We start from the raw sequence: 72,089 nt of genomic DNA on the forward strand, positions 1-72,089 counted from the left end.
CATTCACGACGTCAGTAACATTTCGCAATCTCTTCAATGCCTCATGCATCTAAATGGCCAAGTTACACGACATGACTGAGCAAATCAAATCTAAGGTTAGATGGATCTTTATAATACTTTGGTTGGATTAGTTTTTGTCTGAGGTCACTGAGAGAGAGAGAGAGAGAGAGAGGAGGAGGAGGAGCGTGGAGGTGGGGCTGGGGGAGCAGATGAAAACGAAGCAGACAGCCGCACATGTGCGCCCTGCACAGATGAGATGTGGAAAGCCGGACATGGAGGTGAACAGTCAGTTCCAATCCTGAGCGCCGACTTGTGGTATGGTGGTCAGCGATCACCGTCGTAAGAAGTCGACAGTTCAACCCATTTGCAACACAGACTTTAACTGTCACTACACACACACAACTAATTAGGAACTGATTGCAACGTGAGCGAAGCGCGTGCCTGCTTACAGCTGGTGAGGCGAATGGCTCAGATGGTTTCAGTTCGACACACGGGCGCTTGCTACACACACACACACACACACACACACACCAGTTTAGACACACTGTATGCAAAGGCGTATGAGCACTACATACCAACATGCACTAAAAAATTACAACACTGAAATTACGGCAGATAACTCCTTTCTCCCTCTTCTAAACAATGGGGAGGGAATGCTTAAAAACGAAAGTAGAGTTAAAGTGTGGATTGCTGTTCAAATAATGATGGTTTATGCATTTTTTAAAATTAAAAACAACAATGAAACAAATGAAACAAAAAACTCCGCCCAATACCTAACGTTGATGATTAAATCCGCAACACCTTGTAACTGTTTCAGGGTGCACCAAAAGCCGCCCTGACAGGAACAGAAACTGAAGATGATGAAACCCGGATTTTCTCGTGCACTGCGGCACTAGCAGACCACGCGCACAAAAATAGGCGGAGCTTATTCATGTGTGCGCGCTGCGATGGTCGATGCCGATACGATCTTTTCTTCGCAAGGAACAAATAAACCACTTGAAAGCGGAGAAACACAGTGTGCTCTCTGTCAAACTGAACCTGGTCAAAAGCATCCTAGGGATTCCATGCCAAAAAAAATTTAAATGCCATTTCAACAGAACGATCAATCTCCGATCCGAAGCCACACATACCCATTCATTTCATTGGCTGACATGGCGACGTGGATTGCCTTACTTTCCAAAAATGGAAATAGACAACAACAACACCTCCATGTCTAAGAAGCACACCACCAAAGAAACAGCGAGGTAACGAGGTGTCAGGAGTGGCCGAATTTCGCATGACCCGCTGACTTTTCCCGGCCCTGTGAGTTGTTAAAGTTGTGAAAGCACCGAAAAGGTTCACTATGATGAGAGGACTTCAGCTTTCCACGCTCCATGGCTGACAGGGTCAGGGTGGAAAATGACCATGGTAAGTTTCGCCCCACCATCATGAGACGAGCTTGTGCTCTCACCTGGCCGCCTTGTAGATTGTGCAGACATTTCATTCATATTCATTCAGCGGAAATGAGGGCACCCATCAGCGTTAAAAGAAAAGTTCAGTGTGCTTGCCAGACATGTGTGTCCAGTCCCTGAATCATTTTCTTCCAGCACTATTTTCCAAGATGGCTGCCACATTCAGTGAGGCCTGTCGTGTTATGACGTGCTTCTGCAATGGGCTGCACTCTTGCCTGCAACTTATATAATTGTGCCCAACGGTGAAGCTTTCGGGTATTTCAGACTATCAAGACGTGAATTAAACAAACGAGAAGCTGTCTCTGTAAGTGAGATACGATGTGTTCGACGCAGTAACCGAGTGCTGACTTTACCAGTAAATGCGTGTGTATGGGGGCCCACAGTGAATGTGTTCTTTCAGCATTTGCTGTGCAGGCACCTGCATTTCATTTCACAACTGGTCATGTCTAGATAGGTCCAAAAAAACTTGATTTACCAGTGTAATACAAAGCCTACATACAGTTGATTGGGGATAGGACAGGGATGCACAAATCATTTTTGTGCCTTTGTCAGTTTTTGATTAAATGTGTATCATTCATTCATTCATTGAATGATTCTGCAGTTTCAAATCAAATAATTGAGAGTGCATTGAAAATCATTTGAGAAATAAATTGTACTGATTGTAACAGGTCTGTAGCTCTGTGAATGTCAGCCCATGTGGTTAATGTTTCACACTCCTGAATGTGTATGAGTGTATAGCTGTGTGTGTGTGCAGTGTGCATGGGTGACATGTGCATACACATTTTGTGTGTGTTAGTCTGTTACTATGTGTGTGAGTGATAGTGACTGAAAAATTGAATTCAAACCAGTTTAGGTATTTTTTGTGAGTATTACTCAAAACAAAGACAAAAATCTCTCTCTCTCTCTCTCTCTCTCTCTCTCTCTCTCTATATATATATATATATATATATGATAGTTGTGTCTGACTATGACCATCAGAACAGCAGAGGAGGCAACTGCTGTTCTGACTATTTGGGCTAGAATTTGATTATAGTGGAGTGTGTCTTGCCCAAGTACATCCCCACTCTCTCGGCCAAGAGGGTTTTAGGACGGTCGGCGTTGGGATGGTTCCCAAAAGCCAACTAGCCCACAAGGCTGGAGCATTAAGAGCCAGTGCAATTTTGCCTCCTAGTTTGAAAGTCTTAGTCCTTCACAAAAGACTAAGCTGTAAATGGTTTCCCATTGACTGGAGAAACCATTGATAATACAGCTCTCACTTTGCTGTTGTCCCAAATGTAAACTTATGTCAATCTGTGATATAAGCCAAGTGTTGGGCCTTATATATATATAAAACACATGTGTATATATACACCTCCCACCCAACTCTATACTCACTCATGGACATGGGCAGAACTTGCTCGAATGCAGTCAGCCTCTGCAAAAGTATGCACTAACGAACTGACAGAGTTCCCTATCTTTATGAAACCAGATGAAAAGAAAAACTTATTCTTTTCTTCACACACAGTTCCTTGCATCCTTTGAAAGGAAATGAAGATATCCATGTGCATTGGTAAAAATATGCGGTACATTTTGGCTGTAGTTTAAGATAAGTCTAGCCCTCTACAAGTATGGATAACCTGGTCATGCCCAGAATTCCTGAAAAGGATGCATCTTTTACTGTGTGTTTTGATTCACTCTGAATTATCATTTTTAATCTTTTACAAACATTTCCATCTGTGACATCGATTTCACAACAGTCAAATAGTAATAAATGCCAAGTCAATTCATTATTTTTCCTGCAAAATCCAACTTGTCTGCTTATTGTTTCCACTGCACTCTACTTCTTCTGCTTCTCACTCAACTTCTGTGAAGAGCCATTGGGGCGCAGCACAGAACTGTTGACCAGATTCCTCCAGATCTGTAGGTTTTGTGTCAAAGCCTGGGTCTCTGTAAATGTTTTTTTGCATCCATGTTGTCATTGTATCCTTTTTTTCTATGTTCCTCTCCATTTCCCTGCCTCCACAGCTCCTTTGAGGAACCATTCAGTGCTAAGATACACATAAGGTGAACATTGTTACAGTTTATGACACCCATCAAACTTCTACTGGAGGGTACCCTATCAATTGTCTTCTCAGCTCAGCTCACTAAAGAAAATTTCCAACTCAGACCACCGAGTCTGGTGAAAACATCTCACTTCACATTTGACAAGTGACTGGTTGACAAACACTGTTTACCCAATAAACTATGGCATTTTTTAGTTGTGAAAAGCCAATAAAACTAAAGGAATATGTGCTTGTGACAAGGAACAAATAAATTAAGTCACACACACACACTTGAAAAGTGTCTCCAGATACTTTGGTGAAATCATGTGGTAAACACTGATGATAGCAGACTCCTCTTTACCCCCTCCCTCCCAAGTCTGCATCTTGACAGAATTTGTTGTCTGTTCATTCAGTGTTCATTGTCTACTGAAGTTGCTGGATTTGATGCATTAAGTGGGAGGTGGTGCACAGTGAAGGGGAGATTAGTCTGTCAAGGGTGAAGGTTGTTTGCTATGCAGGGGAAGTATTTCCATCGAGCCGTGAGGTTTTTTTGGTTTTTTTTCTGTGTATAGTCAGACTGTAGAGGAAGTAAGTCTTTTAAGGGAGGGTTGGGGGGATTTTTGTTGTTGTTGTTGTATAGGGGAGGTAAGTCCATCAATGGAAGAGTTTTTTTGTTTTCAAGGGGAGTAAGTTTATTCGGTGGAGAGTTGTTTTTTATTCAGGGTAGGTCAGTCCAGTTTTTTTTAGGGGAGGATGTGTATGGTAGTGCATGGAAGGTTAATCCGTTAGGAGTTGTAGTTTTTTGTTGTGTTCTTTTTTAGGGGTGGTAGCACAGGGGAGGTTAAGAGTGGAGGTCTTTTACATCTCCCAAGCCAAGATACGTGCAGACCTGCTTGTGCCTTCAGTCTCCACAATTCTTGGCATATATATGCAAAAAATCATGAGGAAAACCCTTTTATTTAGATTATTGTAATTTATTTTCCATGCCCAGGTTCCAGAAGGTCTGTAACTACTAAACGCCAGCATACCCAGCATGCACCATCTTAAAAAATGGACTGTGCCTGCCTAAATTACCAAATAAAGAAGCATATTAAATGTGAAATAGTTTAAACTGGTGCCCTTGGAAGCAAAAGACTAAAACCAAGTGGATTGTGTTCCGTGAAGATTGTGTCCCTTCCAAACGATTTGAACCTGCATCCAGTGACATAAATTTCTTGACCCGAAGGAAGTTTTGAAGCCTTTCAACCATGTAACCCTCTCCATCCCCCCACTCCACTCCCCCCCCTCTCCGCCATCCTTTCCACACCCTGTACAGTAGGTTGCTGTTAAGATTGACTGTCCAGGGCAGAAAACATTTGGAGTGGAGATCAATAAAAGCGTGGTGAATTCAGCTGAACTGAAATTTGTGTAGAAATATTTTTATGGTTCCATTGTTATAGCTTTTTTTTTTTTTAGTTTTCTTCCATTGTTGTATGAATAGCTGGATTGATTGTAGGAAAGATGCAGGTGAGCATCATTTTCAAGGAAACAAAGGGGGAAAAAAAAAAGAATGCAAGTAAAGATTAGTTCATTGGCTGTTTGCATACATAGGTATCAATGAATGTTAAATGAAAAGGCTGGAAAGGAAAATATAAATATCAGAGTTGGGGTGGGAAATAGATTACAGAGACAGTTATACAGTATCATACCAGCAATGTGTACAGGTTTATTTCACTTGTAACTTAGAGAGACAGAGAGAGAGAGAGCAAATGGATGTGAATTTCTGTTTCTTGATATGCACAGAGACAGGTAATGAAAGTGAATTTCTTAGGTTTCTTTGTTTGCATGATAGACTGTGTGGAGAGAAGTGTACACATGGAGTTTGGTTCCTTCCTGGTGTTATGCTTGTCCAGGAGGATTGTGGTGCTCGCTCATGTGGCTTTGGTTTGTTAATCAGCCTGCACAGGCAGCAGAAAGGATTAGACCATTGAACAGGTTCAGCAGAAAATTGACTCACTGACCTGAGATTAACACAGATCTGCCCCTGAGGAAGGAACCGACATGGGTGGGTAGAGTTGATCACGACTCTAGCATCAAGACTTTTTGCTGTGCTTGGCTTTACTGTCCTTGTTCACTTTAGCCATACTCTGTTCGTCCAGTTACATCATTCCTTCAGCCACAGTCCTTGTGAATGGGCAGGCACTGAGCACTGGCACATGATCTCTTTACAGACAGGGACATGATCTCTTTACAGACTGACAGGGACATGATCTCTTTTCAGACAGGGACTTGATCTCATTATGACACAGACTTGATCTCTTTACAGACAGGGACATGATCTCTTTTCAGACAGGGACTTGATCTCATTATGACACAGACTTGATCTCTTTACAGACAGGGACATGATCTCTTTTTAGACAGGGACTGGATCTTATTATGACACAGACTTGATCTCCTTACAGACAGGGACATGATCTCTTTACAGACAGGGACATGATCTCTTTACAGACTGACAGGGATAATATCTCTTTAACAGACTGACAGGGATGTGATCTCTTTACAGACAGAGACATGATCTCTTCACAGACAGAGACAGGGGCATGATCTCTTTACAGACTGACAGGGACATGATCTCTTTACAGACAGGGACATGATCTCTTTACTGACAGGGACATGATCTCTTTGCAGACTGACAGGGACATGATCTCTTTTCAGACAGGGACTTGATCTCTTTACAGACAGGGACATGATCTCTTTGCAGACTGACATGGACATGATCTCTTTTCAGACAGAGACATGATCTCTTTACAGACAGGGACATGATCTCTTTTCAGACAGGGACATGATCTCTTTTCAGACACAGACTTGATCTCTTTACAGACAGGGACATGATCTCTTTACAGACAGGGACATGATCTCTTTGCAGACTGACAGGGACATGATCTCTTTTCAGACACAGACTTGATCTCTTTACAGACAGGGACATGATCTCTTTACAGACAGGGACATGATCTCTTTGCAGACTGACAGGGACATGATCTCTTTTCAGACAGGGACTTGATCTCATTATGACACAGACCTGACCTCATTACAGACCGGGGCATGATCTCTTTACAGACAGGGACATTATCTCTTTACAGACAGGGACATGATTTCTTTTACAGACAGGGGCATGATCTCTTTACAGACAGGGACATTATCTCTTTACAGACAGGGACATGATCTTTTTACAGACAGGGACATGATTTCTTTTACAGACAGGGACATGATCTTTTTTACAGACAGGGACATATCTCTTCACAGACTTTTACAGACACGGACATGATCTTTTTACAGACAGGGACATGGTCGCTTTACAGACTGTTACAGACAGGGACATGATCTTTTTACGGACAGGGACATGATCTCTTTACAGACTGTTACAGACAGGGACATGATCTTTTTACAGACATGGACATGATCTTTTTACAGACAGGGACATATCTCTTCACATAATTTTACAGAGAGGGACATGATCTCTTGACAGACTGTTACAGGCAGGGACATGGTCTCTTTACAGACTTTTACAGACAGGGACATGATATCTGTACAGACAGGCACATGATCTTTTTACAGACAGGGACAAGATTTCTTTACAGACTGACAGGGACATGATATCTTTACAGACTGATGACAGGGACATGCTGTCTTTACAAACAGGCAAGGACATGATCTTTTCAGACAAGGACATGATCTTTTCACAGACAAGGACATGATCTTTTTCACAAGGGCATGATCTTTTCACAGACAAGGACATGATCTTTTCACAGACAAGGACATGATCTTTTCACAGACAAGGACATGATCTTTTCACAGACAAGGACATGATCTTTTCAGAAACAGGGATGTGATCTCTTTACAGACAGGGACATGGGGGACATGATCTCTTTACACATAGATAATAGAGATAGAGACTCCATCAGTACATGAGGGGTCAGGTGTAGTGAGAGATTAGGGTGTGTGCCTCCTTCATGGCATTTCATATAGTCGGACAGGTCTGGCATAACAGAGCTGGGTTAGAATATTGGAACATATCCCCCGGGATGGTGTGTGAAGTGCATGACACTCGGCACACAGGTTCACGGGTGTACCCATACAGTACACCCTGAATACAATCCACTATGGACTCCATTCACGGGTGTACCCATACAGTACACCCTGAATACAATCCACTATGGACTCCATTCCACTATGGACTCCATTCACGGGTGTACCCATACAGTACACCCTGAATACAATCCACTGTGGACTGAGTTCACTGGTGTACACCCATACAGTACCCTCAGTGATCAGTGCATAATTTGGACTGCTTGGTAGTATCAGACAGGTGTGTGGAAATGATTTGCATCAATGAAGGATACCTCTGGCCCTGGCAGTGTCCAGCGATGACCCCAACTGACCCTGGAAGTGTCCAATGTTGACCCTAACTGACCTTGGCAGTGTCCAGTGATGACCCTGACTGACTTTGGCAGTGTCCAGTGATGACCCTCACTGACCTTCCTCAACTGACCCTGGAAGTGTCCAATGATGACCCTAACTGACCTTGGCAGTGTCCAGTGATGACCCTGACTGACCTTGGCAGTGTCCAGTGATGTCCCCAACTGACCCTGGTAGTGTCCAGTGATGACCCTGACTGACCTTAGCAGTCTCTATTGATGACCTTAACTGACCCTGGCAGTGTCCAGTGATGACCCTGACTGACCTTGGCAACAGTGTCTGAAAGATCCCCAATTATACATACCTACAGTGTTGATGATGATGACAGGTCAAGTCCAAAGTTGACTTAAGTTCAAAACATTTTTTTTTTTACATAGTTTTATTTATAAAGATTGTTTGTCAGAAAACAGTTGTTTTTTCTGTGTTTTTTAAACAACACACACACACACACACACACACACACACACACACACACACACACACACACACACACTTGCATGTGTATGCAAAGTCTCTCTCTCTCTCTCTCTCTCTGAATCTCCCTTCTTCCCTTCCTTCACCTCCATTCCTTCTCTCTTTCTCTCTCTCTCTCACTCTCTCTCTCTCTAGCTTCCTCCCCTTTCTTTCTCTCAGTCCCCCTCCCTGTCACTGTATGTCTGTGTCTCATCATGTCATATCTAAATGTGCTTAAACATGGTGTCTTTGACCAGTCCTGTATTCTGGACTAGTTTTACACTTAACACTGGCAGACTGTTGTGCCAAAGGGTGATTAGGGCATTTCTTTAGTTTGGGTGGTTGGGGCAGGGTTCTTCCTATCGAGCAAGGCAGGTCTTGTTGAGCCCACTCATGTCTTGACTCACAGTTGTATATTTGCTTATTTGGTGTGTCCGTGTGTGTGTGTGAATAGATGCTGTGAAATGTCTCCTCTTTATCTGAATTGATTTGTGTGCAGTGTTGTTGAGTGTGCTGCAATTTCCCTGGACATTTTAGTTTGGGTGGTTGGGGCAGGGTGTTCTTTCTATGGAACAAGGCAGGTCCCCTTGTTGAATGAGCCCACACATCTCAGTTGTTGAGTGTGCTGCAATTTCCCTGGACATACCATGTCAAGCTGTGCCTAAGATCTGTTCCCTGGGATGGGTCTTGGGTATGTAACGCAGGTTTATCTGAATGTGCATAACAGCTTACAGACACCAATGGGGTGAAAATTTGTACTGTGTAGACAGGGTAGTGTCTCAACTTTCATGAACATGAATCCCAACTGTACCACTTTTGAGATACAAACTTCAGATGATTACATTGTGTTCCTTTCAGCATGATCTGATCTGCATGCTGATGCACACAAACACACTTTTTCAGGTGTCTCTCTGTCTCATGGAACCGCACACAAACACACTTTTTCAGGTGTCTCTGTCTCACGTACTTCCATGCGTGCATATGAGCACACACACACACACACACACACACACACACACACACACACACACACACACTGAATACATGTCCCATCCATTATTACTTGTAGATGTTAGGTGAGGGAGGTCAGTACTAGATCAGCAGTTCCAGTATTGATCAGGGAGAACATGAGAGCCATGTGAGGTCCCTTGTGCATTGGGTCCCCCCTTACCCCTCTCCCCCCTCACCCTCTGGGAAGTGCTGCGGGTGTGACACTGTCAGAAGTGTGAACAGCATTCAGTCCCCTACCCCCTCCCTGTCTTCCTCCCCCTCCCCCTCTTTCCTGTGAAGTGCTGTGGGTGTGACACTGCCAGAAGTGTGAATAGCGTTCAGTCCCCCCCCCCCCTCCCCGAGTCCCTCCCCCTCCCCCTCTTTCCTGTGAAGTGTTGTGGGTGTGACACTGTCAGGAGTGTGAATAGCATTCCGTCCCCCCCCCCCCCCCTCCATGTCCCTCCCCCCTCCCCTCTTTCCTGTGAAGTGCTGTGGTGTGACGCTGTCAGGAGTGTGAATTGCGTTCAGTCCCCCCCCCCCCTCCATGTCCCTCCCCCCTCCCCCTCTTTCCTGTGAAGTGTTGTGGTGTGACGCTGTCAGGAGTGTGAATTGCGTTCAGTCCCCCCCCTCCCCTCTTTCCTGTGAAGTGCTGTGGTGTGACGCTGTCAGGAGTGTGAATTGCGTTCAGTCCCCCACTGTATTCCTCCCCCCTCCCCCTCTTTCCTGTGAAGTGCTGTGGGTGTGACACTGTCAGAAGTGTCTCCGTGGCAGCCAGCTCTCTGAGATCTGTGTCCCATCACCCCCCTCCCTCACACACACCTGTGCTCCATCCTGGGGGGTGGGGGGGGGAGTGGGGGGTAGTCTGAGCAGGATTTGATAGTGTACTGAAGTGAGCATTGCATATATATATTGAATACCTGACAGATGAATGGCTTAATGTGCTTGATGAATGAGATAAACACGTATGCATGTGCACAGTGAGACGTGCCGTGGGGCTAGGTATTTGTGTGTGTGTGTGTGTGTGTAACAAATGTCTGGTAACTGTGTGTGTGTGTGTGTGTGTGTAGCAGATGTCTCATAATTCCGTGTGTGTGTGTGTGTGTGTGTGTGTGTGTGTGTGTGTGTAGCGGGTCTGAAGTGTATGAAATTTATGTGTTGTACACAATATGGCGTGTGTGAATCAATGTGTGTTCATATGAGTGCAGTAAATATGTGTGTAGTGTGTTAGTTGCTTGTCATATTGTTGTATTTCTATGAACTGTATGGCATTTGAAGATGATTTTGGTCAAAAGTGGTCATTTTACTTGTGCATCATTGATGGGTTGAATAAAAGTTCAGCTAATAATTTCAGACTAAGTAATGAAATCACCTGTAATTAACCAAAATGAATACAGTCAGTCGTTTACCCCAGATGCACACTGGCGCTCACTTAAAAAAACCTGAAGAACACGTGCCCACACATATAAACACAGACATGCAGTCAGGTGTGTTTGTACACACATTTATACAATGTAATAATAATGTGCGTGTGTGTGTGTGTGTGTGTTAATGTTCACATACACATATACACATGTGATTGCAAACACATGCACATATGTGCGCGCGCATATGCTTGCACAAACAGGAATGTGTGCCTTAAATTGCACACACTCAGGTGCATGCGCGCGTGCACACACACACACATACACATACACACACACTCTTAGAAGTTTAAAGTGCCTCTAGTCTGCTGGTCAGAGACCAGTATTGATATTTTATAAGGCAGTGATGCTTTTCATTGACCAGTGGTCAGTACAGATAGCCATTCAGCATTCCACAGGTCCATCTTCCCAGTGTTCCAAATAAAAACAGTAATTGTCACTTTTGCAAATGGCAGTTTCAGGTATGCTACTGTTTGGTCTGTGCTGTTTGCTGAAGTGCTTTGTATTGAAGAACACTGCTCGCTCTCTTTTTCGTAATTTTTTTTTACCTTTAGAAAAAAAGGGAAGAAAATAAACCAATATTTGTCTGCAAATTGAAACATTAATGCGATGATTAGATGTGGATTTCTTCTTCCTGTATGTATGCTCCCAAATCTTTCAGCTGAACAGTTTGAAATTGGCATTGTGGAAGTTTCTCTTTCTTTGCCTCTCTCTCTCTCTCTCTCTCTCTCTCTCTCTTTCCTTTCCTTTCCCTTCTCTCTCTCTCTCCCTTCCCTTCTCTCTCTCTCTCTCTCTCTCTCTCTCTCCCCCCCCCCCCTCTCTCTCTCTCTGTGAAGGTTTATGCAACAAACATAATGGACAGAAAGAGTGATGAGCACACTTTGAAAAGACAGGACTGAAAAAGAAAGAGATCAGTGTGCAACAGCAGTGACTGTTGAACAGATTGGGAGGATCACCATGGACACCAGAGGACTGACAACAGTATGTGTGCTGTCATGACCCTGATGTCTTGTGGCATCAGTTTTCCAGGAATGTCTGGTCCTGCATTCACACACACACATTCATTCTCCATCTCTCTTGCACACACACTCACACACTCACACACACACACACTGAGGGTAGGTTTGGGGGTGGGGTGGGGGGTAGTGCAACTTCCTTCAACAGACCATTCCCATGTGTATGTTGTGTATATGGGTGTGAGGGGACCTCTGGCCCAGGGCAAGAGTGACCAAGTTCCTGCTGCACAGTCTGCATGGCCCTCTCCAACCTGGCCATTGTGGTGGGTCATTTCCCACACCTGTAGTGTTGTACAGTGGACATGGTCATTCACCTGTGTGGTGGGTCATTTCCCACACCTGTAGTGTTGTACAGTGGACATGGTCATTCACCTGTGGTGGGTCATTTCCTACACCTGTACCTGCTGTACAGTGGACATGGTCATTCACCTGTGTGGTGGGTCATTTCCCACACCTGTTGTGTTGTACAGTGGACATGGTCATTCACCTGTGTGGTGGGTCATTTCCCACACCTGTAGTGTTGTACAGTGGACATGGTCATTCACCTGTGTGGTGGGTCATTTCCCACACCTGTAGTGTTGTACAGTGGACATGGTCTCACACCTGTGTGGTGGGTCATTTCCCACACCTGTAGTGTTGTACAGTGGACATGGTCATTCACCTGTGTGGTGGGTCATTTCCCACACCTGTAGTGTTGTACAGTGGACATGGTCATTCACCTGTGGTGGGTCATTTCCCACACCTGTAGTGTTGTACAGTGGACATGGTCATTCACCTGTGTGGTGGGTCATTTCCCACACCTGTAGTGTTGTACAGTGGACATGGTCACACACCTGTGTGGTGGATCACTTGACACACTGCTGTACACTGCAGTGGACATTGTCACACTGTGTGGTGGATCACTTGACACACTGCTGTACACTGCAGTGGACATTGTCACACTGTGTGGTGGGTTATTTCACACTGCTGTACACTGCAGTGGACATTGTCACACGTGTGGTGGATCACTTGACACACTGCTGTACACTGCAGTGGACATTGTCACACTGTGTGGTGGATCACTTGACACACTGCTGTACAGTGCAGTGGACATTGTCACACGTGTGGTGGATCACTTGACACACTGCTGTACACTGCAGTGGACATGGTCACACACCTGTGTGGTGGATCACTTGACACACTGCTGTACACTGCAGTGGACATTGTCACACTGTGTGGTGGATCACTTGACTCACTGCTGTACAGTGCAGTGGACATTGTCACACTGTGTGGTGGATCACTTGACACACTGCTGTACACTGCAGTGGACATGGTCACACACCTGTGTGGTGGATCACTTGACACACTGCTGTACACTGCAGTGGACATGGTCACACACCTGTGTGGTGGATCACTTGACACACTGCTGTACACTGCAGTGGACATTGTCACACTGTGTGGTGGATCACTTGACACACTGCTGTACACTGCAGTGGACATTGTCACACGTGTGGTGGATCACTTGACACACTGCTGTACAGTGCAGTGGACATTGTCACACTGTGTGGTGGATCACTTGACACACTGCTGTACACTGCAGTGGACATTGTCACACTGTGTGGTGGATCACTTGACACACTGCTGTACAGTGCAGTGGACATTGTCACACTGTGTGGTGGATCACTTGACACACTGCTGCCCATAGCTGACCCCACACCCCATCATCTCTCGGTTCTGTCTGTGTGTGCAGCACTGTTCCATGTCTATAGAACAGATGTGGCTGACTGCACAGTAAGGTAACAGTCACTGCACACACCCATACATACATACATACATACATGTATCTGTGTGTGTGTGTGTGTGTGTGTGCACGCGCGTGAGAACAGCTGGGGCAGACAGCAGATAGTGTTGAAGCCCAGGAGTTCATCAGCACATCAAGGGGTTGGTGTGGAATGCTGCGCAGTCTTGTGCCATACTCCTGCTCTCCCTTTCCCCTTTCTCGTGGGACTGATGGGGTGAAGAGGAAGGAAGGCGGCAGCGTGTGATGAGAAAGAAGGGGTGTGTGTGATGAGGGGGCGAGGAAGGTGTTAATGATCAAAGGGTACAGGGTGGCTCAGGTGTGATGTGAAGATCATTGTGGTGTTCTGTTTAATCAGAAATATAGAAAAGAATTTTTGTAACCTGACATCTATTCAGCCCATACATGCTTGCACAAGTACATGTTTTTCTGCCTTCTTCTCGAAGCCTCCCCCCCACCCTCCCCAACACACACACACACATATATACACAGAGTTTTAACCCCTGACCACAATTCCCAGTGTTGTAAAACTGTGTGTGTGAGAGAGAGAGAGAGAGAGAGAGAGTACCCCTTGGCCACAATTCCCAGTGTTGTAAAACTCTGTGTGTGTGTGTGTGTGTAAGAGAGAGAGAGAGAGATACATGCATACATATTACATTTAGTGAGCTAATCCTGAATGAAAGATTGATTTTGTTCTTCAGTTCTCAAAATACTAGTCCACTTGTCTTTCACATGCATACACTCCCTTCCAAATGTTCCATGCAAACTGATCAGGGAGTGGCTTCATGATTGGCAGTTCCGACTTCAGGAATATCTAAATATCTACATTCTCGACAAGTTGTGAAGGGTTGAAACACCAAAACGTTTCTTATTATATTTCTTCACAAGTGGCTGATATGGCACTGCTTGGATGGTTGCATGTGTGTGAGCGACTCAGTCAGACGAAGACAAGGTACTCAGTAAGAAGTGAATGTGATTTACTTGTGTGCACAGCAGGAGCCGTAAGGTTCAGTGATGGTAGGCAGCTGTTTGAAAAAGGAAGGCAGTGCTGCTGGTGATCACACACTGAGAATACCTTAGAGTGCTGACATTTCCACATCATACATATCTGTGAACAGCAACATGGATATGAGTCTTGGTTATCGAATTAGGGGACTGGGATTTTCAAGTTGACAAACTTGGTATGTGTCATTGTGTATGGTATGTAGAGAGACAGATCATGAAAAATAATGAAATGATAGCACATTATCCATCTAGCGAACGAGAAGAAATGATTGCACTCAAACAGTAAACAAATAAACAGTGACAAACAGCACACAGCAACCTGCAGTGTACATCAGAAAATATGTGGGTGTGGTTTTCCTTCAACAAGAACAACAAAATCTTCCTGGGCAGTCAAAACTATTAGTGCCAATTCTGCAGACTTTGAAGAAGACTAATTTTTGAGTAAACAGACAAAATGGTGGTTATATAGGATGTATGTATCATATGTTAGTTTTCTTCCTAAACAGACAAAATGGTGGTTATTAGGATGTATCATATGTTAGTTTTCTTCCTAAACAGACAAAATGGTAGTTATATAGGATGTATGTATCACATCTTAGTTTTCTTCCTAAACAGACAAAATGGTGGTTATATAGGATGTATGTATCATATGTTAGTTTTCTTCCTAAACAGATAAAATGGTGGTTATATAGGATGTATGTATCATATGTTAGTTTTCTTCCTAAACAGACAAAATGGTAGTTATATAGGATGTATGTATCATATGTTAGTTTTCTTCCCCGCTCTCTCCTGTTTTTCTGGAATGATTGTGGCTGGTAGCTGATATCTCCAGCTGAGTGTTTTACTGTCTGATGGTATTGTGTGCTTGTGGTGGGTGTCTGCTGTGGATGTGTGTGAGACGATATTTGATTGTTGCCATGTCTTTGTGAAGTGCAATGTGCCAGAGCAGTTTTTTTGTTTGTTTTGTTTTTTTGTTTTTTTTAGGGGGGGATGTGATGTGGTATAAAGAAAGATAATGATGATGATGATTACCATTATTATTATTGTTGTTATTATTTCATTGAATGGAATGGTCTCTGCATGTGTTTGACATGGAGCAGGGCATTTTGGATAGTCTTGATGTGAGTGAGTTTAGAGCCTTCATATAACTGTCATGATCAACAGAGCAGCAAAGGGTATAAACACTGCATAAACACAGATGGTTTTCACCAGCCATTGTGTTGGATGAATTTGATCCATTCATTGAGTCCCTGACAACATTCATGGTATTGTTGCTCAGGATAATTTGATCCATTCAGGATAATTTGATCCATTCATTGAATCCCTGACAACATTCATGGTATTGTTGCTCAGGATAATTTGATCCATTCATTGAGGCCCTGACAACATTCATGGTATTGTTCCTCAGGATAATTTGATCCATTCATTGAGGCCCTGACAACATTCATGGTATTGTTGCTCAGGATAATTTGATCCATTCATTGAGTCCCTGACAACATTCATGGTATTGTTCCTCAGGATAATTTGATCCATTCATTGAGGCCCTGACAACATTCATGGTATTGTTCCTCAGGATAATTTGATTCATTCATTGAGTCCCTGACAACATTCATGGTATTGTTGCTCAGGATAATTTGATCCATTCATTGAGGCCCTGACAACATTCATGGTATTGTTGCTCAGGTTAATTTGATCCATTCATTGAGGCCCTGACAACATTCATGGTATTGATGCTCAGGATAATTTGATCCATTCATTGAGGCCCTGACAACATTCATGGTATTGTTGCTCAGGATAATTTGATCCATTCATTGACGCCCTGACAACATTCATGGTATTGATGCTCAGGATAATTTGATCCATTCATTGAGGCCCTGACAACATTCATGGTATTGTTGCTCAGGATAATTTGATTCATTCATTGAGGCCCTGACAACATTCATGGTATTGTTGCTCAGGATAATTTGATCCATTCATTGAGTCCCTGACAACATTCATGGTATTGTTCCTCAGGATAATTTGATTCATTCATTGAGGCCCTGACAACATTCATGGTATTGTTCCTCAGGATAATTTGATTCATTCATTGAGTCCCTGACAACATTCATGGTATTGTTGCTCAGGTTAATTTGATCCATTCATTGAGGCCCTGACAACATTCATGGTATTGTTGCTCAGGATAATTTGATCCATTCATTGAGGCCCTGATAACATTCATGGTATTGTTGCTCAGGATAATTTGATCCATTCATTGAGGCCCTGACAATATTCATGGTATTGATGCTCAGGATAATTTGATCCATTCAGGATAATTTGATCCATTCATTGAGTCCCTGACAACATTCATGGTATTGTTGCTCAGGATAATTTGATCCATTCATTGAGGTCCTGACAGTGCCTATTGGTCATGTTTCAGGATAATTCCATCCATTCATTGAAGTCCTGACAGTATCCATTGGTCATGTTTCAGGATGAATTTCATCCATTCATTGAGGTCCTGACAGTGTCCATTGGTCATGTTTCAGGATGAATTTCATCCATTCATTGAGGTCCTGACAGTGTCCATTGGTCATGTTTCAGGATGAATTTCATCCATTCATTGAGGTCCTGACAGTGTCCATTGGTCATGTTTCAGGATGAATTTCATCCATTCATTGAGGTCCTGACAGTGTCCATTGGTCATGTTTCAGGATGAATTTCATCCATTCATTGAGGCCCTGCTGCCTCATGTCAAGGCGTTCTCCTACACATGGTTCAACCTACAAGCAGCCAAACGCAAGTACCTGAAGAAACATGAAAAACGCATGTCCATGGAGGAGGAGCGCCGGGTCAAAGAGGAGCTGCAGGTGGGTGTGCCCCGTCACCAGACACACTGTTTACACTCTGACCTTTTCACGCTGGTGTGGAAGTGTTTGCTTGTGTACACTTCTGAAGATTACTGCTTCGAGATTATCAAGTTTTAATGCTTAGAGTTCAGCTGGCATAACATGGTTGGATTTATATTAGTTCTGTTGAATGCAGATTTACTCCAGCAGTGGAATAAACAGAGAGACAGGAAGATATACTCTTTAAGTCAGTAGGGGATGTATTGAAAGGCATAAAGATTCTGATATCAAAGGAATTTAGGAGAGATATTGACAGTGGAGGGTGGTGTGGGTGGACAGTTTTTGAGGTCATTGAATTTCTTTATTGTAAAGAAATAGTGAACTCTTTTTTTTTCTTGTACAGATGGTGGGGACAGCGGATATGTTGAACTATTTATGGAGGAATAAAGATATTGGGGTCATGTGTATATAGAGGCATAGAGGTCAGCAGAAAAAGTGGCATAATCATTATTATGATCATGATGGTGAAGTCGGGCATTATATCAATACATGATGGTGATGATGACAGACCAATTTATAATTATATGAAGATGACACATTATATATATATATATATAAATCCTGAACTGAGAAATTGAATCATTCTTTGATTTGTTTCAACTTGTTTCAAACATTCCAAAACTACATCAGTACCTGTTATTGTAGCTAAGAACAAGGACTTGTATGTTTTCCTGTTTCCTACATTGATTTTTACCCCTGTCATCCCTTTTCATCCTTTCTCTTTTTATATCTTAATGTGTGCAAGCTTTATGAATCAAAATGAACTTGTTTATTTGTTGATGGACTGACACAGGACAGTTTTTGTTAATGACCCACAAAGCGCAAGTCTTGTGTACTGACACTGTATAATTAGTGTTGACGAAAGAAAAGAGTTGTGTACTGATACTGATTAGTTAGTGTTGATGTCCAACAACCTTGTGCATTGACACTGAGCATTTGATGTTCATTAAAGACAAGTGTTGTGTACTGGCACTGAACAGTTAATGTTGATTCAAGACGAGTTGTGTACTGACACTGAACAGTTAATGTTAATTCAAGACGAGTTGTGTACTGACACTGAACAGTTAATGTTAATTCAAGACGAGTTGTGTACTGACACTGAACAGTTAATGTTAATTCAAGACGAGTTGTGTACTGACACTGAACAGTTAATGTTGATTCAAGACGAGTTGTGTACTGACACTGAACAGTTAATGTTGATTCAAGACGAGTTGTGTACTGACACTGAACAGTTAATGTTGATTCAAGACAAGAGTTGTGTACTGACACTGAACAGTTAATGTTGATTCAAGACAAGTGTTGTGTACTGACACTGAATTGCTGGTGTTGATGACCAACAAGCCTTGTGCACTGACATTGATTAGTTAGTGTTGATGAACGATCCTTGTGTATCAACATTGATTAGTGTTGATGACGATCCTTGTGTATCAACATTGATTAGTGTTGATGACGACCCTTGTGTATCGACATTGATTAGTGTTGATGACGACCCTTGTGTATCGACATTGATTAGTTAGTGTTGATGACGACCCTTGTGTATCGACATTGATTAGTGTTGATGACGACCCTTGTGTATCGACATTGATTAGTTAGTGTTGATGACGACCCTTGTGTATCGACATTGATTAGTTAGTGTTGATGACGACCCTTGTGTATCGACATTGATTAGTTTGTGTTGATGACGACCCTTGTGTATCGACATTGATTAGTTTGTGTTGATGAACGATCCTTGTGTATCGACATTGATTAGTTTGTGTTGATGAACGATCCTTGTGTATCGACATTGATTAGTGTTGATGACGACCCTTGTGTATCGACATTGATTAGTTTGTGTTGATGAACGATCCTTGTGTATCGACATTGATTAGTGTTGATGACGACCCTTGTGTATCAACATTGATTAGTTTGTGTTGATGAACGATCCTTGTGTATCGACATTGATTAGTTTGTGTTGATGAATGATCCTTGTGTATCGACATTGATTAGTTAGTGTTGATGAACAAGCGTGGCGTATTGACTCTGATAAGTCAGTGTAAATGACCAACAAGCCTTGTGTGCTGACACTGAATAGTTAGTGTTGACGTGTGTGTGTGTGTGTGTGTGTGTGTGTGTTTGTGATGGGAGCTGGAGTGCATGTTTTGTGTGTTTTGTGTGTGTGTGTGCATGTGTGCGTGTAGTACATGTATATATATGTATCGGTTGAGGGTTGAGCCTTGGTGTCCATGCATCTTGCATGTGTGGTGTGTATGTGCGTGTGGTGTGTGTGTGTTTTCATTTATTTGCCTTACAGTAAAATGAAATATTTCTAAGACTTCTAGGTATCTTTCATTTTACTGTACTTTTTATCAGGTTTTTTGAGGGTTTTTTTTGTTTTTTTGCCTGATTGTTTCTTTCCATTTATTTTTAAGTTGATTCTTTTCTCAAAGCTGGGGTACACTCTCAAGGTCTGATCGCCATGTTAGGTTCATGAGAAGGTCAGGCATTTGATGCTTTGTTTGTGGATGGGGGGATCGGGGGTTTGGGGAGGGGGGGGGGGGGGGCTGGGGGGTGAGTTCATCAACATATGTGGTATAGTGTATATCAGTGTGTCCAACAAGGGCTTTGCGTCATGTGTCAGATGGAGAAGGGGGAGGTGAAACAGAAGTGGGCGTCACGGCTGCTGGCCAAACTTCGTAAGGACATCACTCAGGAGTGTCGGGAGGACTTTGTGCTCAGCATCACGGGCAAGGGGCCCTCGGTGTGTGTGCTCAGCAACCCTGACCAGAAGGGCAAGATGCGGCGCATCGACTGCCTGCGACAGGCGGACAAGGTGTGGCGCCTGGACCTGGTGATGGTGATTCTCTTCAAGGCCATCCCCCTGGAGAGCACGGATGGGGAGAGACTGGAAAAGGCTCACAGCTGTATGCACCCCAACCTGTGCGTCAACCCGCACCACATCAGTGTGTCCGTGCGGGAGATCGACCTCTACCTCGCTAATTTCATACACAGTTATGGTGAGTCTCCGCTACACTTATCGTTGCCTCCCTTCATTCAATACATGTCTTGGTAGTAAACACACACACACATTACCTGCAGAATCTGTAGCAGATAGTGCAGCCAACATGTCTTGGTAGTGAACACACACACACATTACCTGCACAATCTGTAGCAGATAGTGCAGCCAACATGTCTTGGTAGTAAACACACACACACATTACCTGCAGAATCTGTAGCAGATAGTGCAGCCAACATATCTTGGTAGTAAACACACACACACACACACATTACCTGCAGAATCTGTAGCAGATAGTGCAGTCAGTCTCCTCTCAAATTGTCCCACAGGCGGAATGAACATTGCACATTACTGTATGCTTTTCTCACTACCTTCTTTCAATCATACGTCTTGGTAGTAAACACACATTGCCTGCAGAATCTGTAGTTATTGTTGCTACCAGTCTCCTATCCAATTATTCATCAGACGGTACGGATGGTGTACATTGCAGTTGAAAGTAAAATAATACATTACACTTGAAAGCAAGACACATGTCTGAGAAAAGCATTACTTCATGTATTTTGGGAAGATTGTTTACCTGAGTTTAATTTTCAAAGACTGATTCTTCTGCGACACTGCAAAAGCTCTGCTAGAAGTGATAGTGTGGCAAGTTTTGGACATGTTCCCCGTGATATGTGTGACAGTTTGGTTTAGGGAGCAGGGTTCTGATGTGTTCCCATGAGATGTGTGATAGTTTGTGTGGCGAGGTTGTGGATGTATTCCCTAGAGATGTGTGATAGTTTGTGTGGTGAGGTTGTGGATGTATTCCCTAGAGATGTGTGATAGTTTGTGTGGCGAGGTTGTGAATGTATTCCTTGGAAATGTGTGATCGTTTGTGTGGCGAAGTTGTGAATGTATTCTTTGGAGATGTGTGATCGTTTGTGTGGCGAAGTTGTGAATGTATTCCTTATAGATGTGTGATAGTTTGTGTGGCGAGGTTGTGAATGTATTCCTTGGAGATGTGTGATTGTTTGTGTGGCGAAGTTGTGAATGTATTCCTTGGAGATGTGTGATAGTTTGTGTGGTGAGGTAGTGAATGTATTCCCAATCGATGTGTGATAGTTTGTGTGGCGAGGTTGTGAATGTATTCCTTGGAGATGTGTGATTGTTTGTGTGGCGAGGTAGTGAATGTATTCCTTGGAGATGTGTGATTGTTTGTGTGGTGAGGTAGTGAATGTATTCCCAATCGATGTGTGATAGTTTGTGTGGCGAAGTTGTGAATGTATTCTTTGGAAATGTGTGATCGTTTGTGTGGCGAAGTTGTGAATGTATTCCCAATAGATGTGTGATAGTTTGTGTGGCGAGGTTGTGAATGTATTCCCAATAGATGTGTGATAGTTTGTGTGGCGAGGTAGTGAATGTATTCCCAGTAGATGTGTGATAGTTTGTGTGGCGAGGTTGTGGATGTAGTCCTTGGAAATGTGTGATAGTTTGTGTGGCGAGGTTGTGAATGTATTCCCAATAGATGTGTGATAGTTTGTGTGGCGAGGTTGTGGATGTAGTCCTTGGAGATGTGTGATAGTTTGTGTGGCGAGGTTGTGGATGTAGTCCTTGGAGATGTGTGATAGTTTGTGTGGCAAGGTTGTGGATGTATTCCTTATAGATGTGTGATTGTTTGTGTGGCAAGGTTGTGGATGTATTCCCTAGAGATGTGTGATCATTTGTGGCAAGGTTGTGAATGTATTCCTTGGAGATGTGTGATAGTTTGTGTGGCGAGGTTGTGGATGTATTCCTTGTAGATGTGTGATTGTTTGTGTGGCAAGGTTGTGGATGTATTCCCTAGAGATGTGTGATCATTTGTGTGGCAAGGTTGTGAATGTATTCCTTGGAGATGTGTGATAGTTTGTGTGGCGAGGTTGTGGATGCATTTCCAAGAGATGTATCATGGTGTGTTTGGCCACATTTTCAATTTATATCAAGAGGTGTCATTGTTAGTGCGGCAAGGTTTTGGATGTATTTCCAAGAGATGTAGAATCCAGTGTCTGTGCAGTGTGTAGTGCAGCAAGGTTTTGGATGTATTTCCAAGAGATGTAGAATCCAGTGTCTGTGCAGTGTGTAGTGCTGCAAGGTTGTGGATGTATTTCCAAGAGATGTAGAATCCAGAGTCTGTGCAGTGTGTAGTGCAGCAAGGTTGTGGATGTATTTCCAAGAGATGTAGAATCCAGAGTCTGTGCAGTGTGTAGTGCAGCAAGGTTGTGGATGTATTTCCAAGAGATGTAGAATCCAGTGTCTGTGCAGTGTGTAGTGCAGCAAGGTTGTGGATGTATTTCCAAGAGATGTAGAATCCAGAGTCTGTGCAGTGTGTAGTGTTGCAAGGTTGTGGATGTATTTCCAAGAGATGTAGAATCCAGTGTCTGTGCAGTGTGTAGTGTTGCAAGGTTGTGGATGTATTTCCAAGAGATGTAGAATCCAGTGTCTGTGCAGTGTGTAGTGTTGCAAGGTTTTGGATGTATTTCCAAGAGATGTAGAATCCAGTGTCTGTGCAGTGTGTAGTGTTGCAAGGTTGTGGATGTATTTCCAAGAGATGTAGAATCCAGTGTCTGTGCAGTGTGTAGTGTTGCAAGGTTTTGGATGTATTTCCAAGAGATGTAGAATCCAGTGTCTGTGCAGTGTGTAGTGCAGCAAGGTTTTGGATGTATTTCCAAGAGATGTAGAATCCAGTGTCTGTGCAGTGTGTAGTGCAGCAAGGTTTTGGATGTATTTCCAAGAGATGTAGAATCCAGTGTCTGTGCAGTGTGTAGTGTTGCAAGGTTGTGGATGTATTTCCTAGAGCTGTAGAATCCAGAGTCTGTGCAGTGTGTAGTGTTGCCTGGTGGCTGTCAAGGAGGCCGCCCTGCTCAGTCGTAAACGATCTTCTCCTCAACCTTGGTGATGACAGAATTTCTCTTCTGTCCCTTTTAGATCTCTCTGCAGCTTTTGATACTATTGACCATGACATCTGTCTGTCCAGACATCAGAACTCTTTCAGTATTTCTGGCACAGTCTTAGATTGGTTTAAAATGTTTGCATCAGATCCCAGACGATATAGATCTGTAATGGCTTTTACTGATCTGCAACACCGCAGGACGTTGGGGTCCCATCGAGTTCTGTGCTTAGACTAGTTCTGTTTTGTTTTGTACGTGGGACGTGTATCTGGCATGATCAATCAACATTAACTGTTACACAACAGTTTTGCTGACGACATCCAGCGTCAGAAATCAGGTTCCATTTCTTAACAGCATGTTCACCCAAAACTGTATTACAGACTTAAAACAGTGGATGACACTGAACAAACTACAATTCAACAAAGAGAAGACAGAAACCAATCTCCTTTCTCCTTCTGAATTTCAGAATAACCCTTCTCTTCCTGCTTCTGTCTACATTGGCACTGACAGTATTGCCTTTTCTTCATCAGTCAGTAATCCCAGTGTTACATTTGATCCCACTTTTCCATTCAAGTGGCGTTTATCCAATATCTATAACTAATGTAAGGCAACCTAACTGGAAATCTGAAAAATCAGTTCCATTTAATGCTTCCTTTCCAGTGAAGCTACAAGAACACTGGTCTGTTCATTGGTCTTGTCCAGGCTTGATTATTGTTACGGTCTCCTGGGTGATTCACCTAAGTACCGTCATGAAAAGCTCTGAAGTCCAGAACAGTGTCATCAGGATGGACTGCAGGTCACTGGATAGAAACATGTCACTGGTCTCTTACAGTCTCTTCACTGGCTACCTATTCAATACAAAATCAACTACAAACTTGCACCTATCTGCTTTTCATCTATTTATGGCCTTGCCATAAGATGTCTTGCAAATATAACCATCCATCAGCTCCATTTTTCTTCTGATACTCGTCTTACTTGCATCTCTTCTGTCAGAAAAAAATCCATTGGTTTGCGTACTGTCTCTCTTCAAAGCCCAGCTGTCTTTATATCAGGCACTCTTCTTCAACCAAGTCTTCCCTGAAAACCCACTTCTTCAAACTAATGTAGATCACTGATCCGTTGTTCTTGTTGTGTGATTCTTGTGTGTGTGTGTGTGTGTGTGTGTGTGTGTGTGTGTGTACATGCTTGAGTATATGCGTATATATATCATGTGCATGTGTGTATGTTTTGTGGATTTTATTTGGCAGTGGTGTGTTTTTTTCCCCAGTGCCAGACCCCAGAATGGATTATGGAGAGCTGTCCATCAACGGTGACCCAGACATCAAGGGTAGGTGTCCTTGTGGCCTGTTGTTGTGTGTGTGTTTCTGTAGGGTTCCTTGTGGCCTAGGTGTTCAGATCTGTGTTGTGTTTCTGTAGGGTTCCTTGTGGCCTAGGTGTTCAGATCTGTGTTGTGTTTCTGTAGGGTTCCTTGTGGCCTAGGTGTTCAGATATGTGTTGTGTTTCTGTAGGGTTCCTTGTGGCCTAGGTGTTCAGATCTGTGTTGTGTTTCTGTAGGGTTCCTTGTGGCCTGTTCAGATCTGTGTTGTGTTTCTGTAGGGTTCCTTGTGGCCGAGGTGTTCAGATATGTGTTGTGTTTCTGTAGGGTTCCTTGTGGCCTCAGTGTTCAAACCTGTGTTGTGTGTTTCTATAGGGTTCCTTGTGGCCTAGGTGTTCAGATCTGTGTTGTGTTTCTGTAGGGTTCCTTGTGGCCTAGGTGTTCAGATCTGTGTTGTGTGTTTCTATAGGTGTCCTTGTGGCCTCAGTGTTCAAACCTGTGTTGTGTGTTTCTGTAGGGTTCCTTGTGGCCTAGGTGTTCAGATATGTGTTGTGTTTCTGTAGGGTTCCTTGTGGCCTAGGTGTTCAGATATGTGTTGTGTTTCTGTAGGGTTCCTTGTGGCCTTGGTGTTCAGATCTGTGTTGTGTTTCTGTAGGGTTCCTTGTGGCCTAGGTGTTCAGATATGTGTTGTGTTTCTGTAGGTGTCCTTGTGGCCTCAGTGTTCAAATCTGTGTTGTGTGTTTCTGTAGGTGTCCTTGTGGCCTCAGTGTTCAAATCTGTGTTGTGTGTTTCTGTAGGTGCCCTGGTGGCCTCAGTGTTCAAACCTGTGTTGTGTGTTTCTATAGGTGTCCTTGTGGCCTCAGTGTTCAAACCTGTGTTGTGTGTTTCTATAGGTGTCCTTGTGGTCTCAGTGTTCAAACCTATGTTGTGTGTTTCTGTAGGGTTCCTTGTGGCCTCAGTGTTCAAACCTATGTTGTGTGTTTCTATAGGTGTCCTTGTGGCCTCAGTGTTCAAACCTGTGTTGTGTGTTTCTGTAGGTGTCCTTGTGGCCTCAGTGTTCAAACCTGTGTTGTGTGTTTCTATAGGTGTCCTTGTGGCCTCAGTGTTCAAACCTGTGTTGTGTGTTTCTGTAGGGTTCCTTGTGGCCGAGGTGTTCAGATCTGTGTTGTGTTTCTGTAGGTGTCCTTGTGGCCCCAGTGTTCAAACCTGTGTTGTGTGTTTCTATAGGTGTCCTTGTGGCCTCAGTGTTCAAACCTGTGTTGTGTGTTTCTATAGGTGTCCTTGTGGCCTCAGTGTTCAAACCTGTGTTGTGTGTTTCTATAGGTGTCCTTGTGGCCTCAGTGTTCAAACCTGTGTTCTGTAGGTGTCCTTGTGGCCTCAGTGTTCAAACCTGTGTTGTGTGTTCTGTAGGTGTTCTTGTGGCCTCAGTGTTCAAACCTATGTTGTGTGTTTCTATAGGTGTCCTTGTGGCCTCAGTGTTCAAACCTGTGTTGTGTGTTTCTGTAGGTGTTCTTGTGGCCTCAGTGTTCAAACCTATGTTGTGTGTTTCTGTAGGTGTTCTTGTGGCCTCAGTGTTCAAACCTGTGTTGTGTTTCTATAGGTGTCCTTGTGGCCTCAGTGTTCAAACCTGTGTTGTGTGTTTCTGTAGGTGTCCTTGTGGCCCCAGTGTTCAAACCTATGTTGTGTGTTTCTATAGGTGTCCTGGTGGCCCCAGTGTTCAAACCTGTGTTGTGTGTTTCTATAGGTGTTCTTGTGGCCTCAGTGTTCAAACCTGTGTTCTGTAGGTGTCCTTGTGGCCTCAGTGTTCAAACCTGTGTTGTGTGTTTCTATAGGTGTCCTTGTGGCCTCAGTGTTCAAACCTGTGTTCTGTAGGTGTCCTTGTGGCCTCAGTGTTCAAACCTATGTTGTGTGTTTCTATAGGTGTCCTTGTGGCCTCAGTGTTCAAACCTGTGTTGTGTGTTTCTATAGGTGTCCTTGTGGCCTCAGTGTTCAAACCTGTGTTGTGTGTTTCTGTAGGTGTCCTTGTGGCCCCAGTGTTCAAACCTGTGTTCTGTAGGTGTCCTTGTGGCCCCAGTGTTCAAACCTATGTTGTGTGTTTCTATAGGTGTTCTTGTGGCCCCAGTGTTCAAACCTGTGTTGTGTGTTTCTATAGGTGTCCTTGTGGCCTCAGTGTTCAAACCTATGTTGTGTGTTTCTGTAGGTGTCCTTGTGGCCCCAGTGTTCAAACCTATGTTGTGTGTTTCTATAGGTGTCCTTGTGGCCTCAGTGTTCAAACCTATGTTGTGTGTTTCTGTAGGTGTCCTTGTGGCCCCAGTGTTCAAACCTGTGTTGTGTGTTTCTATAGGTGTCCTTGTGGCCTCAGTGTTCAAACCTATGTTGTGTGTTTCTGTAGGTGTCCTTGTGGCCTCAGTGTTCAAACCTGTGTTGTGTGTTTCTATAGGTGTCCTTGTGGCCCCAGTGTTCAAACCTGTGTTGTGTGTTTCTATAGGTGTCCTTGTGGCCTCAGTGTTCAAACCTGTGTTGTGTGTTTCTATAGGTGTCCTTGTGGCCTCAGTGTTCAAACCAGTGTTATGTGTTTCTATAGGTGTCCTTGTGGCCCCAGTGTTCAAACCTGTGTTGTGTGTTTCTATAGGTGTCCTTGTGGCCTCAGTGTTCAAACCTGTGTTGTGTGTTTCTGTAGGTGTCCTTGTGGCCTCAGTGTTCAAACCTATGTTGTGTGTTTCTATAGGTGTCCTTGTGGCCTCATTGTTCAAACCTATGTTGTGTGTTTCTGTAGGTGTCCTTGTGGCCTCAGTGTTCAAACCAGTGTTATGTGTTTCTATAGGTGCCCTGGTGGCCCCAGTGTTCAAACCAGTGTTGTGTGTTTCTATAGGTGTCCTTGTGGCCCCAGTGTTCAAACCTGTGTTGTGTTTCTATAGGTGTCCTTGTGGCCTCAGTGTTCAAACCAGTGTTATGTGTTTCTATAGGTGTCCTTGTGGCCTCAGTGTTCAAACCTGTGTTGTGTGTTTCTATAGGTGTCCTTGTGGCCTCAGTGTTCAAACCTGTGTTGTGTGTTTCTGTAGGTGTCCTGGTGGCCCCAGTGTTCAGATCTGTGTTGTGTTTCTGTAGGTGTCCTTGTGGCCCCAGTGTTCAGATCTGTGTTGTGTTTCTGTAGGTGTCCTTGTGGCCCCAGTGTTCAAACATATCTTGTGTGTTTCTATAGGTGTCCTGGTGGCCCCAGTGTTCAAACATATGTTGTGTGTTTCTATAGGTGTCCTGGTGGCCCCAGTGTTCAAACATATGTTGTGTGTTTCTATAGGTGTCCTGGTGGCCCCAGTGTTCAGATCTGTGTTGTGTTTCTGTAGGTGTCCTTGTGGCCCCAGTGTTCAAACATATGTTGTGTGTTTCTATAGGTGTCCTTGTGGCCCCAGTGTTCAAACCTATGTTGTGTGTTTCTATAGGTGTCCTTGTGGCCCCAGTGTTCAAACCTATGTTGTGTGTTTCTATAGGTGTCCTTGTGGCCCCAGTGTTCAAACCTGTGTTGTTGTGTGCTGTTGTTTCTGAAGTGCTGCAAACTTTGCAGAAGGGACATATCCAGAATGCCCTTATGTGAACCAGAATCTTGACCATTTTGTTTCATGCCATTAAAACTATTGTTTTGGAAAGTTTGCTGTCTAAAAACACATATTTTTGGTATAAATACCTTTGTTTCTTATCCTGATGAAATCTGAACACTGGCCATGTTGTCAAACATATCTTTTTTTTTAATTTGATGCTTGTGAAGTTAGCTCTTCTAGAGAATATTATTTCTGTTAAAAGTTGGAACTATTTCATGTGTACATTGAACATGAAGTGATCTTTATAATGTTATATGAGTATAGTCTCTGAAGTTGAATGTAACATCGTAAGTAAATGATATGGATTTAGAGTCTTAGCTGTTGTTGATGTGGGTGAGACAGTTGACAGTGTGAAGAAGAGACAGAGGGTTTTGTTGACAGTGGTGTAAAATGGACGTCAGTGTACATGCTGCAGCCAGCTTGGGTGGGCTGACGGTAGTGTCAGGATGAAGCATGGAAAAGTGAAGTCTTCACAGTGATTACACTGTGGCACGGGGATTCAGTGGCTGACGTTAATTTGATATATACTGCACATGACTCACACCTCATGCAGGCACTGAAAGGTTTTCTCCGTGTTTGCTAAAGGAGTTTACTTAACTTTTTTAACTTGTCAGAATGTTGTCACTTTTTGAAGTTTTTCTGGTTTGAAAAGTTTTGGATGGAGAGTTTGTGGATATTTTGATGTGACCATGAACAGCAGCATGGCCGTTTTTGGATGGAGAGTTTGTGGATATTGTGATGTGACCATGAACAGCATTGTGATGTGACCATGAACAGCATTGTGATGTGACCATGAACAGCATTGCGATGTGACCATGAACAGCATTGCGATGTGACCATGAACAGCATGGCCATTTTTGGATGGAGTTTTTGTGGATATTGTGATGTGACCATGAACAGCATTGCGATGTGACCATGAACAGCATTGTGATGTGACCATGAACAGCATTGCGATGTGACCATGAACAGCATTGCGATGTGACCATGAACAGCAGCATGGCCGTTTTTGGATGGAGAGTTTGTGGATATTGTGATGTGACCATGAACAGCATTGTGATGTGACCATGAACAGCAGCATGGCCGTTTTTGGATGGAGAGTTTGTGGATATTGTGATGTGACCATGAACAGCATTGTGATGTGACCATGAACAGCATTGCGATGTGACCATGAACAGCATTGCGATGTGACCATGAACAGCAGCATGGCCGTTTTTGGATGGAGAGTTTGTGGATATTGTGATGTGACCATGAACAGCAGCATGACCATTTTGTTCTGTTTCTCTGTGGGTGGGTGGGTGGGTGTGTTGGGGGAGGGGGTTGTTTGTGTATGTGCTGCATGTGTGTGTTGTGTGTGTGCAGTCCCAGGCAACATCCATTCCGGTGTGTCCGGCAATGACAGTATAACTGCAACAGGAGTCTTTTCTTCCCAAGAACTGCTCAGAATCACAAGAAGTGAGTAGCTGCTAGATGTGTGTGTGTGTGTTGTTGAGGTGTCACAGGTCCAACTCCACCTCACATACCGGATGGATTCGATTTGTAATTGGATGTGTTGTTCAGGTATGGCAGGTGATGTGTGTTTGTGATGCTTGTGTGTGTGATGTGTGTATGATGAGTGTATGTGATATGTGTGTATGCAATATATGTGATGTGTATGTGTGATGTGCATGTGGTATGTGTGACTTGTGTATTACTGTTTGTGTGTGAATGATGTGTGTGTAATGTGTGTGAAGTGTGTTCATGATGTGTGCATGGTATGAAATGTATGTATGATGTGTGTGTGTGTGTGTAATGTGCATATGATATATATATATATGTGTAATCGGCAACATGTGTGTTGTGAGTGTGTGATGTCATGTATTAATTTGATGTGTGTGAGTGTGTGTAATGTCATGTATATATATGATATGTGTGAGGTGTGTGTGTAATGTCATGTATATATATATATATATATATATATATATATATATATATATATATATATATGATATGTGTGAGGTGTGTGTGTAATGTCATGTATATATATGATGTGTGTGAGGCGGTGTGTGTGTAATGTCATGTGTGAGTGTGTGTGTGTGTGAGATGTGTGTGTAATGTCATGTGTGTGTGTGTGTGTGTATATATATATATATATATATATATATATATATATATATATATATATATATATATATATATATGATGTGTGTGACGTGTGTGTGTAATGTCATGTATATATATATATATATGATATGTGTGATGTGTGTGTGTAATGTCATGTATATCTATGATATGTGTGACGTGTGTGTGTAATGTCATGTATATCTATGATATGTGTGACGTGTGTGTGTAATGTCGTGCATATCTATGATATGTGTGACGTGTGTGTAATGTCATGTATATATATGATGTGTGTGAGGTGTGTGTGTTATGTCATGTATATATATGATATGTGTGATGTGTGTGTGTAATGTCGTGTATATATATGATATTTGTGATGTGTGTGTGTAATGTCGTGTATATATATGATGTGTGTGAGGTGTGTGTGTAATGTCGTGTATATTTATGATGTGTGTGACGTGTGCAGCGTCCATCATGGTGCCCCAGAACGGGGCCCACACCCTGGTTGGGGGTCAGGGAGGGTTGGACAGCCCCAGCAGTTACTACACCTACAGCCCCCACACCCAGGACCCCGGCCCTCCCTCCATCGTGGCCATGCACCCCGCACACCCCAATGGCCAGACGGCGGCCATCACCCCTCCCACCAACCCTCACAAGCGCTTGAAGCGCACGGCGGTGTCCTCGGTGTCCTCTGCCGACGATGACATGGAGTCCGTGGGGGAGGAGGGGGAGAACCTCAGCAGTTACTACGCCAAGTCCGCGGGGCTGGCGGCCGCCACGGCTCACCACTGGCAGACTGACGCTGTTGATCACGGTGAGTGTTGGTGTGGTGTGTGCATCATGTTGTGCGTCTGTGTGGATCTAGGTCGGTGTTTGCGTGGATCTTGGTGTGGGGATCACGGTATGTTTTGTGTGGATCATGAATGGGTTTTGTGGACCGTGGTGTTTGGATTGTGGTGTTTTCTGTGGATCGTGGTGAATGAATTAAGGTGTTTGTGTCGATCATGACTTTTGTGGATCACAGTGCGTGTGTGTGTGTGGATCAAAGCGTGTGAGTGCACCATGGTGTGTGTGGAACATGCTGTATGTGTGTGTGTGGGTCATGGTTTGTTAATTCATCATGGTGCATATGGATCATGGTTATGTGTACATTTGGATCATGGTGGTGTTTCTGTGGATTGTGGTGTGTGGGTGTATAGATCATGTTGCACAGATCATGGTGGTTTTGTATTTATATCATGTTTGTGTGGATCATGGTGGGTGGATGTTGTGTGTAAATCATGGTGGTGTTCGTGTGGATCATCATGTGTGGATCATGGTGGGTGGATGTTGTGTGTAAATCATGGTGGTGTTCGTGTGGATCATCATGTGTGGATCATGGTGGGTGGATGTTGTGTGTAAATCATGGTGCTGTTTATGTGGATCATGTTGGTGTTCGTGTGGATCATCATGTGTGGATCATGGTGGGTGGATGTTGTGTGTAAATCATGGTGGTATTTATGTGGATCATGTTGGTGTTCGTGTGGATCATCATGTGTGGATCATGGTGGGTGGATGTTGTGTGTAAATCATGGTGGTATTTATGTGGATCATGTTGGTGTTCGTGTGGATCATCATGTGTGGATCATGGTGGGTGGATGTTGTGTGTAAATCATGGTGGTATTTATGTGGATCATGTTGGTGTTCGTGTGGATCATCATGTGTGGATCATGGTGGTGTTTGTGTGGATCATAGTGTTTGTGTGGATCGTGGTGTTTGTGTGGATCATAGTGTGTGGATCATGTTGGTGTTTGTGTGGATCATGGTGGTGTTGTGTGGATCACGGTGGTGTTGTGTGGATCACTGTGGTGTTTGTGTGGATCATGGTGGTGTTTGTGTGGATCATGGTGGTGTTTGTGTGGATCATGTTGATGTTGGTGTTTGTGTGGATCATGGTGGTGTTGTGTGGATCACGGTGGTGTTGTGTGGATCACGGTGGTGTTGTGTGGATCATGGTGGTGTTTGTGTGGATCATGGTGGTGTTTGTGTGGATCATGGTGGTGTTTGTGTGGATCATAGTGTGTGGATCATGGTGGTGTTTGTGTGGATCATAGTGTGTGGATCATGGTGTTTGTGTGGATCATAGTGTGTGGATCATGGTGGTGGTATGTGGATCATAGTGTGTGGATCATGGTGTTTGTGTGGATCATAGTGTGTGGATCATGGTGTTTGTGTGGATCATAGTGTGTGGATCATGGTGGTGGTGTGTGGATCATGGTGTTTGTGTGGATCATAGTGTGTGGATCATGGTGTTTGTGTGGATCATAGTGTGTGGATCATGGTGTTTGTGTGGATCATAGTGTGTGGATCATGGTGTTTGTGTGGATCATAGTGTGTGGATCATGGTGGTGGTGTGTGGATCATGGTGTGTGGATCATGGTGGTGTTTGTGTGGATCATGGTGTGTGTGGATCAAAGTGTGTGGATCATGGTGGTGTTGTGTGGATCATGGTGGTGTTTGTTTGGATCATAGTGGATGTTTGTCTTGGTGTGATCTGCATTAGGTTGCTCTGTATGCTTGAAGGTGTGTGTGGGGGGGTGGGGGGAGGGTGTGTATGTAGAGACCAGAGTTGTTAAGAAACTTATAATCGACTTATTGTGTTTATGACAAAACTGATCTACTTGTTTGCTGTTTCTAAGTATGTGCATGTGTTTTTATGCATGTCTATGAGTTATAGATTATGTTTGAAGTGTAAGCTTACAAATATGCTTAACACTTCATTACTTTGATTTCTGTGTTAAATCACTTTAATTGTTTACTTTTCCCTATCACCTTTAGATGGTAATCAGTGTTCAGTTTCTTTTTGTTCTTTTTCAAAACAAAGATATAGGCTGGTTAGAAATGAGTGTGCAAACCCTGTTTGATTTTGATTTCACATTCAAGTTGGTCTTTAGCATTTGTTAAGGTCAGTCAGACTTTTTGTTTGTTTGTGTGGAAGTGTGTCTTCACTTTCATGTCCTTTTTCTCTTGGCTTCATTCCAGTCTAGGATTCAGAATTACTAAATTTGTTTGTGCATGCGTTTGATTAACTCTGAATATCTTGAATTATCGTTCATTTATTTATTCATGGGTTGGACGCATAATGTGCATGGTGTGTGCATGGATTCAGACATTGTTTTAATTTTCTGAATCCTGATAATATTGTTTAACTGGGGGTGTCTGATTATGGTTTCATATATCATTTTATGATTTTAACTTCCATCTTTATTTACATATATATGAACCAGTCAGATAACCTGTGGTGTCCTGAACCAAACCTAAACACTATATATACTTTTATAGATACACACACACACACACACACACACACACACACACACACACACACACACATATTTTTATTCCTGGCCCCAGCGCTCCTTCGGGCCACGCCACCCCCCCAAATTTGTAACTGAACTTGTTCTTTTGTCCATCGCACTCATATATCTGTGTGTGTGTGTATATGTGTGTGTAACAGTATGTGGAGACTGTGTAAGTATGTGCTGTTTGCTGTATCATTATGAATACAGAAAGTACAGCATAGTCATCACAAAACTTCATTCTGCACTGCTGAAACACTGGTTTCTGCTGACTGCTCAAGATAGCAAATGTTAACATTATGGTCCAAGTAATACAAAGGAAAAGGTAGAAACAAAAGCAGAGCAGTATAGCTGAAAGACATTACATCTACAGTGTAATTTTCACTTGCGTTAGTCTATTACCATTGTTCCAGGAAAGTAGTTTTCTCTGCTTTGTCAAAATCCAAATCTTCACAATTGCAAAATGTCTCTGTATTTTCCTAAAGTGCCATGCCAGCATAATCAGGCATGAGACTGAGAAATTGTGACTTTGTCCGAAGTCTGGGGGCCTTCTGGAGGTGTAAGGGGGCAACATTCCTGGTGGAGGTTTTGGGAAGATACCCTGAAGCTGAGGGTTTTTCCCTATTTCAGAATGAAAAACCTGCACTGGAGAATCATCAGTGCATCAGTGGTATCCTGACCCATGAAGAACAGAATCAGTCTGAATTTTCCTCAGCTGAAGAGTTTTTGCCTTTTGAAATGTGAATTCAGCCTTGTGTATTTTCACAGGAATAAATACAAATATACTTTAAAGATCATGTTAGACACAAATGTACCCCAAAACTGCACACAGCTGTTAAATACGAAAATAAAAACAGTTATGCACGTAAAATTGTGGTTGTACGTATCTCTCTCAGATCTCAGTTTTACTTGAAATGGTCACACTTTTGCATAACTTCAGCGAAGTAAATACGTCAGTAGCCCATAAATGCTGAAGAAAACTCTCAGATTCCATCTCTTAAAATGCTTGGAGAATGGAAGAGACTGCAACCATTCTGAAGTCTCCTTCTTAACATTTGGCAGCTCTTTTCGGTGGCATGCTCCCTGATGCAGATGATTTCTGACGGCACAGTGTTCTGCTTGTATGGAAGCCATGACGGCACAGTGTTCTGCTTGTATGGAAGCCATGACGGCACAGTGTTCTGCTTGTATGGAAGCCATGACGGCACAGTGTTCTGCTTGTATGGACGCCATGACGGCACAGTGTTCTGCTTGTATGGAAGCCATGACGGCACAGTGTTCTGCTTGTATGGAAGCCGTGACGGCACAGTGTTCTGCTTGTATGGAAGCCATGACGGCACAGTGTTCTGCTTGTATGGGAGCCATGACGGCACAGTGTTCTGCTTGTATGGAAACCATGACGGCACAGTGTTCTGCTTGTATGGAAGCCGTGACGGCACAGTGTTCTGCTTGTATGGAAGCCATGACGGCACAGTGTTCTGCTTGTATGGAAGCCATGACGGCACAGTGTTCTGCTTGTATGGAAGCCATGAAGGCACAGTGTTCTGCTTGTATGGAAGCCATGACGGCACAGTGTTCTGCTTGTATGGAAGCCATGACGGCACAGTGTTCTGCTTGTATGGAAGCCATGATGGCACAGTGTTCTGCTTGTATGGACGCCATGACGGCACAGTGTTCTGCTTGTATGGAAGCCATGATGGCACAGTGTTCTGCTTGTATGGAAGCCATGACGGCACAGTGTTCTGCTTGTATGGAAGCCATCCTCAATGGAGGAAAATGGTGGGAAAGTATACAGTGTATTGCCACTGTATTCCACTGCAGCTCGCAGCATGCAGCTGACGATACTTTGTGTTATACTTCGTTTCATTTCCTGGCTTGGTAAAAGTTATGATTATTTTTCTCACAATGTTGAACTGCAACTACAGTTGTGATTGTTTTTCTGGAGAATAAGAGAAATCTACAAAAGTCCTTTTAGTTTTAGCATGACTGATTTTATGGAAAAGCAGTAAGTCAGGTGACTGTCTGGCTGCCACATCAATTTATCATTTCAAAATTGTATACGTCAGTGACTGATGACCAAAGCAAAACCTAGACCCTGTATATGTGTGTGTGTGTGTGTGTGTGTGTGCATGTGTGTGGAGTGGTGTCTGTGTGGTAACATGTCTGCATAAGATTAGGAAGAGAGAGAATCTGAGTGTGCAGGATCAAATTCTACACACGCCAGAATTTTCTCGCCCCTCCACTAGACCTTGAGTGGTGGTCAGAATGCTAGTCATTCAGATAAGACAATAGACTGAGGTCTTGTGCATAGCATGCACTTAGCACAGGTAAAAGAACCCATGGCAACAAGTAGGAAAATCCAGTTTGATAGTAAAACAAATTTACTTGCAAAAAAACAAAAACAAAAAAAAACAAAAAAAACAAACAAAAAAAAGAAAAAGAAAAAAAAAAGAAAAGAAAAAAGTGATTCTGCTCTATTGGCAACATTTTTTCCTTGGGGACAGCAGCCCAAGTTTCACACAGAGAAATTTGTCATGACTAAAAGTAATGCAATACAGTATGTGTGTATTTTATGTGTGTATGTTTGTGTTTTTGTGCATGTATGTATTTGTATATACATGTACGTATGTGTGTCTGTCTCTGTGTGTGTGTGCATGTATGGCATGTATAAGTGGAGTGATGGCCAAGAGGTAATGCATCTGCCTAGGAAGCGAGAGAATCTGAGCGCACTGGTTTGAATCACAGCTCAGCCGCCGATATTTTCTCCTCCTCCACTAGACCTTGAGTGGTGGTCTGGACACTAGTCGTTCGGATGAGACAATAAACCGAGGTCCCGTGTGCAATATGCACTTTGTGCATGTAAAAGAACCCACAGAAACAAAAGGGTTATTCCTGGCAAAATTCTGTAGCAAAATCTACTTCAATAGGAAAAACAAATAAAACTGCATGCAGGAAAAAAAAGAAAGAAAATAAAAGGTGGTGCTCTCAGTGTAGCGATGTGCTCTCCCTAGGGAGAGCAGCCCGAATTTTGCACAAAGAAATCTGTTGTGACAACAAATAAAAAAATAAAACAAAAATAAAAAATGTATGTATCATGTATGTGTGTATGTGTGCATGGCTGTGTGTGTGTGTGGGTGTGCATGGGTGTGTGTGTGTGTGTGTGTGTGTGGTATGACACGCAGTGGTGCAGCCCATGCTATCACTTGTGACAGGTGTGCCACCTCCCCTACCCACTCACCTCCTAGTTCCTGTCTTGCGGCGCTTGGACAGGAAGGGCGGGGCCTTTGTGCCGGTGACGGCCACCCCGCGGGCAGAGAGCGGCACCTCCCCTCCCCCTCCCCTCCTGTCCCCGCCCCGCCCCACTGCCCTGGCCTCAACCCCCAGCAGTTCAGGTGCTCATGTCATCCATCTGTCGTTCTGACGCCCTTCCTTCCTCCCTTCCTCTTCCTTCCTCCCTTCCTGTCTTCCTTCCTGTCTTCCTTCCTTCCTTCGTTTACTTTCCTTCATGGTGCCACATGTTTGTTTTTATGTTGTGTCACTGTGTCATCTGTCCTTTCTACCCCCCACCCCCCTTCCTGCCTTCCTTCTTTCAAAATGTCACATGCCAATGTTTTATGTTGTGTCACTGTGTCATCTGTCCTTTCTACCCCCCCCCCCCTTCCTGCCTTCCTTCTTTCAAAATGTCACATGCCAATGTTTTATGTTGTGTCACTCTTTCAAAATATTACATGCCAATGTTTTATATTGTGTCACCTGTCCTTTCTACCCCCCCCCCCCCTTCCTTCCTGCCTTCCTTCTTTCAAAATGTCACATGCCAATGTTTTATGTTGTGTCACTCTTTCAAAATGTCACATGCCAATGTTTTATGTTGTGTCACTCTTTCAAAATGTCACATGCCAATGTTTTATATTGTGTCACTGTGTCATCTGTCCTTTCTACCCCCCCCCCCCCCCACCCTTCCTGCCTTCCTTCTTTCAAAATGTCACATGCCAATGTTTTATATTGTGTCACTGTGTCATCTGTCCTTTCTACCCCCCCCCCCCCCCCCCCACCCCCCCTTCCTGCCTTCCTTCTTTCAAAATGTCAAATGCCAATGTTTTATGTTGTGTCACTGTGTCATCTGTTGTCCTTCCCCTCTGTTTTCTTTTAATTTTTCAAGTGCCTGTGTTTATGACATGTCATTTATGTCATCTGTCCCTCTTCCCTTCTTTTGTTGCTTGTCATGTGCCTGTGTTCATGTTAAGTCACTAACATCTTCCAACTGTTGGGTGTCTGCCCATTTCTCTTTTAGTTAGTTATGTGCTTGTACCTTGCACCACTCATGTCATCTGAGTTCTTATGCTTTGGGGTTCATGTGCTTTTGTTGTCAAGGTTCATGTATGATTATGACATGACAGGTGTTACCTAAAAGAGACCCTCCCATCGGTGGTGAGGAATAGAAAGGAGGAGTCTGTGCTGTGCAGACTGCGCATGGGGCACACTTTTTTTACTCATTCCTACTTGCTGAAGGGGAAGGAGACCCTCAATGTAATCCCTGTGACAAGCCTCTCACAGTGAAACACGTGCTCCTTGACTGTTAAGATCTGCGTGACGTTAGACACAGACATTACACAGCGGTTTCTCTGAAGACTATGTTTCGTGATGTTCCTCTGTGGATGCTGATGGACTTCTTGAAAGAAGTGAACACTTTTAATCAGATTTGAAGGTTTTAAACTATGGAAGGTTTTTAAACTTAATGGAAAGTTTAAAGTGGTGACTAGTTTTTATTGTATTTTTTTTTACTCTTGACTTGAAGAAGGTATTAACGTGGCCTTAGCCTTCAGATGGCCTTAGTGGTCGGCGAGGCTCTAAGCACCATAATTTGATTTGATAATTTGACTCACTTTCATGTGCTTGTGTTTACTGTGTCACACTCCTGCATTGTCTGTGTGTTTTCTGCCTTCAGTTTGCTGTATCTCCTTTTTTGTTGTCCGTTGTTGTTGACGTGAGTACCATCATTTGTTTGTCGTTGTATTTTGGTAGTGTTCCAGTGTGCATTGACTGTGTCTGCGGTCAGTTTTATTTTTACCTACATATGTTCCTGTCAGTGGTCTCTGACATACTGGCTGGTCATGCTGTCGCTTTCAGTCTCCCGTTCAGTGCTGAATGCCTGTCTTTTGTTGACTGCTTTGATATGCCTGGCAAGGGATTTCTTGTCACTTGCTTTAGGTTTGTAATCAGGATATTTTGTTGTTGTTGCTGATCATGTCTCTTCAAGTTTTTTTGTTGTTGTTTTGATTTGTTAATTAGTGTACCTTTAGAAAAAAAGAAAAGAAAAAAGGAAGATGTGTGTGTCTCTTGCATGATATATGTTTGAGTGTACACTTAGACTCTTAGCTGCATGTGAATGTTTATGTTTGTCCGCAGGATATGACTTTCTGAAGATGATGGAGGGAAATGTTAGAAAACTGCAATACAGTTTGAGCATGGTGTGTGTGTTGTAACATGTGTTTGTGGGACCTTCTTGCTGTTTATTGATAACACACACACACACACACACACACACACACACACACACACACACACACACACACACACACACACACACACAACTATAAGTTTGACCAAGTCAGTAGTGCACTTACAGTTTGATTTCATAAACGTAGTCCAGTTAAAGGTATTGAAGAACATACCTGACAAAAACCTGTATTGTCAGCATTTTTTTTTTTTTTTTTTTTTTTTTTTTTTTTTTTTTGCTGCCCCATCATCAATACCATTTCAGTGGCATTACTCCCACGCCGCTCATTTAGATTCCCCCATACACTGCCACACCCGGGTTCGTCCGATGCAGTCCCAGCTTCGGCAGTCCGCAGAGAACCATCGATGTTAGGTCGCCAGGAGGCCACACACCAGAGGAGACCCTGCACTGCTGCTGAGTCACTTCAGTGGTGTTCAGTGGTGCCTGTTCTGATTTAACATACTTAAGACACCACCTACTAAGCCCTCTACTAACGACAATAATGGCATAGTCACGGAGCCAGACTGAGTGAGCGTCCCTCCCAGAGTGGAGACCGCCACCACGTCCCTCAAACAACAGCCCCCCATGAATCTGACGACATTGACAGGACTCACCCCAAGCACGGAAGTGGAGGGGTATCGAAACTGAGGTCACCATGAGAGCAGGGCATGAAAGGCCACAGACTTTGAGACTGTTTTGTTTATATTGATGATAATGAAGGAGGAGGAGGATGACAATGTTGCTATAGAGGTCCATTTTGGTTTGGGACTGCATGACAAGGCTGTACTCTACGCTTCCTGTCATAACGATATCCCGGCGTTAACCAGGCCCAAGAGATACAGACACTTGCAGTGTTGGTCAGGTAATTAGAGCAACACACCCAAAGACGCATCCTTGAAGTGGATGACACTCGACTGTGTGATCCCAGTCTCCCTATTTAAGCCCACAGCACACTCATCTCTGGGTAGGAGCTGGCCATGGGCCGAAAAACCCACTTCCGCTGGGAATCGAACCTGTGTCCTCCCAGCCGTCAGTCCGCGACGCTAACCACTTCACCACAGCGGCTGGTATTGTCGGCATATTCTGTGTAGCGTATTCAGAACTAAATGGCTGTGCCAATCATGAATAAAAGTTAATTTGTGTTTACAATTTATTATCTCATTGCTGCTATGTGTAGATGTTTAAGGCTGAGCCCAGAACTTCCTTTTATGAGAAAGTATCTGGGTTTGTCCCTATGTACTTTCATGCGTGCTTGCTCAGTCGGTAGCATTAGTTGTGTACCTTTTTAATAGAGAAAGTATACTCTTTATTGTTGTTTAATACTGTACTCTAAGTCCTCCAGCCTCATCTTTCATATCTGACAAAGGTTACCATTTTTGTTGACTCACATTTACATAGAATTGAGTCCATGTAATAACCTTTTTCAATTACGTATGGAGAATGCAAATAGGGCAGAATGGCAGATGTTGATTGAAGTCAGCTGGATGTCATCAATATGAAGACTGCTCATGGGCAATGATTCTGTTGATTGAAAATCAGTATTTTTGTTGGGCAGTGATTCTGTTATTTGAAAATCAGTATTTTTGTTGGGCAATGATTCTGTTATTTGAAAATCAGTATTTTTGTAGGAACCAGTGAAGGTTGTCTCCACTCTAAAGGGAGTAAGTCTGTAGCTGAGTAGTCACTGTCTTCACTGAGTCCTAAGTGGTGTCTTCGGATCACTCACTGTCTTCACTGAGTCCTAAGTGGTGTCTTCAGATCACTCACTGTCTTCACGGAGTCCTAAGTGGTGTCTTCGGATCACTCACTGTGGGGATGTCTCACTGCCATTGCCCAGATACCTGACATGTCCACAGGGGAGGAAACTGCTGTACTGTCAGCCATATACATGGGGCTTTTTCCCTGAGATGTTGGGGAGATGGGTGGAAATACTGTCATATCAGCCATACAAATGGCTTTTTCCCTGAGATGTTGGGGAGGTGGGTGGAAATACTGTCATATCAGCCATACAAATGGCTTTTTCCCTGAGATGTTGGGGAGGTGGGTGGAAATACTGTCATATCAGCCATACAAATGGCTTTTTCCCTGAGATGTTGGGGAGATGGGTGGAAATACTGTCATATCAGCCATACAAATGGCTTTTTCCCTGAGATGTTGGGGAGATGGGTGGAAATACTGTCATATCAGCCATACAAATGGCTTTTTCCCTGAGATGTTGGGGAGGTGGGTGGAAATACTGTCATATCAGCCATACAAATGGCTTTTTCCCTGAGATGTTGGGGAGATGGGTGGAAATACTGTCATATCAGCCATACAAATGGCTTTTTCCCTGAGATGTTGGGGAGGTGGGTGGAAATACTGTCATATCAGCCATACAAATGGCTTTTTCCCTGAGATGTTGGGGAGGTGGGTGGAAATACTGTCATATCAGCCATACAAATGGCTTTTTCCCTGAGATGTTGGGGAGGTGGGTGGAAATACTGTCATATCAGCCATACAAATGGCTTTTTCCCTGATGTTGGGGAGATGGGTGGAAATACTGTCATATCAGCCATACAAATGGCTTTTTCCCAGAAACGATGGGTGAACTGGTTGAAACTGCTGTCCGATCAGCCATACAGGCTCTTTCCCTGGGAGAGTGAAACTGCTGTCATGTTAGCCACAGAGGCATGTTGCCAAGGACCTTCTCAGTGATTCTTGGATCCAAGGAACCTATCATCATCAGCCATACAAATGGCTTGTTCACATAGAGAGTTTCCAGTGGCGTCCAATCTGCTACTTTCCATGGGTTCACACCCTCCTTTCTGCCCCACCCTCTTGTTTTGTCATCATTAACGTCTGTGTCGAGTCATTGTTCAGTGAGGGAAGAGATGCATACCTGCATTGTTCTCCTCCACTTTTTCCTCATGTTTTGTGTAGTCCTGTTCTTGAGCCAGGGTTGTAGCGGTGACTGTGCACATGTTGCATTGAAAAAAGTCGCACTGAACAGATTATGATGTTGTTTTGAACAGTCCTGTTCTTGAGCCAGGGTTGTAGCGGTGACTGTGCACATGTTGCATTGAAAGAAGTCGCACTGAACTGATTATGATGTTGTTTTGTAGTCATGTTCTTGAGCCAGGGTTGTAGCGGTGACTGTGCACATGTTGCATTGAAAGAAGTCGCACTGAACAGATTATGATGTTGTTTAGAACAGTCATGTTCTTGAGCCAGGGTTGTAGCGGTGACTGTGCACATGTTGCATTGAAAGAAGTCAGGCCAAACAGTCTGCCATGTTTATGTAGACGACCCTATTTGTTGGGTTTGCTGTCACCTGTCAGAATTTTAGTATTTGATGTTAATGATTTATTTTCACACACCGCAGAGGCAAGCTCTAAGTGCTTTAAAAATGCAGTGCTTAAAATGAATTGAATTATCTCAAAGGACAAAGTAGAAACATATAAAAGTCATAAATTTGTTGGTCAGAGTTATAAAGCACAAACATTTGTGTTACAGCAACACAAGTTACTAACAGAGCAACAAATTTGTTCAGTGAAATTCTGCGAATCAAATAAACTATTCAGTATTTTTGCATTGATATATTGATTTATTTGTGTATGTGCATGAGTGTGCATGTTTTCTACAGATGTTTGTTATAAAGATTGTTCTCAGTGGTTTTGAAACCCACTGAACTATGTGTCTCTTGTATGTGAACTTTAAGGCAAATGTCTTGATATTTGGAATGCTTTGTGTGTGTGTGTTGTGTGTGGGTGTGTGTGGTATGTGTGTGTGTGATGTATGCATTGTGTGTGTGTGTGTGTGTGTGTGTGTGTGTGTGTGCAGGCATGGCACAGTCACTGGGCCTAGGGGGCAGCACAGGGGCTGACCTTCACCACACCACCTTGAAGTACACGGAGCATGGACAGGGCCACGAGGCCTTCGACTTTGTCACTCTGGTCTGTCAGGATGCACAGTCCTCCCAGAACCAGGTACGGCCAGGTGGAACACATGATGGTGGCGTTTGTAACAGACTGCCAGCATGAACTTGATGAAAATAAGGCACACATTGTGGGGGAACGTGATGAAAATAAGGCACACATTGTGGGGGAACGTGATGAAAATAAGGCACACATTGTGGAGAGAACGTGATGAAAATAAGGCACACATTGTGGGGGAACGTGATGAAAATAAGGCACACATTGTGGGGGAATGTGATGAAAATAAGGCACACATTGTGGGGAGAACGTGATGAAAATAAGGCACACATTGTGGGGGAATGTGATGAAAATAAGGCACACATTGTGGGGAGAACGTGATGAAAATAAGGCACACATTGTGGTTGGAAAGTGATGAAAATAAGCACACATTGTGGGGAGAACGTGATGAAAATAAGGCACACATTGTGGGGGAACTGTGATGAAAATAAGGCACACATTGTGGGGAGAACGTGATGAAAATAAGGCACACATTGCTGTGAGAACGTGATGAAAATAAGGCACACATTGTGGGGAGAACGTGATGAAAATAAGGCACACATTGTGGAGAGAACGTGATGAAAATAAGGCACACATTGTGGGGAGAACGTGATGAAAATAAGGCACACATTGTGGAGAGAACGTGATGAAAATAAGGCACACATTGTGGAGAGAACGTGATGAAAATAAGGCACACATTGTGGGGGAACGTGATGAAAATAAGGCACACATTGTGGGGGAACGTGATGAAAATAAGGCACACATTGTGGAGAGAACGTGATGAAAATAAGGCACACATTGTGGGGAGAACGTGATGAAAATAAGGCACACATTGTGGGGGAACGTGATGAAAATAAGGCACACATTGTGGGGGAACGTGATGAAAATAAGGCACACATTGTGGGGGAATGTGATGAAAATAAGGCACACATTGTGGAGAGAACGTGATGAAAATAAGGCACACATTGTGGGGGAACGTGATGAAAATAAGGCACACATTGTGGGGGAACGTGATGAAAATAAGGCACACATTGTGGGGAGAACGTGATGAAAATAAGGCACACATTGTGGGGGAACGTGATGAAAATAAGGCACACATTGTGGGGAGAACGTGATGAAAATAAGGCACACATTGTGGAGAGAACGTGATGAAAATAAGGCACACATTGTGGGGAAAACGTGATGAAAATAAGGCACACATTGTGGGGGAACGTGATGAAAATAAGGCACACATTGTGGGGGAATGTGATGAAAATAAGGCACACATTGTGGGGAGAACTTCAATACATATGTAGCTGTGTTGTTTATAAACCGAGTTTTGAAACTGTTGTCTGCTTTACGACATGTGCTGTGAGTTGAACTACGGTTAGTAGCCAGCTGAGCACTTGGCTACACACACACACACACACACACACACATATATATATATATATATGAATCATTAAAGTTTCCCCCGAAACAAGTACAAATAATGATGATAAAAACAGTTATAGTAATCGTTTTACTGATAGATAAAATAGATAAGAACATAAAAAGACAAGAGAGGCAAGGCCTTCAAGACTCACTTGTGATACACTTTAAAAAAAAAAATCCAAGCTTTTTATGTGTTGAGTATAATTTCAAAATGTAATGTTTAAGATGAGAAAGATCAGTTTAAAGCAAATTAAGTCCCCTAGCATTAATTACAGAGTAATTTCCCTTTTTTACTATCTGCACCAAAACGTTTGCAAAATAAATAAAACTTCCATGCTTAGCAAAAGAAAATCCTGTTTGAACAAAAAATGATAATAATGACTGCTCTTGTTGTTGGGTCAGAATATCAGATCAAAGTGCCAAGTTTAGAGAATACAAAAAATATAAATATAACAGTAAATGCAGTTTGCATATAATTAGGCTTCATTTTTTTTTTTTTTTTTTTTTTTTGTGCCCATCCCACAGGTGCAATATTGTTTTAAACAAGATGACTGGAAAGAACTGAACTTTTCCTATTTTTATGCCTAATTTGGTGTCGGCTGACAAGTATTTGCAGAGAAAATGTCAATGTTAAAGTTTACCACAAACACACAGACACAGACACACACACACACACACACACACACACACACACACACACACACACAACCGAACACCGGGTTAAAACATACTTACTTTGTTTACACAAGTGAGTCAAAAAATAATCTGGACTGTGAAGAAGTTCAATACCAGTTCCATTTGACATTGAAAAAAAGGGGGTTCCAATAGGTTTGTGGCTTGAATGATATGTGTTGCATTTTGTTGATTTTTTTTCTATTTTTAATTGTCAGGACATATGTAAATTTTCATTTGTAATTACAAAGTGTCCTGGGTTTAAAATGATGCATTAAATAAATAAATTGAAGATGTTTGCTGGCAAAAAGAAAAGAAATTTGTAAAACTGTCATTGTGGTCTCTCGGGATGCTTAGTCCTCCCCAAACTAGATTCTGCAGTTTTATTCTCTCTCTCACACACACAGCCACTCGTGGTCTGGTCTGGTCCTGTCCTGTGTGGTCTCTTCTTGCTATGTCTTGTCATGTATTTTTGAGGAGGGAAATGGAGGTACAGTGATGAAGGAGCCTGCCTGACACTGTGAGCTGTGTGCTGCCATGATTGTTCCCCTTGGGGGCTGGATGGGGGCTTTTTCTGTTGATTGTTTCCCTTGGGGGCTGGATAGTGGCTTTTTCTGTTGTTGGTGCCATGATGGGGGCTGGATAGTGGCTTTTTCTGTTGTTGGTGCCATGATGGGGGCTGGATAGTGGCTTTTTCTGTTGTTGGTGCCATGATTGTTTCCCTTGGGGGCTGGATGGGGGCTTTTTCTGTTGATTGTTTCTGTTGGGGGCTGGATAGTGGCTTTTTCTGTTGTTCATGCCATGATGGGGGCTGGATAGTGGCTTTTTCTGTTGTTCGTGCCATGATGGGGGCTGGATAGTGGCTTTTTCTTTTGTTGGTGCCATGATGGGGGCTGGATAGTGGCTTTTTCTGTTGTTCATGCCATGATTGGGGCTGTATAGTGGCTTTTTCTTTTGTTGGTGCCATGATGGGGGCTGGATAGTGGCTTTTTCTGTTGTTGGTGCCATGATGGGGGCTGGATGGTGGCTTTTTCTGTTGTTCATGCCATGATGGGGGCTGGATGGTGGCTTTTTCTGTTGTTGGTGCCATGATTGTTTCCCTTGGGGGCTGGATAGTGGCTTTTTCTGTTGTTCATGCCATGATGGGGGCTGGATGGGGGCTTTTTCTGTTGTTGGTGCCATGATGGGGGCTGGATAGTGGCTTTCTGTTGTTGGTGCCATGATGGGGGCTGGATAGTGGCTTTCTGTTGTTGGTGCCATGATGGGGGCTGGATAGTGGCTTTCTGTTGTTGGTGCCATGATGGGGGCTGGATGGGGGCTTTCTGTTGTTGGTGCCATGTTGTTGGTGCCATGTTGTTGGTGCCATGTTGTTGGTGCCATGATGGGGGCTGGATGGTGGCTTTCTGTTGTTGGTGCCATGTTGTTGGTGCCATGATGGGGGCTGGATAGTGGCTTTTTCTGTTGTTGGTGCCATGATGGGGGCTGGATAGTGGCTTTTTCTGTTGTTGGTGCCATGATGGGGGCTGGATGGGGGCTTTTTCTGTTGTTGGTGCCATGATGGGGGCTGGATGGTGGCTTTTTCTGTTGTTGGTGCCATGATGGGGGCTGGATAGTGGCTTTCTGTTGTTGGTGCCATGATGGGGGCTGGATGGGGGCTTTTTCTGTTGTTGGTGCCATGATGGGGGCTGGATAGTGGCTTTTTCTGTTGTTGGTGCCATGATGGGGGCTGGATGGGGGCTTTTTCTGTTGTTGGTGCCATGATGGGGGCTGGATAGTGGCTTTTTCTGTTGTTGGTGCCATGATGGGGGCTGGATGGGGGCTTTTTCTGTTGTTGGTGCCATGATGGGGGCTGGATGGTGGCTTTCTGTTGTTGGTGCCATGATGGGGGCTGGATAGTGGCTTTTTCTGTTGTTGGTGCCATGATGGGGGCTGGATAGTGGCTTTTTCTGTTGTTGGTGCCATGATGGGGGCTGGATAGTGGCTTTTTCTTTTGTTGGTGCCATGATGGGGGCTGGATAGTGGCTTTTTCTGTTGTTGGTGCCATGATGGGGGCTGGATGGGGGCTTTTTCTTTTGTTGGTGCCATGATGGGGGCTGGATGGGGGCTTTTTCTGTTGTTGGTGCCATGATGGGGGCTGGATAGTGGCTTTTTCTGTTGTTGGTGCCATGATGGGGGCTGGATGGGGGCTTTTTCTGTTGTTGGTGCCATGATGGGGGCTGGATAGTGGCTTTTTCTGTTGTTGGTGCCATGATGGGGGCTGGATGGTGGCTTTCTGTTGTTGGTGCCATGATGGGGGCTGGATAGTGGCTTTTTCTGTTGTTGGTGCCATGATGGGGGCTGGATAGTGGCTTTTTCTGTTGTTGGTGCCATGATGGGGGCTGGATGGTGGCTTTTTCTGTTGTTGGTGCCATGATGGGGGCTGGATAGTGGCTTTTTCTGTTGTTGGTGCCATGATGGGGGCTGGATAGTGGCTTTTTCTGTTGTTGGTGCCATGATGGGGGCTGGATAGTGGCTTTTTCTGTTGTTGGTGCCATGATGGGGGCTGGATAGTGGCTTTCTGTTGTTGGTGCCCAAGTGCAGGGAAAGTGAAGGTCTTGTTTTGGGTGTACCTGGCCCATGGTGACCTGACATGGATAGCTCACTGCGGACTGCCAGCTCTGAGACTGCAGCAAACTGGTGTGCAGGTGGTGGTGTGAAGTGTGTGTCTCTGGCTCACTGAATTCCACACTGTACAGACCCAGTATGGACATACCATGGCAGTTAGTGTGTGTACAGCTGGTGTTGTATGTAAAGTGTGTGTCACTGGCTCACTGAATTCCACACTGTACAGACCCAGTATGGACATACCATGGCAGTTAGTGTGTGTACAGCTGGTGTTGTATGTAAAGTGTGTGTCACTGGCTCACTGAATTCCACACTGTACAGACCCAGTATGGACATACCATGGCAGTTAGTGTGTGTACAGCTGGTGTTGTATGTAAAGTGTGTCTCTGGCTCACTGAATTCCACACTGTACAGACCCAGTATGGACATACCATGGCAGTTAGTGTGTGTACAGCTGGTGTTGTATGTAAAGTGTGTGTCACTGGCTCACTGAATTCCACACTGTACAGACCCAGTATGGACATACCATGGCAGTTAGTGTGTGTACAGCTGGTGTTGTATGTAAAGTGTGTGTCACTGGCTCACTGAATTCCACACTGTACAGACCCAGTATGGACATACCATGGCAGTTAGTGTGTGTACAGCTGGTGTTGTATGTCAAGTGTGTGTCTCTGGCTCACTGAGTTCCACACTGTACAGACCCAGTATGAACACAACATGGCACTTAGTGTGTGTACAGCTGGTGTTGTATGCAAAGTGTGTCTCTGGCTCACTGAATTCCACACTGTACAGACCCAGTATGAACACAACATGGCACTTAGTGTGTGTGCCATGATAAATTACTGTCTGGCTGGATGTGTGAGCAGAATTGTGTTTGTAAGTTTAAATTAATTGTCATCATAATGTTTAAATCTTGTTTTACACATCAGTTTTGTTGATTGCACAGCGCACCTGGGCATGTTTTACGTGGAAAGGCGCTGTATGAATTAAATTGTCCTTATCGGCATGTGTGTGTGTGTGTGTGAATGTGCATGTGTGTGTGTGTGTGTGAATGTGCATGTGTGTGTGAATGTGTGTGTGTGTGAATGTGTGTGTGTGTGTGTGTGTGTGAATGTGTGTGTGTGAATGTGTGTGTGTGTGTAGCAGGCTGGCCATTCGTCTCCCACACTGAAGAGTCCCACCAAGCTGCAGCAGTTCTTTGCCCCTGGCATGCTGCCCCCTCCCCCACCTCCTCCCCCCAACCTGGCGCGGCCTGTGGCCATCCTCAAGTCGTCTGACGGACAGAGCACCTTGGTGTCTTCAGCCAGTGTGGCTGTCGCGTCCACAGGTACGGCAGTGCTGTGGTCAGCTCACTTGTCTCTGTCCAGTTTTTTTTGGGGGGGGTGTTTGTTTTTGGTTTGTTTGTTTGTTTTCTTTTCTTTTTAATATGATATTTTCACTAACACATACACAACATAATGAGAGGGATTTCCCTATAGGATTTCACTGTTGGCATGTAGCAGTTCTTTTGTTATACTTTGTTTTGGTATTAATCTCTTGAGTTCCAGATGTGTACATATATATCCACTGAAATGTATTGTATGTATATATGTATATATCCATCTCGCCTCATTTATTTTCTTTTTTCTATTTTAAAGTTGCTGTGTCCCATTAGGCACCAGTAGGAAACCTTGATACGTCTGCTTTTATTATTCTTGATGGGCAGCACCTGATCACACTTCGTATGGTCATTCTGGGATGTAGTTTTTAGTACCCCTCAGAAATTCAGATGACTCTTTCGAGATGGCAGGCAACGAACTACAACCTGGTCTAAGTAGGTTGAAACAGCAGCATGTTGCAAAAGAATTATGAGATTTTGCCACCCAGGATCTTGTAGAAGCTTTGAAAGTCATTGATGACAATGAATTTTCCTTTCATAAAAGTATGGGTTATGTATACTTTCTTGCAGTTGTTTGTGTATGAATTTGTTTGTATTTTTTTTTCCACATTGTTATCGTCCTGTCCAGAAACCGCTTTGCAAATGGGCAACAAAAGCCAGAAGGATGCATGGCGCTGTCAGATTCAAGACATGCTGTTTGGTCAAGCGGCCCATGGACCATGGTCCAACAGTTTCAATTTTTTAGAAAAAGAAAAGGTCTGTCGATCCCACCCATGGGGGTGGAGTGAGGGGAGGGGGGTATGGAGAGTATGTGTGAATTGTGCCAGTGTTTGGTTCCATAAAGGCAGTAATGCCCCAGTGATGTATGCTGTATCCTGATGAGGACAGTGTGTCTTTGTGGTGTCCTTCAGCCTCTGGCATTTCGACAAGCAGCTCCCAAGGGGAGGGGTCCAGTCGCTCCCCTCCCTCCTCCCCTGGCCACCAGGCGGTGATGTCCAGTCCCTTCACTGTGCTGTCCACCAAACAGGAGCCGGGGTTCGCCCACGTCCACTCCCAGGGTCACCAGGTCAGTGCATTGTCTCCCCTGTCCTTTTCCCTGCACACTGTCCTCCCTTTACTGAGGTCAGTACAGGATAAAGCATTGTCTCCCCTGTCCTTTACCCTGCACACTGTCCTCCCTTTACTGACGTCAGTACAGGATAAAGCATTGTCTCCCCTGTCCTTTACCCTGCACACTGTCCTCCCTTTACTGAGGTCAGTACAGGGTAAAGCATTGTCTCCCCTGTCCTTTACCCTGCACACTGTCCTCCCTTTACTGAGGTCAGTACAGGATAAAGCATTGTCTCCCCTGTCCTTTACCCTGCACACTGTCCTCCCTTTACTGACGTCAGTACGGGATAAAGCATTGTCTCCCCTGTCCTTTTCCCTGCACACTGTCCTCCCTTTACTGAGGTCAGTACAGGATAAAGCATTGTCTCCCCTGTCCTTTTCCCTGCACACTGTCCTCCCTTTACTGAGGTCAGTACAGGATAAAGCATTGTCTCCCCTGTCCTTTTCCCTGCACACTGTCCTCCCTTTACTGACGTCAGTACAGGATAAAGCATTGTCTCCCCTGTCCTTTACCCTGCACACTGTCCTCCCTTTACTGACGTCAGTACAGGATAAAGCATTGTCTCCCCTGTCCTTTTCCCTGCACACTGTCCTCCCTTTACTGAGGTCAGTACAGGATAAAGCATTGTCTCCCCTGTCCTTTTCCCTGCACACTGTCCTCCCTTTACTGAGGTCAGTACAGGATAAAGCATTGTCTCCCCTGTCCTTTACCCTGCACACTGTCCTCCCTTTACTGAGGTCAGTACAGGATAAAGCATTGTCTCCCCTGTCCTTTTCCCTGCACACTGTCCTCCCTTTACTGACGTCAGTACAGGATAAAGCATTGTCTCCCCTGTCCTTTTCCCTGCACACTGTCCTCCCTTTACTGAGGTCAGTACAGGATAAAGCATTGTCTCCCCTGTCCTTTTCCCTGCACACTGTCCTCCCTTTACTGAGGTCAGTACAGGATAAAGCATTGTCTCCCCTGTCCTTTTCCCTGCACACTGTCCTCCCTTTACTGAGGTCAGTACAGGATAAAGCATTGTCTCCCCTGTCCTTTACCCTGCACACTGTCCTCCCTTTACTGAGGTCAGTACAGGTAATGACTCTGTCGCCTGTGTGTTGTACAGATGTATTAAACCATTATACAGGTGGCCTGTATCGTATTGTATTGTATAGATGTATTTACACTGTTGTACAGATGTATTATGCTGTTGTACATGTGTATTACACTTGTACAGTTGCAGCTGTAGAGGTGTATTGTACTGTTCAACATGTGCATTGTTGTGTAGGTGCAGGCCTGTATTATGTTGTACAGGTGAATGCCTGCAGTGTACTGTTGTCCAGGTGTTGGCCTGCAGTGTACTGTTGTATAGGTTTATTGTTCAAGACAAGTGGTGACCTGTTTTACTGTTTTAAAGGTGTATTTTACTGTTCTACAGGTGTTGGGCTGTAATGTACTGTTATACAGGTGCAGGTGTTTCGTACTGTCATGAGGTCCTGGCCTGTGTTATACTGTTACACGCATGAATTTCACTGTTGTTCAAGTGTATTTTGCTGTTGTCCAGGTGCAAGTATATTGTAGCATCTTACAGGTGTTGGTCGATATTGTACTGTTGTACTAGTGTATTGTAGTGTTGAACAGGTGTATTGTAGTGGAGTGTGTTACACTGTTATTCAAGTGAATTGTTTGCTGTGAAGGAGAATTTGGCTGTTGTTCAGGTGCATTGTACTGTTATGCATGTGCATTGTACTGTTTTACACAGGTGCTGGCCTATCCCAGTCTAAGTCCTGGCGGTGGCATCAGCGGAGTGATCTCCCCCACCACCCTCAGCCTGATTACCTCCCCTAGAACAACGCCTCGCACGACACCCATCCCCAAGTGGGCCACGCAGTTCATTCCACTGGATGAAAACGTGGAGTACAGCACTCTGGCCAACATTGTGCCCACAGTCAGTGCTGACGAGTCTCTGCTGTCAGGTGAGTTGTCAGGTGTCTCTGCTGTCAGGTGAGTTGTCATCATGTGTCACTGCTGTCAGGTGAGTTGTCATCATGTGTCACTGCTGTCAGGTGAGTTGTCATCATGTGTCACTGCTGTCAGGTGAGTTGTCATCATGTGTCACTGCTGTCAGGTGGGTTGTCATGTGTCTCTGCTGTCAGGTGAGTTGTCACGTGTCTCTGCTGTCAGGTGAGTTGTCATCATGTGTCACTGCTGTCAGGTGGGTTGTCATGTGTCTCTGCTGTCAGGTGAGTTGTCACGTGTCTCTGCTGTCAGGTGAGTTGTCAGGTGTCTCTGCTGTCAGGTGAGTTGTCATCAGGTGTCTCTGCTGTCAGGTGAGTTGTCATCAGGTGTCTCTGCTGTCAGGTGAGTTGTCGTCAGATGTCACTGCTGTCAGGTGAGTTGTCATGTGTCTCTGCTGTCAGGTGAGTTGTTATGTGTCACTGCTGTCAGGTGAGTTGTCATCAGGTGTCTCTGCTGTCAGGTGAGTTGTCACGTGTCTCTGCTGTCAGGTGAGTTGTCATCAGGTGTCTCTGCTGTCAGGTGAGTTGTCATCAGGTGTCTCTTCTTTCAGGTGAGTTGTCGTCAGGTGTCACTGCTGTCAGGTGGGTTGTCATGTGTCTCTGCTGTCAGGTGAGTTGTTATGTGTCTCTGCTGTCAGGTGAGTTGTTATGTGTCACTGCTGTCAGGTGAGTTGTCATCAGGTGTCTCTGCTGTCAGGTGAGTTGTCAGGTGTCACTGCTGTCAAGTGAGTTGTCATCAGGTGTCTCTGCTGTCAGGTGAGTTGTCAGGTGTCTCTGCTGTCAGGTGAGTTGTTATGTGTCACTGCTGTCAGGTGAGTTGTCATCAGGTGTCTCTGCTGTCAGGTGAGTTGTCAGGTGTCACTGCTGTCAGGTGAGTTGTTATGTGTCTCTGCTGTCAGGTGAGTTGTTATCAGGTGTCTCTGCTGTCAGGTGAGTTGTCAGGTGTCACTGCTGTCAGGTGAGTTGTCATCAGGTGTCTCTGCTGTCAGGTGAGTTGTCAGGTGTCTCTGCTGTCAGGTGAGTTGTCGTCAGGTGTCTCTGCTGTCAGGTGAGTTGTCATGTGTCTCTGCTGTCAGGTGAGTTGTCAGGTGTCTCTGCTGTTAGGTGAGTTGTCATGTGTCTCTGCTGTCAGGTGAGTTGTCATCAGGTGTCTCTGCTGTCAGATAGGTTGTCGTCAGGTGTCTCTGCTGTCAGGTGAGTTGTCGTCAGGTGTCTCTGCTGTCAGGTGGGTTGTCATGTGTCTCTGCTGTCAGGTGAGTTGTCATCAGGTGTCTCTGCTGTCAGGTGAGTTGTCGTCATGTGTCACTGCTGTCAGGTGAGTTGTCATCAGGTGTCACTGCTGTCAGGTGAGTTGTCGTCATGTGTCTCTGCTGTCAGGTGAGTTGTCGTCATGTGTCTCTGCTGTCAGGTGAGTTGTCGTCAGGTGTCACTGCTGTCAGGTGAGTTGTCATCAGGTGTCTCTGCTGTCAGGTGAGTTGTCATCATGTGTCTCTGCTGTCAGGTGAGTTGTCATCAGGTGTCTCTGCTGTCAGGTGAGTTGTCATCAGGTGTCTCTGCTGTCAGGTGAGTTGTCATCAGGTGTCTCTGCTGTCAGGTGAGTTGTCATCATGTGTCTCTGCTGTCAGGTGAGTTGTCATCAGGTGTCTCTGCTGTCAGGTGAGTTGTCATCATGTGTCTCTGCTGTCAGGTGAGTTGTCATCATGTGTCTCTGCTGTCAGGTGAGTTGTCATCAGGTGTCTCTGCTGTCAGGTGAGTTGTCATCAGGTGTCTCTGCTGTCAGATAGGTTGTCATCATGTGTCTCTGCTGTCAGGTGAGTTGTCATCAGGTGTCTCTGCTGTCAGGTGAGTTGTCATCATGTGTCTCTGCTGTCAGGTGAGTTGTCATCAGGTGTCTCTGCTGTCAGGTGAGTTGTCATCAGGTGTCTCTGCTGTCAGATAGGTTGTCATCATGTGTCTCTGCTGTCAGGTTGGTTGTCATCAGGTGTCACTGCTGTCAGATAGGTTGTCGTCAGGTGTCTGCTGTCAGGTGGGTTGTCATGTGTCTCTGCTGTCAGGTGGGTTGTCATCATCTCTGCTGTCAGGTGAGTTGTCGTCATGTGTCCACTGGGACAGTTATAGAAATAAACATGCGTGCACTGAAGGCCTGACTGGTGTGTTGGGATATGCTGCTGATCAGGCAGCGTGCCCAGCAGATTGTGATGTAGCATGTATAGTTCTGTCAGTGCATTTGTATGGTTTTTGTCAATAACCATAAGAAACTGAAAACTGAAAATTATCTTGTTTTGAAAATCAGTTGCAGAGACTGTCAGGTTGGATGTTAGTATTGTACAGTACTGAGAACTTCAGACTTTCCACGTTTGTTAGGGTCTACTTACTTACCAGTTGAATGACACAGGAAACGAATGATGAGCGCCCAGTGGCAGGCATCAGTCGGCTGTAGTCATGTAGGCAGCATGTTGTGCAAATGACCTCAAGTTTGTGAAGCGCTGAGGGCAACAGGTAATGGCCAGTCATTTTTAGTTTCTTTCTGTTGACAGTGAAAGCTTTTAGAGAATGTGTATGTGCCCTTGATTATTTGTGTTTAAGTGACCAATGTATTTTTCTAGTCTTTCCTAGCCTTGTTGTATTAACATCCTCTCACCTGTGTGTGTACATGTGTGTGGTGTGTGTATGTGTGGTGTGGTGCTGTATGTGTGTTCATGTGTGTGTATGAGGGTGTATGTGATGGTGTGTGTGTGTGTGTGTGTATTTGTGGTGTATTTGACCGTGTGAGTTTGTGTATGTGGTGGTATGTGTGTGTGTGTGTGATGATTTGTGTATGTGTGTGTGTGTGTGTGCATGTGATGGTGTGTATGTGTGTGTGTATGTGATGGTGTGTGTGTGTGTGTGTGCAGAGCGATACCTCTCAGCGGTACAGAGTGGAGAGGGGATGGACTCCAACGGCAGTGGGGGACAACCAGTGCACTCGGCCCACACTGTCCCCCTGTCCTCCCCTCACCCCCACACCCCTCACCCCCCCTCTGTTGCTGCCCCCCTGTCTCCAGTGGACACGTCCCCCAAGCCCCAGCCTCAGTCCTAGAGCCCTGACTGACCAGGGGACAGATTGTGACCATTGTACCTCGGTTAATTAATCACGTTCTTCCAGACACACAGCACCTGCCCTCTGGAAGAGACGCCTAATAAGGAAAGAGTTGTGCATGGCAAGAGACACCATGTGGCAGGACAGAGTAGGCCCAGAGATGTCTCCACAGTAGTGTGTGTGTGTGTGTGTGGACTGGGCAGTGGATGGAGCAGACAAACACTGGCACAGTGCTTGGCTTGGCTGTGATAGTGAAACGTTTCACCTTCTCTCTGGGCGGCCCATCGTGGGGGGGACTGGGCTGGACACAATGGGGCTTGTTGAACTTTTTGTGTGATCTGTGACCGTCGTAGCGTCACCAGCTCTACTGACCCTAGACAGTAGCTGTTTGGAGAGGTTGTTTTTTTTTTAACAGCTGTGATGTATCTCTGTCAATATCTTGCTTCACTTAATCAATGTTGTGTTGATTTCATTCTGTATCCCGGTCAGATTTGTTGTGTTTTTGTTGTTGTTGTTGTGGGTTTTTTCCTCCCCCCCTCCCCCCAGCATGTTTACAGTTTGTCACATGAGTGTAACTTGATTGGTGGGCTTGGCCTTTAAACAGTCAGCGCAGGTGAGGCAGCGATTGCCAAGGGTGTTGCGCACATCATCTGTGTGTGTGCTTGTGTGTGTGTGTGTGCGTGTGCACATGTGTGTGTGTGTCTGTGTGTGTGTGTGGACAGGGTCAGGTCATCAGGAGAGGGGTAGGCCAAGCAGACAAGTTCAGCACACAATCGTGAACAGTTTGAACACCTTGTAACAACATCTGTAAGCATCAAACTATGCAAACTGTTGGTTATTCTATACATACATATATATATATCTATATATGTTGCGCATGTTATTTATTGATACAGAGTGTCTTTCATCCTGTAGTGCTGTGAGGTCCGCTGAAGGGAGGAGGGAGGGGGGTAGAAGATAGTAGGGGGAGGGGGGGGGGGCTGCTGGTGTGGTGTGGACAGGTGCTGTCAGTCTGGGTGTGTCTTCTGTCTGTCAGCCCTGGTGTCTGGAAGCAGTGGAGTGAGGGGTGTGGTGGTGGTGGTGTGTGGTGGTGGTGGTGTGGAGAGCAGTCCACTTGCTGTGAGGGGAGAGACGTGCTGACCAGTGGAGTGAGGGGTGTGGTGGTGGTGGTGGTGTGGAGAGCAGTCCACTTGCTGTGAGGGGAGAGACGTGCTGACCAGTGGAGTGAGGGGTGTGGTGGTGGTGGTGGTGTGGAGAGCAGTCCACTTGCTGTGAGGGGAGAGACGTGCTGACCAGTGGAGTGAGGGGTGTGGTGGTGGTGGTGTGTGGTGGTGGTGGTGTGGAGAGCAGTCCACTTGCTGTGAGGGGAGAGACGTGCTGACCAGTGGAGTGAGGGGTGTGGTGGTGGTGGTGTGTGGTGGTGGTGGTGTGGAGAGCAGTCCACTTGCTGTGAGGGGAGAGACGTGCTGACCAGTGGAGTGAGGGGTGTGGTGGTGGTGGTGTGTGGTGGTGGTGGTGTGGAGAGCAGTCCACTTGCTGTGAGGGGAGAGACGTGCTGACCAGTGGAGTGAGGGGTGTGGTGGTGGTGGTGGTGTGGAGAGCAGTCCACTTGCTGTGAGGGGAGAGACGTGCTGACCAGTGGAGTGAGGGGTGTGGTGGTGTGGAGAGCAGTCCACTTGCTGTGAGGGGAGAGACGTGCTGACCAGTGGAGTGAGGGGTGTGGTGGTGTGGAGAGCAGTCCACTTGCTGTGAGGGGAGAGACGTGCTGACCAGTGGAGTGAGGGGTGTGGTGGTGGTGTGTGGTGGTGGTGTGGAGAGCAGTCAAGTTGCTGTGAGGGGAGAGATGCTGACCAGGCTGTGCTGGTCCTCTTCAGTAGAAATACAAGATCTTTGGATTGGCTCAATTAATCTGAATGCTCTGGTTCTTCCTTTTGGTTCCTGGCTGTCACCAGGCGGTCACAGCAGCCCTGTTTGGGCTGAAACACACCACACATCCTGTCAGTCTTCCTGGAAAACTCTTGTTGCGATGGTTATGTTGGTTGTGGGTTTTTTGTAGTCAGTTTTCCTTGATTAGCAGTTCTTTAAAAAAACAAAGCATCAAAACAACACCACCTTGAACAACACCTTGACAAGACATGTTCTGTACAAGTCTTTAACTTCCATTTATTGGTCAGCTGTATATAAGGTTTATGACTTTTTCAGATTAGTGTGGTCTGAGTGTCAGATAACAGTTGAGAATGATAAAAAAAAAAAAGAACAAAGCAGATTTTGTGCAGTTGCAAGCTGTAGACGTTTAGAGATGATGTTAAGACACTGCTGCCATGATATTTTGATTGAAGTGGGTGCTCAGAACATACCTCTAATTAAAGACATAGCAAGGCTGGCTTGGACTTCATTATGTTTTAATGTTCTGTTATTGTGTGATAGAAATAAGATTGTGCAAAACAAATTATATTTACAGTAAGGTGGATGTAGGAATTTGTGTAATTACTAATACAAAGTAGATACGCTACTGATTGACTTCACAGCTGAAAGTAGTGGTTTGAGAACACAATATGTTCAGTGTTTCATTCTTCCTATGGTCGTCACCATCTTTGGAACACAAACTGATTCAGAGACCAGGTGTTGGTAGGGGGATGGGGGGGTGTGGAGTCCTGGCTGGCTGTCCCTTGGGTGATGTCTGGTGGGAAGTCTTGGCTGGCTGTCCCTTGGGTGATGTCTGGTGGGAAGTCCTGGCTGGCTGTCCCTTGGGTGATGTCTGGTGGGAAGTCCTGGCTGTCTGTCCCTTGGGTGATGTCTGGTGGGAAGTCCTGGCTGGCTGTCCCTTGGGTGATGTCTGGTGGGAAGTCCTGGCTGTCTGTCCCTTGGTGATGTCTGGTGGGAAGTCCTGGCTGTCTGTCCCTTGGTGATGTCTGGTGGGAAGTCCTGGCTGGCTGTCCCTTGGGTGATGTCTGGTGGGAAGTCCTGGCTGGCTGTCCCTTGGTGATGTCTGGTGGGAAGTCCTGGCTGGCTGTCCCTTGGGTGATGTCTGGTGGGAAGTCCTGGCTGTCTGGATAGGGGAAAGTCCTGGCTGTCTGTCCCTTGGTGATGTCTGGTGGGAAGTCCTGGCTGTCTGGATAGGGGGAAGTCCTGGCTGTCTTTAGAGGGAGGAAACAGTCAGCAGTCAGGTTGAGCAGGTTTTCAATTCTTCTTCTTTCCAAATAGAGGGAAGCATTTCTGATGTTGACAGCATCAAAGATAGCAGCTTGGATTTCCTTTCTGTTTAAGTTGATACAAAGGTGGAATGTCAGGAGGGAATAGCAGCCACTGATTGGTGTCAGGTTCAGTGTAAAGAATGTCAGGAGGGAATAGCAATCACTGATTGGTGTCAGGTTCAGTGTAAAGAATGTCAGGAGGGAATAGCAGCCACTGATTGGTGTCAGGTTCAGTGTAAAGATTGTCAGGAGGGAATAGCAGCCACTGATTGGTGTCAGGTTCAGTGTAAAGAATGTCAGGAGGGAATAGCAGCCACTGATTGGTGTCAGGTTCAGTGTAAAGAATGTCAGGAGGGAATAGCAGCCACTGATTGGTGTCAGGTTCAGTGTAAAGAATGTCAGGAGGGAATAGCAGCCACTGATTGGTGTCAGGTTCAGTGTAAAGAATGTCAGGAGGGAATAGCAGCCACTGATTGGTGTCAGGTTCAGTGTAAAGAATGTCAGGAGGGAATAGCAGCCACTGATTGGTGTCAGGTTCAGTGTAAAGAATGTCAGGAGGGAATAGCAGCCACTGATTGGTGTAGGGTTCAGTGTAAAGAATGTCAGGAGGGAATAGCAGCCACTGATTGGTGTAGGGTTCAGTGTAAAGAATGTCAGGAGGGAATAGCAGCCACTGATTGGTGTCAGGTTCAGTGTAAAGAATGTCAGGAGGGAATAGCAGCCACTGATTGGTGTCAGGTTCAGTGTAAAGAATGTCAGGAGGGAATAGCAGCCACTGATTGGTGTCAGGTTCAGTGTAAAGAATGTCAGGAGGGAATAGCAGCCACTGATTGGTGTCAGGTTCAGTGTAAAGAATGTCAGGAGGGAATAGCAGCCACTGATTGGTGTAGGGTTCAGTGTAAAGAATGTCAGGAGGGAATAGCAGTCACTGATTGGTGTCAGGTTCAGTGTAAAGAATGTCAGGAGGGAATAGCAGTCACTGATTGGTGTCAGGTTCAGTGTAAAGAATGTCAGGAGGGAATAGCAGCCACTGATTGGTGTAGGGTTCAGTGTAAAGAATGTCAGGAGGGAATAGCAGCCACTGATTGGTGTCAGGTTCAGTGTAAAGAATGTCAGGAGGGAATAGCAGTCACTGATTGGTGTCAGGTTCAGTGTAAAGAATGTCAGGACGGAATAGCAGCCACTGATTGGTGTAGGGTTCAGTGTAAAGAATGTCAGGAGGGAATAGCAGCCACTGATTGGTGTCAGGTTCAGTGTAAAGAATGTCAGGAGGGAATAGCAGCCACTGATTGGTGTCAGGTTCAGTGTAAAGAATGTCAGGAGGGAATAGCAGCCACTGATTGGTGTCAGGTTCAGTGTAAAGAATGTCAGGAGGGAATAGCAGCCACTGATTGGTGTCAGGTTCAGTGTAAAGAATGTCAGGACGGAATAGCAGCCACTGATTGGTGTCAGGTTCAGTGTAAGATGGGCTGGTGAGCGCTGACTGCTTCAGCTGGTGGATGGGGGGAGGAGGGGTGGTGGCTGACGGCTGACATTGGGGACACATCACGGACAGTTGCCACACAGACTGTCAGGAATGGGGCAGGGGATGACGGAGGGGTCTCTCTACCTGCTGAATGGGTCTGTGGTTGTCATTGTGATCAGAACCCATCTCCAGAAAGTGTTTTATCTGCTTTTACCATCATTTATTTGGTTTTGATCATTATGTCATTTTTTTCTTGCTTTTGTTTTGCTTGTTGGTCCTGTTAATAAAGGAAACCAGTACATTTTACGTGTGGATCGTAGAGTTTTTAAAGTCATTTTTCACATGATAATGGTGTGCCTCTTTTACATTAATTTGGTATGCTATCTTTAACATATTTTATTTGTTGTTTGACATAATTATGGTGTGCTTATGGTGTTAACTACAATATTGTGAATCTTGCTGCATGCTTTTAAGCATCCCATCAGGATATGATCATTGTCAGTTTTGGGGGACTTCAGATGGAAAACAAAAATCTTCATTGGCATTTCTGGAGTGTCAGTCGTTTCAGGATTGTTGTGATATGGTTGGGGTTGCTGTTTGTGGGCAGTGGTGGATGTGGATGTAGGAGGTTACAGCGCCCTACAGTGTTGGCGTGTGATGATTTCAGGGGTTTGGGGGAGGTCATCCTAACACTACTGGCTGAATAAGATGTTGATTCTGAACAGAGTTAAGGGCTTCTATGCTTTGTTGTTAATCATCTTTTTTTTCTATTTCTTTCATGGCATCTATGCAAAAATTTGTTGATGAATCTTTTTATTTTATTTTGAAGTGATCAGTGTGGAAATGCATAGTCTTGTGTTATGCACATACACATTCACTTGTGTACTTCAATATGTTTTGTTATGTATATGCTGCTATATTCTTTTTGATATAGATTTGTTATGATGTATTTTGGAAGAGAATGGTTGAGTGGTGTGTCTGTATACATAGTTGTGGTTGGAGGTAGAATATCATGATGATTTATTTTTCTCACGTCTTTCAGCCCTTGCCTGTGTCATGTGGTGTTAGGTTTTCTGCTGTTTCAGTCCACACACACTGGGGATGTTGTTTTCTCCATTAACCAGTACTGTAGTCAGGTCATTCAGACTGTTCAAGACAGATCAGTATGTTGTTAACACTGCAGCCAGGTGGTACAGACAGTATGTTGTTAACACTGCAGCCATGTGGTTCAGACAGATCAGTATGTTGTTAACACTGCAGCCAGGTGGTTCAGACAGATCAGTATGTTGTTAACACTGCAGCCAGGTGGTTCAGACAGATCAGTATGTTGTTAACACTGCAGCCAGGTGGTTCAGACAGATCAGTATGTTGTTAACACTGCAGCCAGGTGGTTCAGACAGATCAGTATGTTGTTAACACTGCAGCCAGGTGGTTCAGACAGATCGGTATGTTGTTAACACTGCAGCCAGGTGGTTCAGACAGATCGGTATGTTGTTAACACTGCAGCCAGGTGGTTCAGACAGATCAGTATGTTGTTAACACTGCAGCCAGGTGGTTCAGACAGATCGGTATGTTGTTAATACTGCAGCCAGGTGGTTCAGACAGATCAGTATGTTGTTAACACTGCAGCCAGGTGGTTCAGACAGTATGTTGTTAACACTGCAGCCAGGTGGTACAGACAGTATGTTGTTAACACTGCAGCCAGGTGGTTCAGACAGATCGGTATGTTGTTAATACTGCAGCCAGGTGGTTCAGACAGATCGGTATGTTGTTAACACTGCAGCCAGGTGGTTCAGACAGATCAGTATGTTGTTAACACTGCAGCCAGGTGGTTCAGACAGTATGTTGTTAACACTGCAGCCAGGTGGTTCAGACAGTATGTTGTTAACACTGCAGCCAGGTGGTTCAGACAGATCGGTATGTTGTTAACACTGCAGCCAGGTGGTTCAGACAGTATGTTGTTAACACTGCAGCTAGGTGGTTCAGACAGATCAGTATGTTGTTAACACTGCAGCCAGGTGGTTCAGACAGATCGGTATGTTGTTAACACTGCAGCCAGGTGGTTCAGACAGATCAGTATGTTGTTAACACTGCAGCCAGGTGGTTCAGACAGTATGTTGTTAACACTGCAGCCAGGTGGTTCAGACAGATCAGTATGTTGTTAACACTGCAGTCAGGTGGTTAGACTATTTCAGACAGCATGTAGGTGATGAGGATGTCAACAGTCCTGTCACAACCCCCTCCCTCCCCAGCACCTCCCCTGGGCTGTTTTCTCATTGAAACATTGGTTTGTTGTGTCTTTGTGTCAGTAGCTGATTCTGTGCATTCATTGAAAGGATTACAGTGACCTTAGAAATGTGTAAAACTGCTTGAAAAGACTTCTTTGTTAATTAATTTATTACTTATTTATTGAGCGATGTGTGTTTGTATGTGCATATGTTTGATTCTTACTCTGCTAGATGTATTGAGATTTCATTTCTTGTTCAACTTGTTATGTATGATACACAGCCTTACAGAGGTATTTGATTGCTGGCAAAATGCTGTTGGAGTGAGGTGACCTGCACTGTGTTCACCTTGTGGTGAACGTGTGAAGCGGGTTCCAGTGTATCCAGTCTCCAGGTCAGGCCTTGGTGTATAGTAAGTCTGTTGATAGGAAACCTCCAAGCTATCTGTGATCAAGTTTTATTTTCCCTTGTTAGAGGATATCAGGTGTGAAATGTGTGTTGCTGTCAGCAGTTCCAAGCAGTTTTTCATGCTTGTCATATTGTTTGAAATCTAGTCACAGTTTTCCGATCTTTGCTCTCTTTCCACATTTTCTGTGTTGTACTGTGTGGTCCTACTGTGCTCTTCTATTGTAGACACAAACCTGTCTTTTCAGCCAACAGCTGTTCAAACTAACAAACATGTGTGAACAAAATTTGACAGTTCAGAAATGGGGATGTCATGGATCTTTGTTTTGTGTGCAGACATTAGAATTGGACCCAATTTGATTTGTAACATTTGAGATCAATGCCTGTGTAAAGATGATGATGTATGAATGCAGTCGTTTCTCTACATCAGTGTATTTATGATTTGTTGTGAACAAACTTAAGTTGCCTTTTTATTGTTCAGTCTCCTCAGCTAGAGCTGACTGCTTCAAACTGCTGGCAGTTAGTGTTGGACTGTGAAGTGCAGTCACACCTGAGAATGAACAGCTGCTATGACTTGTGTCCAGCATTGATCAGCTTGAACTCAGTGCTGATAGATCTGTGTGTGTCATGTTGAGCCACGGTAAACAAGGCCGTCCTCCGAACAAGTCTGACGGGCACAAGAACCGAGTGGTTAAAGCGTTGGACTTTCAATCTGAGGGTCATGGGTTCAAATTTCGCTGACGGTGCCTGGTGGGTAAAGGGTGGAGATTTTTCCAATCTCCCAGGTCAGTATATGTGCAGACCTGCTCATGCCTGAACCCCCTTCATGTGTATATACTATATGCATGAAGAAGATCATATATGCACGTTAAAGATCCTGTAATCCATGTCAGCGTTAGGTGGGTTATGGAAACAAGAATATACCCAACATGCACACCCCTGAAAGCGGAGTATGGCTGCCTTCATGGCGGGGTAAAAACGGTCATACACGTAAAAGCCTACTCGTATGCATTCGAGTGAACATGGGAGTTGTAGCCCTCGAATGAAGAAAGAAGAGAACAAGTTGTGGGCCAGAGAACATGATGATGTCTGGTCTGAAGTGATAGTTGTAAAACACTTAAGGTCTGACCATCGCTTTGGGTCTCTGCACAGGTCAGGCATCATTTTTCTGCAGCAGATGTGGTGTAGCGCAATTTGAATAGTCTGCACACTTTGACACTTCCGTGAAACTGTATGAACATGGAGGATTTCAGATATTGACTCCATTTTAAATTGTAATGAACATGGAGGGATTAAGTGAAAGATGTTGATTTTGATTTCAGTCACACATAACTTGCTGCCGTTGACAAACTGGGTGGGATTGAGTGAGATATGTTGATTTCAGTGACACATAACTTGCAGCCCTAGACAGGGAATTGTCAGCACACACTTCTTCCCTTTCTGTGACTTGTTGCTGAGGAAAACTGGGATTGGTTTTTGAAACATGTTATACAGTCAGATGCTGGTCTCTTCTCCACAGGCTTGACCATGCTTCATTGGTGCGGGTTTGGGCTTTTTCACTGTACTGTTGCCAGTAGCAAAATCCACGGTTTTTACACTTTTCTTTTTCTTTCTTTTTTTTAAAAATTCTGTCTGGCTTTGTTATTGAACTATGCACACAGCGATATTTTAGGCCTTTATTGTTTGTTTTGAATTTCTCATCCGTGTTTGTGTCCATACCATTGTTACAATATACAAACCAGTATGCAATCATTGTTATTTCTCTGCTGACGGTCAATGAGGCATGTGAAGGGTCGTGGTGTGTGTTTTGCAGTGATACTATTATTATCTGTGGCATTTGTCAAGGGGTTGCCAAACAGTATTATCCACATAGAGCCATTGAATGCTGGATGGAATGTGGTGTGTCCCTGTACAGTCTTGCTTCAGCATGCTGTGTTCTCTTCTTGCTGGGCTTTCCAGCCATTCAAAGTGGATCTTCTTTCTTTCTTTTTTTTTTTTTTCCTTTTTTTTCTTTTTTTAAAATATATATATATGTATATATAAAATATTCTTTCTGGAAGTCTTCCGTTATATCTTTTTTTGTTTTTGTTTTTTTGTGGTAATATATATCTGGATGTTATTAATATTATGCGTGTTATTTATGATGTTTGACAAACTCTGGATTTTTGCCATTCTCTTTTCTTCTCTTTTTATGTCTGCCTTTGGATCGACTCCTGGCAGATCATTTTACCAGAACAAAGAGCACCATTGTGTTGGAGGATCAGTTTGAATTTAGCCAGACCTGTAAATATGCCCCCCAGTTTATTTCTTCTTCTTTTTCTGAATATTGTGCCAGGAACCCGATCACTGAAAAATTAAAACAAGCCAGTAGCATAAAATTGAGGACATTTCAAGTCATTCAAAAAACCTGATCACCAAAATGTTAAAACAAGCTAACAGCATAAAATGAGGACATTTCAAGTCATTCAAAGAACCGGATCACTGAGGTATTCAAACAAGCTAACAGCATAAAATGAGGACATTTCAAGTCATTCAAAGAACCGGATCACTGAGGTATTCAAACAAGCTAACAGCATAAAATGAGGACATTTCAAGTCATTCAAAGAACCGGATCACTGAGGTATTCAAACAAGCTAACAGCATAAAATGAGGACATTTCAAGTCATTCAAAGAACCGGATCACTGAGGTATTAAAACAAGCTAACAGCATAAAATGAGGACATTTCAAGTCATTCAAAAGATTACCATTTCACTTTCAACCAGGTAGAGAAGAAAGCGTTGTTCATAATATTTGTGATTGATATTATGTATTTGTGTAGAATGTTAAGTGTCAAAGTAAAGCATTACAAACTCTTTTTTCATGTGATTTGTGATAATGATAGCAATGATAATTGCATTAATGCAGGATATTAAGTCTCACATCAATGATAATGCATTAGTGTACAATATTTTGTCTCGCATTAAATCATTTGAAATGTTTTCTTCGCATGATTTGTAACGTTCAGTATAACTATTTGAATTAGCATAGAATAACAAATATGACAAATTTTCTAATTTTGAAAGGCTTCTTCAGGCACTAATTGCATTGGAGTATGATGCGTCACACAGTCCAACATGATTTCAGCTGTTCAGCCATGGTTAGTGTCAAGACCAGGTTCACATTGTTTCAAAATGTTACAGGGGTGCGACATGTGTTTGTGTTACCAGTGAACACAGTATGAAGAGTTGAGAGAGGGGATTAACGTGTGTCACCAGTAAACACAGAGGGGATTAACGTGTGTCACCAGTAAACACAGAGGGGATTAACATGTGTGTCACCAGTAAACACAGATGGGATTAACATGTGTCACCAGTAAACACAGAGGGGATTAACGTGTGTTAAGGGGATGAGGGGGGGTCAGCACAAGGGCCAGTGGATCACTGTGAACAGACAGCTCTCCACCCAGTGTGCTGTGACTGGTGGTGTTTGTTTCCACAGACAATGGTACACCCAGTATGCTGTGACTGGTGGTGTTTGTTTCCACAGACAGCTGTACACCCAGTCTGCTGTGACTGGTGGTGTTTGTTTCCACAGACAGCTGTACACCCAGTGTGCTGTGACTGGTGGTGTTTGTTTCCACAGACAGCTGTACACCCAGTCTGCTGTGACTGGTGGTGTTTGTTTCCACAGACAATGGTACACCCAGTCTGCTGTGACTGGTGGTGTTTGTTTCCACAGACAGCTGTACACCCAGTGTGCTGTGACTGGTGGTGTTTGTTTCCACAGACAGCTGTACACCCAGTGTGCTGTGACTGGTGGTGTTTGTTTCCACAGACAGCTGTACACCCAGTCTGCTGTGACTGGTGGTGTTTGTTTCCACAGACAGCTGTACACCCAGTGTGCTGTGACTGGTGTTGTTTGTTTCCACAGACAGCTGTACACCCAGTGTGCTGTGACTGGTGGTGTTTGTTTCCACAGACAGCTGTACACCCAGTGTGCTGTGACTGGTGTTGTTTGTTTCCACAGACAATGGTACACCCAGTGTGCTGTGACTGGTGGTGTTTGTTTCCACAGACAATGGTACACCCAGTGTGCTGTGACTGGTGGTGTTTGTTTCCACAGACAGCTGTACACCCAGTGTGCTGTGACTGGTGGTGTTTGTTTCCACAGACAGCTGTACACCCAGTCTGCTGTGACTGGTGGTGTTTGTTTCCACAGACAGCTCTCCACCCAGTGTGCTGTGACTGGTGGTGTTTGTTTCCACAGACAGCTGTACACCCAGTGTGCTGTGACTGGTGGTGTTTGTTTCCACAGACAGCTGTACACCCAGTCTGCTGTGACTGGTGGTGTTTGTTTCCACAGACAGCTGTACACCCAGTGTGCTGTGACTGGTGGTGTTTGTTTCCACAGACAGCTCTCCACGCAGTCTGCTGTGACTGGTGTTGTTGGTTTCCACAGACAGCTGTACACCCAGTCTGCTGTGACTGGTGGTGTTTGTTTCCACAGACAGCTGTACACCCAGTGTGCTGTGACTGGTGGTGTTTGTTTCCACAGACAGCTGTACACCCAGTCTGCTGTGACTGGTGTTGTTGGTTTCCAAACGAATGATGGCTTTCTTCCTGTCTTTTGTTTGAACAGAGATGACATCCTGTCCATACATCGGAAGACAGCAAAAACTCTGACCACTCGGTGTAAGAAGTTTGGTAACTAGTTTACTGACGGACAAGATAGGGAACAACAGTGTGTAGGCATGACTGAAGTCCTCAGGCTGACCAGTTTTGCTGACCTGCTGTGATGGGCAAAGCTGTGGACACTCCAGCAGCACTCAACAAGGAATTTCAGGAGACGGCAGTCAGATCCCATCATCCAGGATGGACATGTCTGATGGAAATTCTCTTTTTTCTTCATGAGGGACATGTCTGATGGAAATTCTCTTTTTTCTTCATGATGGACATGTCTGCTGACGGAAATTCTCGTCTCTCCAAAGTGGACATATTTGCTGACAGAAATTCTTGTCTGTCTGTCCATGGTGGATGTCTTTGCTGACAGAAATTCTTCTCTCTCTCTCTCTCTCTCTCTCTCTCTCTCTCTCTTGCTCTCTCCAAGATGGGCATGTCTGCTGACAGAAATTCTCTCTCTCTCTCTCTCTCTCTCTCTCTCTCTCTTGCTCTCTCCAAGATGGGCATTTCTGCTGACAGAAATTCTTCTCTCTCTCTCTCTCTCTCTCTCTCTTGCTCTCTCCAAGATGGGCATGTCTGCTGACAGAAATTCTTGTCTCTCTCTCTCTATGGTGGATGTCTCTGCTGACTGAAATTCTTGACTGGACTTCTTGTCTGTCTTTCAATGGTGGATGTCATTGCTGACAGAAATCCTTGTCTCCCTCTCTCTCTCCAAGATGGGCATGTCTGCTGACAGAAACTCTCTCTCTCTCTCTCTCTCTCTCTCTCTCTCTCTCTCTCTCTCTCTCTCTCTCTCTCTCTTTCCAAGATGGGTGTGTCTGCTGACAGAAATTGTCTTTCAAGTCCAGCAGAGCTTCAGGTTTACCCAACATGTACCTGATTCTAATTCAGTGTGATCCCTGCTTTTCTCTCTCTCTCCAGTAGATTTGAAAAACCGACCCACTTCACACGAACCAGGGAGACCACTTGAGTCTTTGTGGACATTGACTGAGCATGCCAAATGGTGGCATACTTCTGAAAAAATTATAATTCTGCACATATCTTGTCATTCAGTTCCCCTTTTCAGATGCTGCACAATGAATCCAGTTGTCTTTGATAGATTTGGTCTTTAACCACTATGTGAGATATCTCGGTCATTTCCTCCATACTTTTGAAGGGACATTTTTGCTTTTCACTCATTGTGCATTGCTGAGAGTGCATTCTGTGCAGCAGCACACACCATGGACTCCAGAGGTGGAGTAGGAAGATAGTTTGAAGCTGGATTAAGTGGACAGGATGTAAGGGGTCTGTTTTGACTGAGTTAATTGCCGGCTTTTCTCAAACATCAGTGGACAGTTACACTCAGAGGGTAAGGGAACACAGAGACAGCATCAAGTGGCTGTAGTGGTAGGTGGCTGTGATAAAGATGGAGGTTTGTGCACCAGGCGGGAAGGGAAAGGGAGTGGTTGTCTGGGTGTTGTGTGCACCAGGTGGGAAGGGAAAGGAAGTGGTTGTCTGGGTGTTGTGTGCACCAGGTGGGAAGGGAAAGGAAGTGGTTGTCTGGGTGTTGTGTGCACCAGGTGGGAAGGGAAAGGAAGTGGTTGTCTGGGTGTTGTGTGCACCAGGTGGGGTTCGGTTCACAATTTTGAACAGACTCCTTGATCTGAAAAAGATCTGTCCATGTCAGTGTGTATGAAGTGAAACAAAACATCAGGTCACAACTGCCCCAACACAAACCAGGAAAGACTCACTCCGCACTGTATCCATGTTGTCTGTTCACTGGGAGTGTTTTTCAACACAACACAACCCCGTTCCCATGACACACACAACTTGAACCTGACTGACTGGAGCCCTTCACACAAGGTAATGTTTCGACATACAAACACTTCACACAAGGTAATGTTTCGACATACAAACACTTCACACAAGGTAATGTTTCGACATACAAACACTTCACACAAGGTAATGTTTCGACATACAAACACTTCACACAAGGTAATGTTTCGACATACAAACACTTCACACAAGGTAATGTTTCAACATACAAACACAAGGTGTTGTCTAGACTGATGAAACATGTTCTCTCTCTATTACATTATATGTATGATATTTGCAGTATATACACATTTTTTTTTATGTTATGGCCTGTTCAGTTTTTGTAATTCATCAGTGAAGTAGTACATGCTGTGTGATCCTTGAATGGCTGTTGAATTTTGAATAGACATTTGGCAATTATTCTTGGTCCTGGTTCTAATCCACATCAGTGCTACATAGTAACTTGTTTTTGAATCAGTACTGTTATTGTTCACAGAAAGATTGCACAGAAAATGTGTTCTGACTGGTGTTTAGAACTGAATTTTCAAACTGACATCAGAATCGTTTCCCTCCAGCATGAAGGTTGAGAGATGAATTGTGTCAGTGACCACATGAAGCCTGGACACTCACTGTGATCTTGTTCTGAAAACCTGGCAGTCGCCATTTTACCAGTATCTTCATTACTTGCCAGTGTGTGAAACTGAATGTGATATATTCTGAATTATTTATTGACTTTGATTTGTTTATCCTTAATAGTACAAGTGGTGTGTATATGTTGTTTTATTTATGGCCTTGATGCTGTTGGAGGGTGACATGAGGAAATCCCCCCCTCCCTCCTTCCCCACCTTTTTTTAAAATATTTAATTTATTCTCCCCCAAGTGATGATCCAGAGTGAGATGACAAGCATGCTGTTTTCAGGGTGAACTGCTTTAAGGAACAGTAAAACTTAACAACCCATTGGAAAGATTGCACATTTACACACCTAGTGTTTACTGTTGTACAGTTTTGCCTTAAACTTTTACAGCTGGACAACTCACAGCCTCATTAGATATTGCATAAGCCTTTTGATATAAGCACTGCTTTACAGAACCATAGACAGTTCATTACATGAGCATCATACATGGCTCAAGTTTCACCTTTCCTTAAAAAAGCTCACCATCCCAACCATATTTCAGCCTAGAAAAGTCAAATAAGAGGAAGTGAAAGTATTCAGTATGCATGACTTAGATTTTCAACAACATGTAGTATTTTTTATTTTAGGAACATGACCAGTAGCCTAGGTTGGCATTGGACATTGAGGAGTTCAACTTTGAGGGATGAGTCAAGTTTCAGGGTGAAGATTCTACCCATTGTAGAGAGCAACGTCTTGAAGGCGTTTGCCAGGACAGGATTCTTTGAAATGTCATCCCAGTGTGTTCGTCCACAGCAGGGGCTGTTGTACATGTGGCACATAAACCCACCACTGTCTTCTGTCTACTGTCGCTGCATGGCTTTTCATCCACTGACATTTCGAACAACTTTCGATAGGCGACAACCAAGACAGTGGAGGAAGTTGGGGTTGTGGTCCAGAAAACAGTTTGTTACAAGATAGGGCTGTTCTTTCAGTTCCAGCTGCTCAGTATTATGCTGTGTTTAATGTGAGCTACAGTTGGAATCAAAGGCATGGTCTGCACTTGAAAGGCAGACCTGTTGAGCTGTGGATTTGCTGGAAGCAGTGACAGCGACTCGTGTCAGTCACACTCCACACAGTCTGTCAACATTCACATTGTGACTGGACAGCTGAGGGAGGGAGGGAAAAGCTGAAATTGTGATCAGGGAGATCGGAGTGGTGTGATACATTATTAAAGATCTGCAACCCACAGACACTATTCTTTCTCTTGTGTGTGGCGTAGAGAAATGGTGTTCATGTTGTTTTCCAAACACTGACCATGACTTGGCTTCATGTTTGGTTCATGACCTTTAATAGCCCATCATATTTTTTGCTTCTTTTTTTTTTTTTTTTTTTTTTTAATTAAAAAGTTTAGCCAATAAAATGATCTGAAGAACCTCCATTGGTGCTCTGTGTGTGCTCTTTGTGTTGCACAGCTGGTTGGTGATAACTGTGTTATGTGTGTGATCTTGTGATGTACAGTTTGGTGATAACTGTGTTATGTGTGTGATCTTGTGTCGTACAATTTGGTGATAACTGTGTTATGTGTGTGATCTTGTGATGTACAGTTTGGTGATAACTGTGTTATGTGTGTGATCTTGTGATGTACAGTTTGGTGATAACTGTGTTAGGTGTGTGATCTTGTGTCGTACAATTTGGTGATAACTGTGTTATGTGTGTGATCTTGTGTCGTACAGTTTGGTGATAACTGTGTTATGTGTGTGATCTTGTGTCGCACAGTTTGGTGATAACTGTGTTATGTGTGTGATCTTGTGTCATACAGTTTGGTGATGGTCAGTGATGTGTGTATGTGTGCACTTTGTGTGTGTGTAAATTATTTCTTTTATAATTTTATTTTCAGACACACACACATGTAGTGGGGGATATTTGTCATATGGCAAGATGAGAGTTGACAAGTTAAAGGGTTGATCAGCATCAGGCAGGCATGACACAGACCAGGACGTCAGAGATGAAAGGATTGGTGTTTATTCTCCTTGAACCAGTGAACAACAATGTATGGGAAGCTGGAAACAAAACCCCGAAATCAAACAATTACGGCTAATAAATATCTACGTACACGATTCACAATTTGGCTCCATTCATGATTAAACTGCTTCATTTTAGATACATGGGTTCACTCCAAAATTATTCAGTCGAAAAGTTCACTTTAAAGGAAATTTATTAATAAATCCATCCAATACATTTTATGAGTTTGATGGCTGTTGTTTATAATTGCCAGCAATTCACAAATTGACTAATTATTTTTAAACCAAATTTT

General features: G+C 44.2%; 1 protein-coding gene across 4 annotated transcripts; it reads left to right on the forward strand.

Moving 5' to 3' along the window:
- The first annotated feature begins 1,206 nt into the window (after positions 1-1,206).
- Positions 1,207-56,714, forward strand: LOC143294983 (nuclear factor 1 A-type-like). 4 transcript variants are annotated; one of them, XM_076606511.1, is made up of 12 exons: positions 1,207-1,407; positions 17,280-17,435; positions 20,092-20,467; positions 24,637-24,696; positions 29,640-29,732; positions 30,844-31,191; positions 36,928-37,107; positions 43,032-43,177; positions 48,995-49,178; positions 50,141-50,295; positions 52,085-52,298; positions 55,235-56,714. In XM_076606511.1, exons 1-12 carry the CDS (start codon positions 1,399-1,401, stop codon positions 55,417-55,419), a joined length of 2,106 nt encoding a protein of 701 aa, XP_076462626.1. In that variant the 5' UTR covers positions 1,207-1,398; the 3' UTR covers positions 55,420-56,714. The 4 variants fall into 4 exon arrangements, with proteins under 4 accessions (XP_076462626.1, XP_076462627.1, XP_076462628.1 ...); XM_076606512.1 differs by having other exon boundaries at positions 48,998-49,178; XM_076606513.1 differs by lacking the exon at positions 36,928-37,107.
- Positions 56,715-72,089: the final 15,375 nt, after the last annotated feature.

Source organism: Babylonia areolata, chromosome 20 (genome assembly GCF_041734735.1).
Source record: "Babylonia areolata isolate BAREFJ2019XMU chromosome 20, ASM4173473v1, whole genome shotgun sequence".
Lineage (NCBI taxonomy): Eukaryota > Metazoa > Mollusca > Gastropoda > Neogastropoda > Buccinidae > Babylonia > Babylonia areolata.

Coding starts and splice junctions, on each gene's coding strand:
- LOC143294983 (XM_076606511.1), top strand. Junction 43,178..48,994: donor CACAGTCCTCCCAGAACCAG/GTACGGCCAGGT, acceptor GTGTGTGTGTAG/CAGGCTGGCCATTCGTCTCC. Junction 50,296..52,084: donor TCCACTCCCAGGGTCACCAG/GTCAGTGCATTG, acceptor TGTTTTACACAG/GTGCTGGCCTATCCCAGTCT.